Consider the following 62394-nt stretch of genomic DNA (forward strand, 5'->3'; position numbering starts at 1 on the left):
CGAAACAAAACAAACAAAAAAGCAAACAAAAAGGGTAAAGGGAAACTAGCCAATGTTGAAAAACAAACCATGTTTCTCTAATAGGATGGAAGGGCCGCTTCAGACATTCCTCACAAACTATCCTGTGTTTCCTCGATTTGGGGTTGATCAATGTTATATTTTATAAATTAAATAACGCTGAAATATATAAATTAAATAACGCTGAAAGTCAGGATTGTGAATCTAAAGCAAACATTTTTTATTAAAAAAAATACAAATATGAAGAAAACAGCCAAGAAATAAATACAAAAAAACAACAACAACATATTCTTCAAATTTATATGGTACTTATCCCCCAAAATGGGTAGATCAACCCCATCCCCACCCCCCTTTTCCATCCTCTACTTAACAAAATAAATATATATTAATTATGATGTTAGTTCTTGAACTGTTTGATTAACTATGCGAAAGAGATCACTAAGCCTTTTATTTTGAAAAAAATCCGTTTTCAAGTTTGACATTATAAGTTATTAATGTTGTGCATAAATTAAATAAGCATTAAAACGTACGTGCATCATGCGTTAAACTCTCACCATTTCCCAAATACTAATATTACTAATTTTAAAACTAAAAAAAAATGAAGTGTTGTTAGCAAAAAAAAAAAAAAAATAATAATAATAATAATAAAATAAACAAATTTCTGAACTAAATTGTATAGTGTGTAACACAGGCTTTTGGATCGCTTGAAAAAAAAAATTGTGTGTAAAAAAAAATTTTTTCAACACCTCAATTTTTTTTCTAAGCGATCTTAAGGCCTGTGGTGTGTAACTATGTTTACTAATATTTCGGATTCACTATACAAATGTACTTCTTTTTAAATAAATATTACACGAAATATTGCGATTTTAAGCTACATGTAACTGTGAAAACATTTGTATTTTATTCTAAGAATATTACTGAATTACTGACTTAAGTGTGTATTGATTACATTTGTGTCGGAAGCCAATTGAAAATCCGGGGGGGGGGGGGGGGTAATTGAAAAAGAAAAAGAATTTAAACCTGTAAAAAATTGACAAGAAAAAGAAAATTTGTCCATTGTCCAAACTCGTAGTCAAAACCCGAAAATCCTATTTGAAAGGGGATCCAATTTCTTTTTTTTTCAAGCACTACCACTTACTCTCTTTTCTTTGACTACACTGTAGCGTGTCTGTTGAAAGAGCAAAAGGGGGGGGGCTAAACCAATTTCACGTTGTTCAATGCCTATATTATGTCTATCTTTGCAAGAAAGGGGTGTAAGCATCCCTAGCCCCTCTCTCCCCCCCCCCCCCCCCCCGTTCCCGACGCCTATGGATTAAATCACAATTGTGAAAACCAAGTCATAAATATGTGTTAATATGCTGTTGAATTTAGAACCGGTTTCATGATCAAAATTCCACGACCCGGCTCAGTTTTCAACGGACTAGGGTCTAAATTCAACACCTTTGGTCTCACTATTCAACGTTGAAAAATGACCCCCGGGTCAATTTTCAACTCGGTTCAAAATTCAGCGTTACACCTGGGCTTATTGCTCAAAGAGCAATTGCCGGCTTATGTCATCCTGTTCAAGGCAGGAAATCAACCCCATAGTCGCCATTTTAAAGTTACGTGCAAAAATATAGTTCTTACTCTCAACCGCTTTTGAGATAATGCAAACGCTAAACAAAGCAACAAAAATAAAACGAAGTTTTATCTATATAAATACACATTAGTAGTAATGACTTTGAAAACTACAGTCCTAATTAAGTCAAAGAACATAGTTCATTAGCGTAAGGATTTTTGATAATCAGTGTTATCGTAGTTCTCTACACATACGAGGTAAAGCAAGAGAGGGAACCAGACTGGCCTGTTTGTTTACATTCAGCTGCGGTACCAGATTCTGACAAAATTGGACCGTGGTATTAGGACTGAAAAACTCACTGGCAGTGTCTTATAATTCATATTGATAGTTTTAAAATATTTTTTTCATCAGAATATAAACGTGATTCATGTAAAAAAAAATTCATTCTACTCTGTAAATGAGCCCGGCTCTCTGTACTTCTGAGTACTTTGATTGTTCTTATTCATGTTTTTTCAATGCATGGATAATATGCATCAGTTACATGTGAGTTACCTGTATTTGGAAATATCTTAATTTCGACAGACCTTGACGGAGAGGATAATCTGTATGTGTACCACAGGCACCTGAGGTTACTTATTTTTCTTTCAATAAAAAAAAATCACCCTTTGTGTATGGTATTATTAGGTAGAGGTATATTTCTTATTAAATGAAAAGTAAGTAACGTCAAGTGCCTGTGATATTTTCCTGTCACTGAATAAATTTTATTGAAGCACTTAAACTGGGGACTGACACTGAAAACAAATTCCATCGCAGACCTATCAGACAGGGGAGTAATAATCAAGAATGAATTCTGGAATTTCCTGATTTTAATATTGCATGAACATCTGCTATGTTATCTCATAGAATGGTCTATATGATATATGATATCCTTGATCTTTTTTTTTTTTTTTTGGTCCGTTTTTCGCTATTTAAACATAAAAACAGGAAAAATTATCAGGGTTCCGAAACTCCTTCGAAGAGTACTTTTTATATACGGTAAATATGACATTTTTAAACGTGCTAATTTCAGAGAATTTTTATTTTTATTTTGAAAAGGGTATTCAGACACAACTTAAAATCACACAAAACACAAAATACAACATCCTGAAACCAATGGCCAATGATTATTTCATCACAAAAAGCTGGCGTGCAATAACAAGTGCACTTTAACTGATCAAGTGATGAAGACAGTTCAATTCAAATGAAAAACTCAATAATAATTCCTATATCTGAAAATAATAACTATTGATAAATTTATGAGTAAGTACATTACCTCCCAAATTTGGATTATCATATGCGTTCTCGTGAGCTATTTCCGCCATGTTTATAAAGGTGTACAATTTTTATCGCAGTGATATCACTTGTTCCATAAAATGTTGATACTGAATTTATCTCGATGCACAGACTGTCACGAGTCAATGATTCTACCTTTGTTGTGAACTGAAAATAAGAACGAGGGCGCTTTTGATTGGCATTCGGCAGGAATCTGGGCGTATTATCGTTTTACTAACGGCGTGACAGTTTGCTTGATATTGCGTGCTAAAATTTCGTATGCTGATTATCATTTTACTCATCGATTGGATGTTTGATTTCAATGGAATCAATAATATTTTGCATATGAAACATAGAACCCAACAATACCACTGACAATACTGACCAATCGTATTGAATGATATGTTGACCATTATGCAGTTACTTAAACAACAATTACATGCGGACGGACAAAGCAAGTTTTACAACCGATAATGATGATATTGATAGCTACGTAGTACAACAGTAGCAGAGAAGCCTTGCTTACTAATTCCATTCTTTGAACATGTTGAATTTTCATACACGTATATAAAACCCCATCCGGTCAAATCACAACAATATAATACATGTTTTTTTGAGTACAGAAAACGGGCTTTGACAGACCACGTGTTGCTGGTGAGTACAAATGCCGCACTGGTGAACAATCATTCAATGTGATTGGCCAGTATTATCAGGATATTGTTGTATTCTGAGTTTCATATGCAAATTATTATTGATTCCATTGAAATAAAGCATCCAATCGATGAGTAATATTATAATCAGCATACAAAATTTTAGCACGCCCCATCAAGCAAACTGTCACGCTGTTAGTAAAATGATAATAATTGAAAAGTGAAAATTTTATCGACATTTCACATGAAATTTTAAAAAAAAATTATTTATAGGGATTCCTGTGCAACAGGAAAGGAAAATATTTTCCCGAAATTGAGCTTTGATTTGCTAAAAAATAAGTTGAAAATTGGCCAGATCAGATATCTGATACAAAATGGTACATTTTTAAACACGTTTTTCTAAAATTTTTCTATCTCTGGGTCTTCTCTCCATGATTTTGAAGCGTTATTTGTGTGTATTTGGATTCAAAGAAACGAATACACTTTTTTTAAAAATGGAGAGAAGACCCAGAGACCACGAAAAATGAACATTTCCCCAAAAAATCCAAATGCGTGAATGTGGTGCTATCCGCTGTGTAATGCGTAGCGGTGATAGCTCAGTTAATTGGGCTACCTGTTCAATGAACTCGATATGAAAAGTTTTTGGTTCGAGTCTGGCATCGGGCGTTAATTTATTTTTCATGCAAACAACCATTTATTTTGGCAGTTTCGTTTTATGTACTGATGTATTAAAATTTTCAATAGATAAATTTTGGTTCAGTTTGGTTCTCGTGTGAAATCAATTCTCATCTTCTATTCTATAATGTACTTGTACACGTACATGTATCATGCATCTATGCATTAAATATTTTAGTGTTTATCTTTTGTGAAACATTACTATGTTATAGTACCCCCTAGGAAAAACGGTCATAAATGTTACAAATTCACAAGGTCTTTCAAACTAAATAAAAAAAACCTATGGACGTGTTTGTAAAATCTGACCAGCTATATTCAGCCAACCAAATCATGGACATTTAAACCATAAATGTTTCGTACAAATGATTCCTGCACAGATCACTCGCTAAATACGCCCATCTTCTTTCTGCATTATTGTATGCACGGATCTAGAGGGGGCGGGGGAAGTGACACGCCACCCTCCGTGATTAAATTAATAAAGAAAGGCACTTTAAAAAAAAGAACTCGGAACCTCGAGCTCCTAGTCCATAGAAAAAGCGGGTCACTGTTAATTTGGCGGGAAAATTCATAATTATTAAGCAGTTCAGGAAGTGAAGTGGATCCCTCAAGCCACCACTACCCCCACCTCGAAATAGGTTTTGCCGCGACACATACTGGAGTAGATTCAGTACGTATCGTTTATTGGCTTTTTAAAGAAATTTCCTGATTGGATTCTTTTCTTTTTGCTTTTCCCCCTTCCTTTCAAATACATATTAAAATTACCTTCGGCATTATGCATGTTATGTGCAATCCAACCTGCTCAAGAGAGTATTTTTAATGGAAGTAAGAAATGAATGTAATTTTTTTTTTCCTTTGATCGATGTATCAAAGAAAAAATAGTTATTGTTGCGCGTAGCAAATTTTTTTCCTTCCTTTTAAAGATATAAAATGACCTTCGGTATTATGTGCAATCCTTTTAACGATAGAACATTCTATCTACAATCCAACCTACTCAAGAGAGTTTTTAATAGAATAAATATTCCAAAACTTTAGCAACTTTTTGAACGGATGTCAAGTTAAAATCCATCCTACAGTCAAGCACTGCACTTCATATGGTCCATACTGCATGGTATTGGACTCTCCTTCCCTAATTTTGAAGGTCACGTGTTTCAATCCTTGGATTTCTAGGGATGGAGTTCATTTTAATTATGAAATGGATGGTTTCAGGACCTCCTTAATTCTGGGCCCACCTTTTCTATAAATCCGTGCATTTCGGAATTTTCCATCGCTATGCCTTACATCATTTCAATATAAGTTATTATCTGAAATTTATTAGAAAAGGGTGAATATGAAAGGGCCTATATACCTAACCTTTCAATTGTCACCACTCTTTAGAGCCCCCGATTTTTATAGTTTAACTTGATCAGGATCAACTTTTGTGCCCGGCTGTAAATTTGACCAGAGGTCTCTGATATGACCGATAGATGGCGCTGTAACTCAAAATGTCTGCGCCCATGGAAAATTACCAGTAGAGTGAAAAAAGTATGTTATCTTGATAGCCTTAGCATTCTTAGTATCTTGTGCATGTTTTACCACTAAAGGGATTAAGGAAAATACAAATTTATGGGGAGAAAATGGCAATGATATCGTTTTATTTCTAATACGCTTTATATACAGCATCAGAAAGTTAAACCAGGGACTCTGGTTAAATTTATTACAAATGAATATGATTTTCAAAGCATATCGAAGCACTGAGGTCTGGTACAATCTCTAGATTTGGCTACCGATACGTAGCTTGAATTACCCATGTATCTTAGTATTATAGCTACATAGAAGTTAAAACATTTCTATCAAGTTTTAACACAATGCATTGAATGCAACGAGGGCCTATTGTTATGCGGCCTGCCACCTTAGTGTATTTCACAGGTTGGCACACCCCACTACATTGTCAGTTATCCCCATGTGGGTAGACAATCTCCCATATTGGTGACAAATTTTACTGACCATTTGGAAGAGAAAAATGGTTTTGTTCAATTCCACAAAAACAGGTATAATTGCAAAAGATCTTTAACTGAAAATTATTTTATCAAATATATTAAATTGATTATTCATCAGTAATATACATATTAAACCACCAAAGGACACATGGAACTTTATCCTAAAATAAAAATAACAAGACAGACATTATGAGCGAAATATGTTCAAGTCAAGAAAAAAAATAACTTTATAGCATAAGTGTCCACCATACCAGTAAAGTAATGTGCAATTCATGTTTAACAGGATTTCATGGAAATGAATATTGATGAAGATCCAAAAAGCGATTAAAATTTAACTTATCAAGAGTTAAATGACTGGATAAAATAGAATTTTTATCCTTCTAGACAATCAAATTTTTTTTATTGATTTATAAAGAAGTTCAGCTGTTACAGACAACTATGGGTATCGTTTTAATATGAAAATACGGAGAAATTGCACAAGGAAAATCATCTAAACTTAATTACTTGAACTTGTTAATTGTGCTAGCAATATGTTCACTAAGATTCCCAATTGCTTAAGTAAATGCGCTTTTGCTTTATTTTATTAAAATCTGCAATTGAATAAAGAAGTCCACCTTTTGGTCAGTAAAATTCGTCACCAATATGGGAGATTGTCCACCAAACGGGGATTAATGACCATTTGGTGGGGTGTGCCTAGATAGAATGTTCTATTGTTAAAATGATATTGTCCTACGGACCCAGTTTAACAATAGAATTTGTCCTGTGTATTTGCAATGTAGCAAAATAAACACGGGTGATAACTCGTACTCAGTTCATATAATAGGAACAATCCAGAGAGTTCTGAATGTAAACATGGCAGGTAAATTTGAAGTGAGAAAAACCATTGAAAAAATAGTTGAATTTTCGTCGCTTTATGGATTATTTTTTGGATAAAAGGCACATACAATCTCAAAAAAGTTGGTTTTGATTAATTTGGTAGTTATTTTCAGATCGACTCAAACTCACTCAAACTTTAACAAATGGTATGATTTTAGGGAATGTGTTGCCAACCTGAATATATCAAAACTTTATCAAGAGAACCAAGGTAATAAAAAAGAAATTAAAATGCAATCATCACAACTTTAAGTTTCTATTTTGTCTTCCAAGTTGAAGAACCATGGCAGACAATAAATCCAGAAATGAAACCGAAGCGGAGCTGGAGTTTGCCCTGCCCATCCCCCAAGTGACCGAGGCACAGAAAGAAATGGCCACACTGGCCATGTCCGAGTTTGACAAGAAACAGTATGGCTCCTGCTGCAGTCTAATGCACAAATTGATAGCCCAGAGACCCACAGATCCCAAAGTTGTTCACAACAAAGCCGTCGCTGAATTCTATCAGAGCGGATTTCTAACCACCGAGGAGTTTAGACAAAATTTGTCGAAAGTCTGTCAAATGGTACATATTAAATCCATTTAATACTATATTTTCATGAAGGTGATTCAATAAACATCTTTTACTGTATTAGATTAGAAAACGGTTTTCTAACATAGGCTGTAATAAAGAAGGAGAGGCAGTACATATATTAAGTATGATTTACTGGTACATGTATGATGTAATAAATTTATTACAGTATTTTCCATGAAAGAAAAAATGTTTTTTTCAAAAGAAAGCTGTTACTTAATTTCTTTATGATTAAACCCACTAAATGAATTGCATCTGAATTATAAATCAATTATACATGTATTTACATTTCAGGCCCATGTGAACATTGATAACAGTGAGAGTTTGGAAGATGTGGACCACAGTGTTATTTATTTCAATCAAGCCGTCATTCTATACCATCTACGCCAGTATAAAGCTGCCCTCAACATTCTAGACAAACTCTTCCAGTACATAGAGCCATTAGGTAGCAACGCCCAATTAATATTTTAACATTTTTAATGTAGATTTATATCAGTTTTAAAGGGGGGGGGGGTTAAAATACATGTAATTCAGATGAAATTTTAAGAGAATGTGTGATGCATGTTTATGTAGTTTATGTATGGCTTTCTTTTTGTTCTTGTTATAGAGGAAGCCCTGGCAAAGAAAGCTACTCTGCTGTTGGTGGAACTTTATCTGTGTACATTTCAGGTAAAACAGAAAGACATACAGTGTAATAATCCTATATTGGGAGAGAGAGAGAGAGAAAATTACCAGTAAAGACATGATTTTTTATTTTCTTCTGTAAATTTAGCCTGAAAAAGCTTTAGGAATGCTAAGATATGCAACTGAGACAGTATTTACTGCTGGAAAGAATTCAGGAGAGAAAGAGAATAAAGAGGAGCAGGTGGATGAAGCTTGGAAGCCTAAACTTAGCCTGGTGAGTGTAACATTACAGTCCAGATGGATCAGACAGGTGTAGTAAGATCGACACAGAATTCTACAAGGTTTTCATGATTCCACCATAGTTGTAGTGAATTATTAATTATGCTCATGATATTTTGTGATCCATATTTGTAATTTGAAATTAAAATAAAAAACCTAATTGATTTGATATTTCATCTTTCCCCATAAATCTGGCTTATGGAGGAGTGCAGGAAAAAAAACCTATGCTGTGTGGCAGAAATGTAACATTGATGTGGTAAATTTCACATTGGTTAACTCATTCAAATGAAAGTTTAATGATTGTTTTACAGTATAGAACTCGCTGTCTTCTAATGATGAAATCCATGAAGTCATGCAAGAGAGAGATCAAGTCTCTAATGAACACCCAGTCTACGGTATGAATTTTCGTAAAAACGCATCAATGTTAGGCCATAATAAAAATATTCCTAGATTCTCATCCCCGCCCGCTTTGATTTTTTTTATTTCTGTTTTTCTTCGTCTTAATTCTGATCTGGATCGGTATTCATCTACCATTCTACTTTGGTTTTAAATCCCGCAAAAGTCAACATGATTTTGACAGCTGAAAAGATGGTAATTGCTGTAATACATGCGTACATGTATATATTTTAAACAAGGGTCATTGGTTGAAAAAGATTGGTGATGATGTGAAGTAAGAGATAATTGAACCTTTACTATGACATTTATTCGGGTATTGTAGATAAAATTACACAGATTGACCAGGTCAATAAAAAATCTGCAAAATTGAAAAAATATAAAATAAAAGCTGCCCGCCCGCCTCGATTTAAAAAAAAAAATCGGATGAGAATCTAGCAATTTATTTATTATGGCCTTATTGTGTCATGAATATTTTAATACTTGGGTTTCAGGAAGAGGAAATGCAAAGTTACATTTGTAAATATTTTACCATTTTCAGATTGATTGTCTTAAATTGTCCTTAACCTATTTTGTATGTACTTGAACTACTCTAACATTTTTGCACATTAATAGCTTTAATAACACAGCAGTGTTAACAATTGCAGAACACTTCAGTAATATACCTGAAGAGTAACTTTGAACACCTACGAGGAAACCACAAGAAGGCCATGAAGATGCTGAGCTCCATCACGACCACCAGTGTCTTCACGGAGGCCGGGGAATGTCTGCCCGTCATGTACAACAACAACCTGGGCTGTATACAGTTCCACCTCCGTAAACACAACCTGGGCGCCTTCCACTTCCGGAAAGCTCTCCAAGAAAATGAGAATGCACTCAAAGACATCAAAAGGGGAAATGAACACAGTAAAATTTTATCTTTTTATATAGAGATCCGTGTTCATTTATTTTAGTTTTTACTTATTGAGAACAGTAAAGAATACACATTTACCTACTCTTATACAGACAAGAAAATTTAGAAGATTATTGGTTAGATATTTTGCATAAAGGCCCCATATCAAGATGGGAATACACTATAGTAATCACCAGGTCTGTCTTTCAGTCCATTTGTCACCTACATACATGTAGATGCAGAATTTTTAGGAAAGATACCTATGTTTTAGAATCACTTTATCACAGGTCCAGATTGTTTAAATGACTACGAGGGTTGATCCAAAAGTTCGTGGACTTTCTTTCTAAATTTTTATCGTGATTTGATGAAAGCAAACAACAGGCATATTCCTAATATAGAGTCATAATGCAACAATAATGGAAATTTTCACCAGTTTCCAATTACCTATAAGGTCACACGAGCTTTCTGAAAATGGATAGTTGTGAAACCCGGGGGAGACTTTGATGTTACGTCAAGTTAGATATGTCACGTCATGTTATAGAAGCATCTCGCCCTAATGTCTAATTCTAGCAAGTAATTCTACAAAATGCTGCCTTTTTCTCCATTTCTTTTCTCAAGAAAAGCCTGCGTATCCTCTTGCATCAACTTATCTTCAAATTTTACTCATATTTCAAAATACTACCCATCTTTTCATATGATGTTCCAATTTCAATAGCAATGTCAAGGACAGTACGGCAGCCGACAACGCCCATTAACATTTTTAATTTGTCTAGGGGGATACACACTTAAAACAGAGCCTCAGAAAAGCAACCACACCTTTAATCAACGTCCATGGAAGTTCTATTTTTCTCAAATTTCTTATGCCACTGGAAGACCAGTAATTAAATGAACTTTTCCCAAGCCTTTGTCAATAATATACGCGTTTAAGATAGAGTGATCCCGGGATTTTCACAAAACGTATGACTTGGCCGAAATTTGACGTTGTCTAACAACTTAAAGATGAACAATAAATCATCAACCAATAACCTAAATATCCTGTAAAATCAGTAAAACTCTCACACAAAGGTTTACAAAAGATCAAGAAATTGTAATAATGACATAATTTTTAGCTCTACTGGTCAGAGACCAGAAGAGCTTATGTGATAGTAATGCGTCCGGCGTCCGTCCGTCTGTCCGTCTGTCTGTAAACAATTTTTCAAAATGCTACTCCTCCTAAAGTTTTGGTCTGATTTCAATATAACTTGGCATACAAGTAGACTACACTAAGATACATAATTCTGTGTATCGATTTTTGATTTCGATGAACGATGTTGCCGTGGTTACTAAAAATAGAAATTTCTGTGAAATACTTTCAAAATGCTACTCCTCATACAGTTTTGGTCTGATTTCAATATAACTTGGCACACAAGTAGACTACACTAAGATGTACATAATTCTGTGTATCGATTTTTGATTTCGATGAACGGTGTTGCCTTTGTTACTGAAAATAGAAATTTCTGTGAAATACTTTTAAAATGCTACTCCTCCTACAGTTTTGGTCTGATTTCAATATAACTTGGCACATAAGTAGACTACACTAAGATACATAATTCTGTGTATCAATTTTTGATTTCGATGAACCTAGTTGCCTTTGTTACTAAAAATAGAAATTTCTCTGAAATGCTTTCAAAATGCTACACCTCCTACAGTTTTGGTCTGATTTCAATATAACTTGGCACACGAGTAGACTACACTAAGATACACAATTCTATGTATCGATTTTTGATTTCGAGAAATGATGTTGCCATGGTTACTAAAATTGAAAATACTCTAAAAGTTTATTAATAGCTACTCCTACAGCTGTAGTCTTATTGCAGTATCTTGCCACAAAAAGAGCTCAATCAAGCATCATTTTATTTATTGCTGTTGTAAAGTTTTAAGTCCCAACTGCTACTTTTGTCTTCATTTGTTATAAGTACAAACCAGTAGAGCTTCAGTCTCGATAGAGCTTCAGTCTCGACAGAGACTTCTGGTTGTTTTATATACCACATGGGGTGGTTTAATTCTCATTTCACGTATTTAGAATTTAAATGATAATGAATGCGTTAATGTCTCCCCCGCATTTCCAAACAATCGTTTTTATGGCAACTGCCATAGAGTTACTATCCAAGATATTTTTGAAAAATTTTAATTTAAAATATTCATCAAGTGTCTATATTTTTATTTGTGATTTTCAACCAATTCCACTTTAAAATATATAATAAAATTATGAAGAAATTCCACGAACTTTTGGATCAACCCTTGTATTTTTGAATGCAGTCACATGGGTATCTTTTAAGAATAAAATCTTTATTTACTGCATAAAATAAATAGATATTGTTTTAAAGAACTCATTTTGTTACATCCATTTTTTAACTAAGGACTCTCTCTACACTAGGGCAAAATGTTTTTTTGTACATTGAGTAAATATCTTGTATAAATGTGCTAATATTGAGCGTATTTAATTTTCACTACATGGTACGTGGCATTTACCCCCTGCAAAAATGTTCAAACACAACACAGTATCAGTGAATAGAAGTCACTGTTAATTAAATGTACTTCCATAGTAAAAATATATGTAAATAACATCATTATCTAATTTATCTTGGGCTTTTAAAAAATCAAGTAATATATGGGCAGTTCACTCTAACTGCAGAAAAATACCATAGAATCAGAACTCTTTAGTGTACAGTGCAGAGAGGGTTCTTAATTACTGTAGTATTTTTGCTAAATACATGTAGGTAAACAGTGAATAAAGGAAGACACTTCTAGGTTTTGACAATGACCTTTGACATAAAACAAAGGTCAAGGACCAAGTAGGTCATTTATTCTATAAATACACTTCATACATGCACTTGCTATATGAAAAACTATGTATTACAACATTTACAACAGACTTCATGAAACCACCATAGATTTTTCAGCCGCTTGCTGAAAATTCAAGATCTACAGCATCCTGTTTGACTTTGTCAATTTTTAGTCAGTTTTCATTATATTAATAGCTAATACTTTTCATATGAATTTTTGGTATGCCATTTCAGATAAGAATCTCTCTGGTAAGGCATTAAACTCCCTTGGGATGAGTAGACACTTTGAACTGTTGTACAATATGGGCATTCAGCTGTTGCATTGTGGGAAGGCCATGGCTGCTTTTGACTGCTTGATTGAGGCAGTTCAGGTCTTCAGGACCAACCCTAGACTGTGGCTGAGACTGGCAGAGTGCTGTATAATGGCCAACAGAGAAGTACGAAATTCGATATAATACCTACACATCTCAAAAAAGAATTTGTTGCATTCAGAGAATTTTACTCCTTGCAAAAATTGCATTGTTGCCTCTCATTTAGATTTATTAAGTAACAAAGAAGCATTTATAGATGTTACTAGCTCAATATATTTTGATGCTTTTATAGTTGCATTTGATATCAAGGCTTAAAAGGTAAAAATATACATTTCAAATTTAATAATCATTTCATACATAAACAAAAGTAACAGATTGTATCTTTATTTTATACAGAATAATGATGAGGACAGGAAGTTGGAGAAGAGGTTAGAGGTCATCCAGGGATCCGATGGGAGCGGGATTCACAGGAAGCTGCGGCTTGGCCCTGGACTCAAGAAAGATAACTCTAGGTTAAAGTCATATAGGTTTTATAACTGATAGTTATATGCCTAGATTTATCAAATTAAATTGTTTTTATGAATAGATATTGTAATACAACCTTATTTCATAACTTTCACTCAAGTGTCAATATAAAAACTCCACACTCTCATTTTGGATAGTTTAATAATCTTTCAATAAAACCTAATGTTTATGATTGTAGTCCAGGGACACCAGCTATTCCAGCAGCCACTCATGAGTTTGCAGCTCTCTGTTTGAAGAATGCCCTACATTTACTGCCAGAGGATCCTCTTACTGTAGAAACACTGCCATCTGAAGATTCTGACTCTGTGTAAGTGTTATTTTGTTCTGGGAATTAAGGTCGTCTAATAATTATCACCTATTATGCAAATTTAATCTTGTATGTGCTTTGTCTTTGAATGATTCATCATATCTTCTCTCGAAAATGTCATATCCATATATGTACTTGTGTGAATGCATAAGAGCATCCATTAACATTAAGTACAAAAAAATTTGATGACAGGTCCTTGAATTTTGTGTGTAAAAATTGTGATTTAATGGAAAATCTCTTTGAAATGTTTTATAGGAAAATGACCCCTGAGATGGTACTTGTACCAGCTCCCCCCGGGAATCCCCTGAAGGCGGCAGAAGTGGCCAGTCTCAGGTGAGGTGCATTTCAGTTTTTCTGATGCGATCAAATCAGTCTTTCTTGAAAAATAAATCAGTATTAGGGGATTGGTGAATATGTATAATTTAAGGGTGTTAAACTAGATATAGCCACTGAGGGTTTTATTTGTATATAACAGGTGTTCTGTATTGGCTGCTAGTGCCTATGTAGCTCTGTGTCTGAATGATTACACACAAGCTCTACTTCATGCCGACAACTTACTCAAACAACCCAAACTTACAGGGGCTCAAAGGTAAGTCTTAAAGTTAAGCATCTTACTTCAGTTCTGCAAGTTCAGAAATGAGAAATCACTTGGTTTCATTTTCTTTAATTATCATGATTTCAAAGTATGAAAATACTGTAAACCAACTTTTATTCAGGTGCGAGAAATTTTTGCGAAGTTCGCGACAGCCTTGTTCTCGCGAATATTTCTCGCTGCGAATCCGGCACTTAAAGTCTCTCTGTCTTTTTACAACAGATCAAAAAAGGCCTTATCGCGCAATATCATCATCACGAACTAATTTATCCTTGGTAAATCGCGAATAAAAGTTGGTTTACACAAAATGAAATTTTTCAAAGAAACCTCAGAAATCTGAACCCATGAAAATATATAATTTTGCAGCATCGCTGCATTTTTAAACCATAGGCACTTTCCAATTTTGGTTTGGTTTCAACACCTTGCATTGCTAGTTTAATCTGAAGTACATTTTTATGTTGACAGATATTTGGGTCATCTTTACATGGCAGAGGCCCAGGTTGCCATGGATAAGATTGCTGATGCTATCCAGCATCTGAACCCAGAGTTAGTGGTGGACATCAGTCTTACCCTGCCAGAAAACAAAACAGAGCAAGGTAGATACTGAAGTCGTTTCACAATTATAAAATGTTACGAAACCGAAACAAGACTGAGAAGCTCTTAAGTGCAGTTTAAGTGCAATTTTCATAAAATTTATGAAAGATGCTGTAAGATTTCATTCTGTTTTATTTTAATTCCTTGCCAATTGCATTCATTAAATAGAGTAGCAATAAAAATAGAACCAGGAAATTGAAAAAAAAACAAAAAAAGAAATCTCATTAAAATATATACCCGGTATTAAATTACTGATAAAACGCAGTTACAATGAACATGCTTTTAGTACATTCACAGTGAAATAATTTTCATTTCCTGTAGGTTTGTTATAAAAAAAAATTATTGAGAAATGTTTGGGTTTAACAAAATGCATCTACAAGGGATCAATATTGTTTGTCCTTGACTTTGAAGCATGTTTTAGTGCCATTGAAGTCAAAGCTTAATGCAGGAACATTTACCTACCAACAGATGTTCTCAATTTGAGACAACCATTGTTTTGTATTTTTTTTTCCAGACAAAAGTGAACGAGATCCAGAAGCTTCAGAGAACAAAGGTTATAAAAATACTTTCCATAGTATATGAACTTATTTAACTATAAATGTGAAATACTTTTCATATTCTTTCATATTCTTTAATAATAAGCCGCCGAAATATGGCTGAAAAATAGCCGACTCGGCATTAAACACCAATCAATCAAGCAATCTTAAATAATAAATTATGGACCTCAATGATAAGATAAATTGACATTGCTTGAAACAACTTTTGTTACATGATAGGTTCCTTTTATCCCTGGTCACCCAAAGATCTGCTGAGAGCAAAAGCCATAGCACAGTACAATCTGGCCTCAGCTCACGCCATCAGAGGGGAGTACGACAAAGCTGTACAGAATCTAGGAGAGGTGAGGTGTCCTGTTTAGCTCTGACATTTGTACTGAAAGCTCAAGTGAGCATTTTCTGATCATGTTTTGTCCCATGTCTATCTGTCTGTCCATCTGTAAACTTTTCAAATTTTTGATTTCTCAAGAAATACTGGTCCAATTTTAATGAAACTTGCAAAAAGAATCCTTTAGATAATAGTATTGCTAGTTTATTTAAGTGAAGGACTAAGCCCTCTTTCAATACAGATGCATAATTAAGAAATAGTGAAAATTCAATAGCATCATTCAAACAATTTATTTTCTAATACCACTGGACCATAAGAGTTGAGCTTGTGTGAAAGCTTCATTATACAGTGTATGTTGTATATTCAGATAAAGACAAGAAGCTAAGATTTCTAACCTAAATATATTGTTTGTTTCAGAGTTCTAATTATATAGGAACTCCATTACCAGCACAGATGTACTTCTTGAAGCTTTATTTAGATTTAATTGAGGGTAAGTAAATAAACAGGCTAACATGTACATGTTATGTATATTCTCTTGTTTTTTTAAGACAGTATTGTTTTCTGAGTTGATTATAATTCAAATTTTTAATATGTTTCAAAAAAGGGTACCATTACTCTCTTGTAATTTTTTCTTTAAGAAAGACAAAATTGCATGTAGAATATTATAACTACCTTTTCTCACTCATTCTGACCGTTTTATATTAAAAAAAAGAAAATATGTAAAATAAAAGATCTTGACAATAATAACTGAAGAATTTATGTTATTGTAACAGGAAGAAGAAAAATGGCACAGATTGTGATTAAGGACCATTTTGGACATGTAACACCCAATCGTGTGGAGATGAAGCTGAACTCCAAGCCTGGGGTGCCCCGCCCGGACAACGGGGTGTCCTGATTAAAACAGGAATATGTGACTTTATTATGTATATATAAAGCATTTACAATATTGTAGATGATTATGGAAATAAAGAAGTAATGTTTTATTACTGTTACACTTGTTTTTTTGATACTTGTATATACATGTATGAGAATGTATGCCGATATTTTATATAGCCTTGTGACTAACAATAAGTGAAAATAAGAAGTGTCCTGCTTTTGTTTTATCTTCAGTCTTAACTGTAATTTAAGTAAGTTTACTTTTTAGCTTACCTGAGGTTAAAGGTCAAGTGATTTTTCTGAAGGAAACATCTTCTTGCAGTCTGATGGAGAAAAAATCTTGTGTTCCAGAACCGATTTTCGTGACAAGAAGAAGTTTGTTAGGTTCATTAATGAAATGTTTTTCATACCTACCCAGAGAGAGAAGTCAGTTTCCAATGCTGTTATCATGCTGCATCTTCAGTGCGATTTGATTACTGCTGGAACCCAATCCCCTTTAATTAATACTAGTATACCTTTACTTATGCATTTTTTGAAAGCTAGAGCAATTCAGTTAGCTTATTGACACATTACATGATTCTTGTTAAAAATGAATTCTGATTTTTGTGACAGATTTAATACATGAGTTTTAAAATACTCCAGAAATATGCGGAATATAGAGCTTTAAATTCATTGAAGGTTAAGAGTGTTGATTCCCTTATATCCTGAGCAACAGTACAATTTATTTTTCGAATCCAAACATCTCTTGCTTTTATCAATATAAATTCATGCTGACAGCAATTGTGAATTTATGAGAGCAATAATTAATGTACACACCAGTTCAGTAATTGTGTGCATCAATTTAGTTGTTCCTTATTTCTGTAAAAAAAAAATACTTTACCACCTGCTTATGTCTCCCAGTTGATTCGATACACGAGAGCTTGTTATACGTTCGAATATTTTCTAAAATGATGCATGCTATTGACAAACAAGTTGATAAAACAAGGACATCAAAATTTCTGTTTGAGCATTTTGCAAGTTCTTGGTTAATACAATGACCTTGTCATCAAATACGACATATCATTATGTAAATGCTGACTGGCGTTGTTCATAGAAATTATTAGGTCACTATTCACTCCTTGATTTGTATACGGATTTTCTCGTTTGTCAGATCATGCCAAGGAGCACGTGGCGGGTGTGCCTGGTCAACCGAGGATGCTTGCTCCTGTATGGCACCTGATCCCATCTCACGATACTTCCTACACACGGTTTATCTTTTGAACATGATTACTTGTTTCACATTTATCACTAAACACACGATGCTTGTGGTATCATTTTGGAAGAGAGAGTAGTCAGGAAAGATTCGGGTTACCGGAATAACATTTTCTGACAGTAAAAGAACCCCCCCCCCCCCAACCCCCAAATAAACATACCTGTCATAACTGGTGGAATTACTGATCGCAAACATCATTTTAGAATAGATATCCGACGCTATTTTGTTTTTGATCTGTTATAAATACAGTAATTTTAAGGACATACGCAACATACCTCACCTACTGATAATTTTTCAAGATATTCTAAATTTAAACTTACAATACCATTACATGATCTTAGACAAAAAATCAGCATGTGTTACCAGAGGTTTTGAAAAGATATCAAATTGTGAAAAATTTTGCATTATTCAAAGAAAAATACACAAAAATTACAAAATATAAATTCCAGATCTTTTTTCATCAAAAATTGTTTTAAAAGAGGTGTACAAACCCATATATAGACATTAAAAGTATATCACACGGGTCCTTCATTTAGTGGAACTCTTCAACTCCAGGGAAGAACCCAAAAAAGTTTAAACTACATTGAGTATGACCTTAAATTAAAGAATTGCCCTTATCCATTCTTTTAAAGAAAGACTCTATAAAACAGTTTTAGACCCCCCTAAAGCAACAAAAAAGTTACCGTGGACCCCCTTTGGAAAACGCACCCTCCTGGTAAACGGACACTAAACGCGAATATGAGTGAAATGGGTATGAAAAGTGACAGAATTGAGGCAATAGAAGTCATAACCCCCCCCCCCCTCCACGAAATAGGTTTGACGTTTGGGTGAGTTTAGGGCTTTTTTTCTTTTTTGCTTGTCAAGAAATTTCTGGGATTGGATTTTTTTCACTGGGGTGGACACCCCCCTCTGGAAAAAAATTCTGGATCCGCGCCTGTTACAGATCGTTATTTTTGTTTAATTATGGACATGCTGAATTGAAGATATAACTGTTTTTGAAAATGAATGTTTCTCTTTCTCTTTCAAAGAATTTTGCGCATATTGATTTTCTGAAATAATTAGTTGCTCTCTCACTCTCTCTCTCTCTCTCTCTCTCTCTCTCTCTCTCTCTCTCTCTCTCTCTGAGAGAATTTTGCAAACGGTACTTACACAGTCAAAAACATTATGCATGGATTGATATATATATATATATATATATATATATATATATATATATATATATATATATATATATATATATATATTCTTTCTATTTAATTCTATACAAAATTGTGCACAACTTTTTAACATTATGACAAACTCTTATGGTAAACATCTTATTCAGATTACCAAATTTAAAAAATAAATTTATGAGAAATATTGCAGATTTCTGAAATAAGTGTTATTTATCCGTAGTAAGTTTTCTTATCAATTCCATGCTGAGATTTCCTAAAAATACCCCGCTGGTGAACCCCCAAGTTCAATCCACATATGCCGTGTCCTGGCCGTAAAAAGTGGGCGGGGATTACCTACGCGGTAGTGGTCAGTTTCTCGCAAGAGCAAGCCAGATTGGAATTGTGCCAACTTGTTTTACGCACTTTTACAAATACACACATATTTTGTCCATGACTACAGAGAAGTCAATGTAAACAAAAACTTTCATTCTAATTTGAAGACAACGTGAATAAAACTAAATGGCATGTTTACGTGTATCTCCTTGTCAGCTGACAAAGTCGAGGAAAATAAGCGCCCGCGCTTTTTAATGACCTTGGTCGCTTATCTATGTTCACTTTCTCTGGTTAGAGAAAGTGCCCCCTGTCGAGCAGAGCTGTTGACCAGCAGGCTTGAAAGCCCATCATGCTGTCTTTCACGAGAAAACAGCTTTATCACTTTCACTGGCGATTTTTCACACCAACTTACAAAGCAATAGAGAAGTCGAATTTGATGGTAAAGAAGAATAAAATTTATTGTTTAATGTGACATGTCACATAGATAACACACAAAAAGAAAAGCTTGTGGACAAAAAACACTCTTTGTCTCGCTACATGAAAGACCTGACCACTTCGAAGATGTTCCTCTCATAAATAGCACCACAAAAGCTGGTATTGTGAAAATTTAAACTGTAATAGTTTTTACAAAAAATCTCCTTTTTCATTATTTCACACTAACACTAATTTGTACTTTGGAAGGCAGTGAAATTGAGGAATATCTTCTTTTACATAGCAGACTTTCGAGTTCTACACAATACAAGATGAACTTTTACATACAAGCGTATATTGCAGCACTGAGTTAAATTATTTACTTCATTTTATGAAACGTAAAAAAAGCACATAAAAGTTTCAATAGTTCACACTTGTGCATTGTATGCAAGTAAAAACTGACTTTTGAAGGATAAAAAATAGGATTGAACACCTTCTACAAAATACAAAATGCCCAATGCTTTCACAAACTTGTCTAAGCCAAATATACTTTGTACCAAAAACTGGTTAGACAACATAAAACAAGTTTTAGGAAAATTTTCAATCAGTATTCAAGTTTGCTACCAAAAAAAAATTTGATAGGATGTGCTTGTTACACAATGATTCACATTACATGAACTTGTGCTAAGACAAATGATACATTCTGTGATGAAAAAACAGAAATCAAAAAATATCTTACACATTTTACTAATTTTTTTTTTCTTAATTTGGAACCACACATATTTGCTTAAAAAAAAAATAAGGAACTGGTCTATGACCAAAAACTAAACATAAATCTCCAAAAATATGAACCTGTGGTTTGAATAAAACAGGATTATATGAACAAATTCGTAAAAAGTACACATGGAGTTGGCAATTTGTAACATGTATGGCTGCCTATTTAAGCTATAAACTATGGTTTGTAATATTAAATACACATCTGTCACACCTCTTCACTCCTGACTTGACTTTTTTAGGGGGGGGGGGGGGGAGAGAAATGAAAGTATACAACTTAATCCTTCAGTTCCTTGAATAACTACAAAACTAGTAGATTAAAAAAAAGTGCAACAAAACATCAAACTAAGAAATTCTGTAAATATAAATATATACATCTTATTCCTCGACTTTTTAATACCCGTTTCTTTAACAAGGCCATAATTCATTTCAATGTCACAAATAACCCCTGTGAACATTGTACTCTTTCCTTTTATACTATCTAAACCATATTTCAATTGTTTAACAAAGAACAAACATCATGTAATACAAAACTATCTCTACCACTGCCATCAAAATAAAACATCTTTTGATAACGGTAACATGCAAACTAGAAGAATTATACAACTACAGTGATATACACCTTTTTTGATATATAAAGTAACAAATCTAAGCTCAGAAATGTTTCATGTACATTGAAAAAAAATCCCTTGCAAACATAATTTGAATAATTTCACATAAAATTTAGAATAGCAGCATTGTTCTGAATTTGCTTGGATATTTTGATTTCTTTGTAAAAGTAAAATTAAAAAAACAAACCCTGTAATTAAATTTTTTTAAGTTCTGTTCAAAAAAAATATTAATTGATATGCATTGAAAAAAGACTTGCATTTTATTTACAAAGCAAATATATGAACTGGGTTATTAAGGCTAAAAAATGTTAATAATTTTAGAGAGACATCCAAGAACAATAAAATTTTTAAAAACAGGCTGAGTGAGGCAAATGGGACATAAAATATAAAGGGTTTTGGTGAATCTTTCCCAACATTCTGCCATCATGATTATTGCATTCTGGGAAAACAAGTCATGAAACTGTTCTATAGTGCTACTGCACATGTGACCAACAAAATGGACAACTTCCAAATTGAAAGTACCAGTCAAATATTCTAGTAGAATTCTTCAAACAAAACTGGAAGAGGCATTTCAGTTTGTAAAATTATGATAGATTTAATGAACAAATGAGGTAGCAGAGTTAATACAAAACTGACATGTTATCACATAAGCAACATTTCATAACTAACAGGACACTAGCAACAGACTACAGCAGCAGATTTATATAATCAGTCTTCACCAAATAACAAACTAATTTCACCCTGAATTCCAGCACTGGTCAATATTAAGAGATGATTTTTTTAAGCTACTTCAAATGACCAATATATAATTTTTTTTTTTTTAATACTAGATAAGTATTTAGATTTGGTTATTTCCTATCCCTCTATTTTTCAAATTGACATTCAATTATGATTAGTAAAAGTTTACCTCAAAATAAGATTGATTTATAGTGTAGCATTTATTAATATTACATAAAGGAACAAGAAATGAATGATATATTTTCTGCACTGACCCATTTTTTCCGAACATGCCTGAGAAAAAAAAATTCATTTCTCCGTATTGAAAGGACATAAAAATTATTATATAATATACCGGTATATTGCTTCGCAAAAAATGTCAAAAATGAGGTATTTTTTGCCAAACTCTTTCCAACAATTTATTTCAACACATGAGGTATTATAATTAGTGTATACAGATTAAAACCTTTGAATGGGAAAGTTCCTGAAAGTATGTGTTGAACTGTTCACAGAGCTATTCAATTCATATATATGTCACTATGTCACATAGTCAACTCGTACTAGAATTTTTTATAAGGACAAAATCGGAACCATTCACATAAATCTTTTACAACTGGTTTGGGAATTATGCAGAGAATCACACCAAAAATGTACATAATTTGGTCTTTCATGCATATTTTTGAGACTGTAGTTAGTCACGAATGAGCGATTTAGATGTTTCAATTCACTAGTACCTAAATAAATGGTAGGAAATTTCCTTCAGTACATTCTATTCTAGAATGAAAATGGAGCTACTTAATACTCTGTGAAATTCCCTATTCATACAGCAAGTTCAAGAGAATTACAAAAATCAATCACCGGATATGGTTCTACAACATTACTAATTAACAATATTATATACTAAATAGTCAAGTGTAATGGTAATATGGCCGACAAAAATTAGCATACACAGTTTTATATGTTCTCAAGTACAGATATAAAAAGAAACGCACAATATTCTTCAGAAACAGTCCCCCAATTTCACAAAAATTATGTATTCACCTAAAAATTCAACCAAGTACCAATAAAATATGAAAGGAATTTTTGTGTAGATCTAAGATCTCTTTCTTTTGTGCATAAATCCGTTACAAAAAATTTTCTAAACAACTCTAACCTTATGTCCTAATTCTATTTTACAATTTATTTTCTTTGGCAGTGGGTCAACATTTTCCTCTTTTTTAGAAATATACATTTAATATTCTGTTCTGTCTTTGAATATATATTTTTCCCAATAAAGTGAGTAACATGAAAAAAAGAAAGAAAATTTCACTTGAATCTATCATCAATCCAACCCAAGAATAAATATATGAAAATGAATTGATTTTTTTTTTTTCTAAGCAGAAAAAAATCCTGCTTTGTAAAAACACTGGTTTTTTAATGATTCATAATACTTTGTATCTGAATCTTGCACCGGTTAAAATTTTTAATGTATTTTTGAAATACACAAAATAAGTAAAAGGGACAGTAACTCAGAAAATATTCTACACTCCACAATTGTAAAATCAAACACGTCTACCAATCAGATCAATCAATACTTTTAATACATTAACTGGAGGAATCGGAATTCGTTAAAAGAAAATATTGAAATTAAATTAACCAATATTTCAACATTTTATCTTTCAGAATTTAGTAAACTTAGCTCAATCATTTCTAATGACCATTGATACACTTTGTTTTTTTTCGTTGTATATTGGAATTTTAAATTTTTAATCCTAAATTTGACCTGATTGATAATAACTATGTTCGATTTGATCTTGGCTTTTTTTAATGTGACTTATCTACTCTACGAAATCTTAGATACATAAAATATGTTTTTAAAAAGTAAAAAATATTTACATGTCAGACAATTTTCTAAAGATCTAGGAAACATGCAATAAAACAGGATATAATAAAACCTTTTGTGTATACATCTGACTAATAATTCCTGCCAAGTACTGAAGATAAAATTACACATCTGTCCCCTTACGTAACATTACATGACTACTCAATGGTCAGCTAGCAGAGTAACCACTGTAAACACATCATAACAATCTGACCAGCTTAGAGAAATCAATATCCCTCTGTGAGGGCTCGTAATGGTGTGTGTGAACTGCAATTTTTACATCACTGCAGACAAGCCTATAGCCTTAAAAAAACACCACTATGGAGGCAACACAAAGTTACTCCAACCTTATGAAAAATATGTTTCCCCCTGGGCATAAAAATGATTATCCCATATAGTAATACACATTTTCTAACGCCACCTGATGTGACCTTTAACCCCATGATAAATTACAATCCACACCACTTATTTGCTGACCAAATGTTGACCAACGTCACTGTTCCTAAAACTTATTTACCAAGGGAGAAAGTGCATAACTTTGCAGGCATTATCACTGACACACAGTACATTGACAAACAACCAGCTACACGTGTTACATATATATAATTACAGATAATTTAATCATGGTCAATGCAGGTACTTACAGGTTATTCCCAGAGGGTCAAATACACCTAAGCAAATAAGCTAATAAATAATCTCCACACAAGCAGTTATATTTTTTGCAGTATAATACACATATAGCAAAATCCCTGAGCTTAAATGTGTTAAAACATTTGCCTTTGGCATTTACAATTGTAACGATGAATATCCTGAGATAGCAAAATAAAATGGACTGACCTGAGCAAGTTAATGAAAAAAGTACTGAAGCTCTTCCTTACAGGAAGAAAGCCATGAAAAATGGGTTTCTTAGAAGACCTGCACACGATTATTACCGAAATCCACAACAATGATAAGGCCTTCTGGAGACACACATATTCCAGAGGGTCTGTCAAGCTGCCCCGGTCCAGTTCCATTGGTTCCAAACTTGCAGAGAAAATTTCCGTTTGGCTGAAAAATTTGCACTCGATGGTTCTTGGAATCAGCTACAATGATGTTTCCTTCTTGATCTACGGCTACACCTTGTGGGCGCAGAAACTGTCCGTTTGAACTTCCTTCAGTTCCAAGAAATCGTGCTGTTTGAAAATCAGGATGTATCACCAAAAGTCTGTGGTTGTTAAAGTCTGTCACGACCATTTGACCTTCGTTGTTGAAGCAAACCCCTCTTGGAGAGTCGAAGTGCTTCCACAACGATCCTTCGAAACCATACTTGTTGATGAATTGCCCGTCTTGTGTGAAAAGTTGCACACGGTGGTTTCTTGTGTCCGAAACTAACAGTTTTCCCTCTACACTGATAGCAACATCCCAAGGGTAATTGAACTGCCCATTTTTGTTCCCTTTCTCTCCAAACTTCAATATGAAGATACCATCCATGTCAAAGATCTGTATACGATGGTTATCCTTGTCTGCCACAACTATCCTGTTGTGGAGATCTACTGCCACTCCTGCTGGACGATCGAACTGTCCGTTCCTTGTACCAGATGAACCAAACTTGCGATGATACTGGCCGTCTGGTTTGAAAATTTGAATGCGGTTGTTGCTTCGATCAGCTACTATGATGAATCCGTCTTTGTCACAACACACTCCCCACGGGCGACAAAGCATGCCATCAGCTTCTCCTTCTGATCCAAACTGAAGCAATAGATTTCCGATCGTACTATAATTTCGACCACTTCGCACATTTACAACAAAGGGACTATCTTTAATGTGCTTTCCTCGTATGACTACTGATATGATATGCTGTCCCTCAAGCTGTGGTCGGTAAGTAACAGCATAAGTTCCATTCTGTCGATCTATAACATCTGTTCGATAAAGAGCTCCCTCTGAACTTTGGATAATGCATTCCACAGGGTCGCCACCTACAATTCTTGGATCTCCGTGATGGTCTTTGGTATGGATAACAAAAAATGCCCCTTTGCCTTTTAGAGCCTTTTTCAGTCCATCCCCAGTTGCAAAGCAGTTGGGAGCATAAGCACTGCTGGTAATGATTCCCATTTTACTGACAGCGTTAAACAATGCTGGATCTGGTGGAGTGAATAATATCGTATCATCTTCATGTGGTTGGAGGTGCCCTCTCAATTTACGTACATTTTGCATCTCAGCAACCATTTTGTCTCGAGTGTTCAGTATGTCTAAGTCGTTACCCGTATGTATCATGTTTTCCACTTCATCCACCGTTTGCATGAGAGAACTCAATCCAAGACGTAGGTCATCCACTTGTAAATGGAGTGATTTCCCTTTGACTTGACGAATTTTTTCCACACGCCGCAACAAATCCCGCTCTCGTTCCTCCAGTGCAGCCATGTGTCTTCTAACTATATTTCTAACATCAGTTGCCACACCTTGTGCTCGCATTTCAACCCGTTCTGCCATTCCCTGAGTGAGTTCTATGCTTTCTTCTAGTGTTTTAATACCCGTTTTTGCATCAGTAAGTAATCTTTGTGTAACAATTTTGGAATTTTCTATTGCATCTTGGAGGTATATGAAACTATGCCCAACATGTTCCGTCATAGTGCATTCACGGCAAATTGCTTGTGCACAACTGTCGCAGTAAAGACGAAGCACCTCTTGTTCGTGTTTACTACAGTGATGATTCTGTCGATCTGTAATGCTTTGATGTTGCATGGAGGGGGACTGAAGAGAAGGAGAGAGTAGCTGGGGAGGCTGAGGTGAATGGAAAGATAGGCCTATGTTCTCAATGGCAAAGCGTACTATATAATGGTCTTTGGTTAATCTAACACGTTGATGGGCTTTGACACAGTGATCACACAAGTATTCGTTACAATTTTTACACACGGACGTAGCCTTGCTACCTTCATCACAGGAACTACACCATCTAGTCCCAGTAATTGCACGCTCAGTTTCTCCATTTTCATATTCTGATTGCTGTGGAACCATGACATCAAAAATATTAGATATAAATTGATTGGAAGGGAAAGTGTCCACCCCAGCGGAATTCAAAGTCACTGACTGGCCACAAGTTGGGCACTCCAGAATGTCTTTGGGTTCCCCCGATGTTGGAGATGGACAGTGGTCCCGAGTGATCGCCCTTTGCAAACACCTTCGACAAAACGAATGCAAACATGGTAACATGCGAATATCGTCTGCCTGGTTGAGACACAGTGGGCAGACCATCTGTTCTCCCGCGATCGCATCCGAATATGCGGCCATGTGCGCGGTATATCGAACAGTTCATGAGGTAGATCGGTTTTAAGGGCACCCGCTTCCTCACTACATCGCGAGGATACATGTACCTTTTCCGTCTTCTGTCCGTTGAAAACCTGCCAAATTATGTTTATAGCATTTAAATAACGCCATTTTTTCCAGTTGGTAATCAGAGAATAAAACTAACAAACACAAAATAAAAAGCCTTTGAAACATATTCTACTTACGATTGTGTGAATGCTTTGCTATTTTATCGCGGCGGAGAGCGAAGTTTTCTTGTCTACTCTATCCTGGACCTCCATGCACGGCGCCATGTTCCTTCATCAATTGAAGGCGGTGTAACCCATTTTTGTGAGCCCTGTCAATCAAATATTTTCAGCCAATCGTTTCGCGCTTAATCTAGATCAACTATTTCATTCATGTTGTGGTCAGTTTTGTTTACATATTGACTTTTTACAGTCTTGCAATTTTATTTTGTTGCTAACTTATAAATTTTCACAATATGCAATGAGAATTGTAAAATACAGGCATTATGAAAAAAATTCATCAGCCCAGTTTCTATAAAAATACAATTTGAAGGCGGGGCCTATTTACTACGCTATGTTGACTTTACATAACCTTTGATTTAAGCCAGTTCAGGGCCATGTGACGTAGTTTCTTATTATATAATAGAACTCTAATGCACCAGCAACGCCAATGTTAGGGGCACGGAACGGGCTATCACAAATACGATGGGGCAAAAACAATTTTAAGTATTTAATCAGCTGTTAATTGGGATTTTAAATTAATATTTTCAATATTTGATTTATTTTTAATTGGTACTTCAAAAATCCTTTGTCGTTTAATGAACTTTCAAATTCGAACTATTTTTTGAATTTTAAGATATTTTTGATTTTGATTTATAAAAATCTAGAAATTGACCAACGTTTATTGCAACAATATCAAAAGATTTGATGCCATCATACAGTGCTTGGCCTTAAATGAGTCATAATTTTATTTTTCCACTCTGTAGACTTTGCGGTAATCAATATAAAAAAATTTTAAGACTCTAATTTGTTAATTTTGTAATTCATAGTAATTTGAGGTTTGAAATTTTTGTATTGGCAATTTCATTATTTATTCACAGTGATTAGTGTATCATTTTGTGTTAAGCATTTTAAAACAAGAAAATTTGAACAAATTTTGCATGATTCAGTGAACGGAAATTGAGTTTGAATTTTGACCTCACAACAAGTTTTTATAATTAAATTTGGTTTTTCAATGAAATAAATCTAGTGAAAATATGCAATTGAATTATGACTTACGTGTGGCCATATACTGTATACAATATATGTAAACATGGTAAGGTGCGACGAAGAAGGCACGGATCAAGGATTTTTCACTTCAACTTCAATGTGTATACTCGCGAAAATCCATATGAACTTCCTTTTAACATCAACTTATCTTTCAGTAGCTTGTTGCATTTTGAAGAAAAAAAATGATCGTACTCATGCAGAGCATGCATGCTCTTGAGATTCGTATAACTTGGGAGACGTAAACTTAAATGTGCAGGCGATAGCAAAATATAACTGCATATCAATAAAGAAAGTTGACGATGGAAAAGTTGATATCACACCGTTTACCATATAATGAATTTTGTGTGAAAGAAGCACTAGAAACAAGATGTGTTTGTAAAACACTAATGCCCCCCTATGGCAACATAGCAAAGATTAAGCTTTTCTTAAATGCAAATTTAATTAATTGGTACCAAAAGTAGGGTATTCTCAATGGAAAACAATTGTGAAATTTGAAAGTAAGCTAATGTTAAAGTTTTTTAATAATTACAAAAATTTCCAAGGTCAAGGTCAAAAGGTCAATGTAATTAGTATCAAATGAAAGGTCTTGCCACATAAAATACTTTTGTAGAGCATGAAAGCCCTAGCCCTAACCGTTCAGAAGGTATGGTCAACGTTCAATTTCTTAAAAAATAGGTCAAACTCCAAGGTCAAGGTCAAAGGGTCAAAGTTATTGTTATCAAATGAAAGGTCTTGTCATAAGGATCAAATATGTAAAGTATGAAAGCACTAGCCCTAACTCTTTAAAAGTTATGGTCAAGGTTTGCTTTTTTTAAAGTAGGTCAATCTCAAAGGTCAAGGTCAAAGTTCTTGGTATCCAATGAAGGGTCTTCTCACAAGGATTACATGTATGAAGTATGAAAGCCCTATCCTTTATCGTTCAAAAGTTATGGCCAAGGTTAAAGTTTTTTACACAAGTAAAGAAATCTACAAGGTCAAGGTCAAAGGGTCAAAGTTGTTGTTATCCAGTGAAAGGTCTTTTAACAAACATTATATATGTGAAGTATAAATGTCCTGGTGTTTACTGTTCAAAAGATATGGCCAAAGTAAAATTTTCATGTAAAAGTGGGTCAAACTCCAAGGTCAAGGTCAAAAGGTCAAATTTGGTGGTAATCAAAGAAAGGTCTTGTCACAAGGAATACACATATGAAATATGAAAGTCATAGCTCCACTAAATCAAAAGTTATGGGCAAGGTTAAAGTTTTTGCGGACAAACAGACAAACAGAGAGACAGAGAGATAGACAGACAGACAGACAGACACGACAAAAACTATATGCCCCCGAAACTTCGTTTACGGAGGCATAAAAATTTACTGTATTTGTGTAACTTAACCAATAATGAACTTAATTAATCTTTTGTAGATTAAATCAAATAATAGTAACTAGACATAATGCAGGGTTACTTTATATGCATGAAAGAACAAGATGTGTTTTTGAAACACTGATGCCCCGTATGACAGCCTATGGCAAGGGTTAGATTCTCTTAAATGCATGTCAAACTCCAAAGGTCAAGGTAAAAAGTATTGGTACCCGCAGATAGGTCTTGTAAGACTCTTGTTACAAGGAATACACCTGTGAAATATGAAAGCCCTATTTCCATTTGTTCAAAATTTATGACCACGGTTAAAGTTTTTTTTAAAAAGTGGGTCAAACTCTTAGGTCAAGGTCAAAAATATTTATACCAGCTGAAAGGTCTTGTCACAATGAATACACATGTGAACAATGAAAAACCTGCTCCAACTGTTCAAAAGTTATGGCCAAGGTTAAACTGTGGTATTTTTTGTAAAAGTATATCAAACTCCAAGGTCAAGAGGTCACATGTGGTAGTTCCCATGAAAGGTCTTTTCACAAGGAATACACCTGTGAAATATGAAAGCCATAGCCACACCCACTCAAAAGTTATGGGCTAGGTTAAAGTTGACAACAGACAGACAAAGAGACAAACAGACAGACAAGCAGACTTACAGATAGGACAAAAACAATAAACCCCCGGTATCTTTCGGTCCGGGAGAGGGAGGGGGCATAAAATGTGATAAACGAAAATGCATGCATTAGTTGATGTATGGAACATGTGGCAAGTCACAACGTTTATAACTGACTCTGACAATACTGACTTTCCCCTTTCTACACAGACAAACAGATATGCAGAGAGGTGTTTATTTATAACGACGAACAACAACAAGGAAATATCATGTTTTGATATGGAACGCCATGGCTGCCTTATGTTAGATGATTATATTATATGCTGTGGGTTTATAATTATATGCTGTGGGTTTATAATTATATGCTGTGGGTTTGTTATTATATGCTGTGGTTTCATTATTATATGCTGTGGTTCTATAATTATATGCTGTGGGTCCATTATTATATGCTGTGGGTCTATAATTATATGCTGTGGTTCCATAATTATATGCTGTGGGTCTATTATTATATGCTGTGGATCCATTATTATATGCTGTGGATGTATTATTATATGCTGTGGATCTATTATTATATGCTGTGGATCTATTATTATATGCTGTGGTTTTATAATTACAAAATATATGCTGTGGGTTTATAATTATATGCTGTGGGTTTATAATTATATGCTGTGGGTCTATAATTATATGCTGTGGATCTATTATTATATGCTGTGGTTTTGTTATTATATGCTGTGGGTTCATAATTATATGCTGTGGTTGTATTGTTTCATATTCTGTCGGTTTATTAGAAACTATCTATTCAAATCTGGACTTCTACGGTAGTTTTTTTAGTTTACTTGCTCAAAAATGGCGGCTAACCGTAATAGGAATGAGAGAGTGGAGTGCTGATTAGGAAGGCATTACCTGATTGGTTTGAATGAGGAACATGTATGTAATGTTTTTTTTTTATTTTTAAAAGTAAAAATATTAATGTTTGAAATAAATGAGGGAATGTATGAATATTACAGAAATATATAAATACCAGGGAGATTGTAAGAGCGGTTTTTTTTATGGAATGTAGGAATATAACAGAAATATAGAAATACCAGGGGAGATTGTAGGAGTGGGGGCTATTTTTTTGGGGGGGGGGGGCAGAGTGTTATTTACTGCCGGTATCTATAAGTTAATATTTATCAACTGCAATTTTGACCTATAAACGCCATGGACCCCATATTTTGGAGGGATTTTTTTATAAGCGCTTGGATTAAAGTTTCAAACGATGCAATACACTACAAATATTTATCATATTAAGAGCAATCTGATGCACATTGTTACCTTACTTGCTTCCTCGGACATTATCAAATGCAACACGCTATACTTATCATTGACGTCGGAAGCAAATTGAAAGGTGGGGGGGGGCTAAGTGATAAAAAAAAAACATTCCATCAAAAAAACCTGACAAGCAAAAAAAAAAAAAGAAAGAAAATGGTCTAATCACGAAAATTCTATTTCGTGTCGTGGGGGGGGGGGGGGGGGGTTAGGTTCGACGAACTTATTTGGTACCTAATTTTTTGCTAAACACCACCAGTTTCCCCATTTTTAACCTATACTGCGACGTAACTGTTGAAAGTGGGAGGGGGAGGGGCTAAACCTAAGAAACAATGTTCAATGTCTAGACTAAGTAATGTTTGGAAAAAAAGTTGGGGGGCTAAACCCCCCTAGCCCCCCCCCCCCCCCCGGTTCCGGCGCCTATATATGCTAATATCTACATTCTTCTCATCCCCCCTTTTAACAAAGGACATAACTCCTCTCAAATCTCAACACACCAAAAACAAATCTTTTTTCTTTTTTTATATATATATATATATACATGTGTATTTCCTCTCGGTGTGTCGTCAAATAAAGAGCAAAATATCATTCTTCTTGACCTTAAATTCACTTAACATTTTAAAAATTAAGATCTCTATAAGGAAAAGAGTACCAATTATTTTTCCACAGAACTCTATACAAACCTTTTGTCCTCTCACTACCATACTAATTTAATTTCAGACAAGTCCTCGGAATCGTTTGAAACCTTATTCCAGGCGCTTATACCCCCCCCCCCCAAAAAAATATATATATAGGGTCCCATGGCGTTTATAGGTCAAAACAGCAGTTGTTTAAAATTAAAAATTAACTTATACTAACCGCCAGTAAATAACACTCTGCCAAAAAAAATCAACCTCCGCTCCTGTAGTTTCCCCTTGTATTTCTATATTACTGAATATTCATACATTCACTCATTTATTTCAAACATTAATATTTTTACTTAACATAACATACATGTGCCTCATGTAAACCAATCAGGTAATGCCTTCCTATTCAGCACTCCACTCTCTCATTCCTATTATGGTTAGGCCTGGTGCAGTTGCCGCCATTTTTTGAGCAAGTAAACTGAAAAAAAACAAGCTAATTCAGAGAATTCGTGTCCCCCGCTTAGGGAAAAAGTCGCCCCCCCGACTGAATTTGTAGAATTATTAAATGTATACGTGTATACTGAAGGAAATAAAATACATGTATAAAGATTTGATTGCTTATTCTTCATTATGTGTATAGAAGATTTTTTTATATGGAATTTTTATCACACTGTAATGATGATTTTATAACCTCATAAATTTTTCATTTCACATGCTGAATACTATCATATAGTTAAAAAAAAAGTATTTAAAAAAAAAAAGAAAAAAAAAGAAAGGTTCGACCGAGAATCGAACCCGGGACCTCTCACACTTGAAGCGAGAGACATAACCACTACACCACGGAATCGCTTTGTTGATGTGAAGTATATGCAGAAGTGAAGTCACATACATGTATATATTCATGTTCGGTATTCTTAAAATTTTACACAATCCATGGTGTTTGATTTATTTAGCCTTTATTAAACAGTTCTAATAGATGTGATAAGAACATAAAGTCCGCCGAGAACCTGTTTTAAACGCAATAACTCTCCTCATGCCCCTGCGCTAAAAATAGCGACATGTAATACTATAAATACTAATAAAACAAACGGGGCGGGGCACTTTGAGAGGGGCGAGAGACGTCCTAAGGAGTTTTGATATAAAATTACATTGCATAAGCTCAAAATCTTCTTGAAATATCGCCCGAAAATAATAGTATTTCACACAGAGAGAATGTATAAATTTACGACCTTGAACTTTGACCTTTTGACCTCAAAATCAATAGGGGTCTTAATTAGGCCACAGGGAGTTGTTATATAAAATTTCATTGCAATAGCTCAAATGGTTCCAGAGATATCGTGTGGAAACGAAAGTGTTTTAACAGACAGAATTTGCATATTTATGACCTTGACCTTTGACCTTTTGACCTCAAAATCAATAGGGGTCTTCTTTAGTCCACAGGGAGTTGCTATGCTAAATTTCATTGCAAAAGCTCAAAGGGTTCTCGAGATATCGTGTGGAAACGAAAGCGTTACAGACAGACAGAAAGACGGACGGACGGACGGACGGACAAACCCAAATTAATATCCCCCACTTTCCAAGCGGGGGACAAAAACAGAAGTCCAGATTCGAATAGCTAGTTTCTAATAAACCGACAGAATATGAAACAATACACCCACAGCATATAATTATGAACCCACAGCATATAATAATGAAACCACAGCATATAATAAAAGAACCACAGCATATAATTATGAACCCACAGCATATAATTATGAACCCACATAATTATGAACCCACAACATATAATATTGAAACCACAGCATATAATAATGAAACCACAGCATATAATAATGGACCCACAGCATATAATTATAGACCCACAGCATATAATAATAAACCCACAGCATATAATTATAGACCCACAGCATATAATAATAGATCCACAGCATATAATTATAAACCCACAGCATATAATAAAGGAACCACAGCATATAATTACAAATCCACAGCATATTATTATAAACCCACAGCATATAATATAATCATCTAACATAAGGCAGCCATGGCGTTCCATATTTTGACAATGTTTTTTTGCTCAGTGTTATAGTTAAATTTCCCTCTTCCAGCATCGTTTTTGAAAGTGGAGGGGCCAACCAGAGAAAAAAATTTTTTTACTTACTTGAAAAAGTTGACAAGGGGTGGGGGTGGGGGGGGGGGGGGGGGTAGTGGCCAACTTTTTCAAAGCCAAATTACTTTCATTCCCAATTTTTTCCCCTACATTTCCTTGATATCACTATACTATGGTAAAAAGTGGGGGGCCAACCACGCTTCCAATGACCAATTAGTCAATTACTATGGTAAAGGTAATGTTGGGGAAAAAAGTGGGGGGGGGGGGCAGGCCCCCCCCCCCCCCCCCCCCCCCCCCCTGTTGCTACGTTCCTGCTCTTCAAAACTTTATTGAATTGACTTATCCAGTAATACAAATACATGTATCTATATAATAGATTAATTCTTTTTTCTTTTTTGGTTTAATTATAAAATTATTTTATGCCCCTGTAATTGAAGATTTGGGGGTATATAATTTTTGTCGTGTCCGCCTGTCTGTCTAGCTGTCCAGATGTCTGTTTGTCTGTTTGTCCGCAAAACTTTAACATTGTCCATAACTTTTGATTTAGTGTAGCTATGACTTTCACATTTCACATGTGTATTCCTTTTTTTGTGTACCACCCAATTTGACCTTTCGACCTTGACATTTTTCTAATTTACTTTTCCAGAAAAATTCCTAACTTTTACTCTGGCCATAACTTTTGAACGAACTGTAAATACTAGGACTTTCATATTTCACATACGTATTCTTTGTGGAAAGACCTTTCATTGAATACCAACACCTTTGAGCTTGGAGATTTCCGTACTTAACCTTGGTCATAACTTTTGAACAGTAAAGTTAGGGCTTTTATACTTTACATATGTTATCCTTGTTAGAAGACATTTCATTGGATACCAAGAACTTTGACCTTGACCTTGAAGTTTGACCTACTTTTAAAATGCAAACCTTGGCTATAAGTTTTAAAGGGCTGGGGCTTTCATACTTCACATATTTAATCCTTTTGAGAAGACCTTTCATTAGATATAAAGAACATTGACCTTGGTGTTTGACCTACATTTAAAATACTAGACCATAACTTTTGAACGGTTAGGGCTAGGACTTTCATACTTCACATTTATCATGCTTGTGACATGACCTTTCTTAAGAAACCAACAACTTTGACCTTGACCCTTGAGTTTGACCTTCCTTTCGGAAACGTATCCTTGGCCATAACTTTTGAACAGGGGTGCTAGGGTTTTCATATTTCACAACTGTATTTCTTTTAAGAAGACCCTACTTTGGGTACTAATATACTAAGAATTTAATTTGAAATTAAGAAAAAGTTTAATCTTCGCTGTGTTGCCATAAAGGGGCATCAGTGTTTCACAAACACGTCTATTTTTTTTTTTTTGGTTTAATTATATATATATATATATATATTTTATATATATATATATAAACTATAATTATTTTTCAATGAAATTGGACAAAATTGGACCAACATGGCTGTCAAAAAATGTGTAATCGATAAAATAGCAAGGAGATTAGTGAACAAGACAAGTGCATGCCTATGGTGCGACGAACACGGTGTGAAAAAGTGAAATCTCAATTATATAAAAATTTTCTTTGATGCTACGTCATTAAAGTAAACTTTATGTAAATTTTCTACATTTTACAAAAATCTCACAGAGTGAAATTAAATATTTGCCAATGAAAGATCATACACGCACTAAACACACAACGACAAGGAAAGATGTTTTGAAAAGGTATTTTGCTCAGTGTTATAGAGTTAATTTTATTGTTTATTCAATACTCAGCACGTCAAATTTTCCTAATAAATTTTCTCTTACTTAAATATTTTTTTCATATAGTTGAGAAGATGAATCATTTTTTTTTTAAAAAATATGGCATCAAAGGTTTGGATAAAAATATATACTTTTTGGTTTACAAAAAACATGAAGGAAAGACCCACATCGTAAAACTACAATTTTAATTTATGACAAAACATTCGCATCTGTCCGAGAAATACTTGAAGTGCTTTAAGTCAAGGTTCATATCGCAAACATAATTTGAATGTCACAATTCATCGGGAGCCGTCTAGCTTAGTGGTAAGCGTGTTAGACTGAAAGCAATATTCGTGTTCGAATCCCACGAATACCATACTTATTTCTTTTTAATAAAAGACTAATTTCTTCCTAAAATTTTTTTCTAGGAGAAGTTTTTTTTATCATAAATTCATAAATTTCAATAATAGCAAGATGTGTTTGTGAAACACTGATGCCCCCGTATGGCAACATAGCAAAGATTAAACTTTTGTTAAATGCAAATTTAAAGCAATATGAGCTGCATTTTTGAGAATTTTATTTTGCTGGTAAAATGTGTTATTATGATTAATTTGTATATAATTTAAACACTTATGACCGATAGCCCAAAATATAGTTTTAAAAATGTTTCAGAAGAAATATTCTGTACAACCGAATATACAATATTACACAAGAAATCATTATTGTACAGGACGGCAATAATTCAATTTTGCTTCAATTAAAGCTAATAAAAAAAATTTCCATGGCAAATATGAACAACAGAAGTTTATAAATGTTTTATTTTTCTGTCATTGAAATAGTTAATTACAAATTTGCAACAAATTTGTCTGATGTTCAAACATGCAGCTCATATTGCTTTAATTAATTGGTACCAGAAGTAGGGTATTCTCACTGGAAAACAATTGTGAAATCTGAAAGTAGGCCAATGTTAAAGTTTTTTCAATAAGTACAAAAATCTCCAAGGTCAAGATCAAAGGTCAAGGTAATTGGTATTCAATGAAAGGTATTGCCACATAGAATACTTTTGTAGAGTATGGAAGCCTTAACCCTAACCGTTCAAAAGTTATGGCCAAGGTTAAAATTTTTTAAAAGTAGGTCAAACCCCAAGATCAAGGTCAAAGGGTCAAATTTTTTTATCAAGTGAAAGGTCTTGTCACAAGGATTAAATGTGTAAAGTATGAAAGCACTAGCCCTAACCCTTTATAAGATATGGTCAATGTTTGCTTTTTTAAAGTAGGTCAAACTCAAAGGTCAAGGTCAAAGGGTCAAAGTTCTTGGTATTTAATGAAGGGTCTTCTCAAAGGATTACATATATGAAGTATGAAAGCCCTATTCCTTTCTTTACAAAGGTTATGGTCAAGGTTAAAGTTTTTCCACAAGTAAGAAAATCTACAAGGTCAAGGTCAAAGGGTCAAGGTTGTTGGTATCCAATGAAAGGTCTTTCAACGAAGAATACATATGTGAAGTATAAATGTCCTGGTATCTACTGTTCAAAAGATATGGCCAAAGTAAAACTTCGGAATTTTTGTGAAAAAGTGGGTCAAATTCCAAGGTCAAGGTCAAAGGTCAAATTTGGTGGTACCCAAAGAAAGGTCTTGTCACAAGGAATACACATGTGAAATATGAAAGTCATGGTTTCACTAAATCAAAAGTTATGGGTAAGGTTAAAGTTTTTGCGGACAAACAGACAAACAGGCAGGTAAACAGATAGACAGACAGAAAGACGGACGGACTCGACAAAAACTATATACCCAGGTCAAAAGGTCGAATTTGGTGGTACCCAAAGAAAGGTCTTGTCACAAGGACTACACATGTGAAATATGAAAGTCGTGGCTCCACTGAATCAAAAGTTATGGGCAAGGTTAAAGTTTTTGCGGACTAACAGACGAACAGCTAGACAGACGGACGGACACGACAAAAACTATGTACCCCCGAAACTTCGTTTACGGGGGCATAAAAACTTTACTTTTAATACTTCATTCATAAATTGAATATGATTCTTTGACTTTTTGAAACTACAGGCATTCTGCACCCTTTGTTCACCCACCTTCTTTATACTTAATTCTAAAAAATCATTTCATTAATAATTATTAATTCAAATTAAGTTTTATTTTTATTTCCTTTTCACCGTAAGGTTAAGTTTTGTAAATTTTAGGAACACCATAACGTTGACGATGCATGAAAAAGCCATATTAAACCAAACAATTTCGTTAATATTTGTTAGTTGGTTCTTATTGTCTATTTAGTCCTTAAAGCATCCAAATATGAAAGTCATGCGCGGATCTAGAGGGGAGGGGGAGGGTTGGTGCCCAACCGTGGGGGGATTTGCAGAAGTATAGTATACACTGAGGCAAATAAAAATGACTTTGGACCCCCTTCCCCCAGAAATGACCAACATCACCATCACGAAATAGGTGATTTTCACGCTTGGGAAATGGATTTTACGTTTATATCCCCCCGCTTTCGCGAAAGCAAGGGGACATTTCATCTCATTCGCCTGTCCGTCCGTCAGTCTGTAGGTCTGTCTGTCTATCCGTCTGTCACATAATTTTAACCTTGATCATATCTTTGGAATGAGAATAAGACCTTCGTATTATACATGTACATTACCTGTGACAAGACCTTTCTAAATACAAGTTATGATTTTTTTTACCTCGTGACCTTGCCCTTGAAGTTTGACATACTTTCTTTTAAAAAACTGTAAACATTACTTTAAATTGACCATAACTTCTGAATGAGAAGAGATAGGGCTTTCAAATTAAACTTGTTTTTATTACCTTTGAAAAGACCTTTCTAAATACACTTTGATAAACCTTGTGACCTTGACTTTGAAGCTTGACCAAACTTTTAAAAAAACTTTAACCTTGGTCATTACTTTTGAATAAGAAGAGAAAGGCATTCATATTTAACATGTACAGTGTATATTATACCTTTGACAAGGCCTTTTAAGAAGAGATAGAGCTTTCGTGACTTTCATGTTTGACTTAATTTAAAAAAATGTCTATGGTGATAACTTTTGAATGAATATGATAGGGCGTTTATTTTTGACAAAATATGCCATAAATAATGGCATCTCACCCACAAAGGGGGGAGGGCAATTCTTTGAATTTGCTTGTTTTAAATTTTATCTTATCTATATACTCTGGCGCACAAATTACAAATGAACCAAACGTAAATGTTATGATGAGAAAGGACACCTCTTCCAAAATTTCGAACTTCATGGCCCCTGAACAGTCAAACCAAGTGCATAGCTATGATGAGGAAGGCACCTCTTTCAAAGCTGGGAACATCCTGGTCAATGGATCAGGAATTCCGTGGTAGTGTTGAAACCTTATGAATTTGATAATATAGTGAAGATCGATTTTCAACTTTCTCAGGGGTAAGTAAAAAAAATTTCTCTGACCCCCCCCCCCCCCCCCCCCCCCCCCCAACTTTCAAAAACGATGCTACGCGCCTGTTCAACATTTAATATGCTCAGGTGACCTTTAAGGCCCCTGGGCCTCTTGTTATCATTAAATTACGTGTACCATAAAAGAATTCTTGCTATTTTATTCAATACGATGATAAAGCCTTCCTTGAAGTGCAATATTCAGGGGATTTCGAACTCTTGAACAGTTGAATGAATATTTAATTTGTTATCCTCAGTCATGTGGCTAAATCAATGTATTGACTCAAGCAGTAATAGGCCTACAATATTTGTCCAGAATGGGTTTCCGTACAATTTCGCACGCACATTGCGCAGGAAACTAGGTCGTCATTCTACCAGCTGAAGCTCAGAGAAGGTAGTTACGGCCGGTTTTATAAACTGGGTCGCTGTATCATGGCTCTCAGAAGTTTGCTCAGGAGAAATCTAGGTGGTATGTATTAGGCCTAATTTGCAATGTTAATATTACTTATGAATATTGTAGCTTTGATATGGGGCAAATTGAATGTAAACACATTTTGTAATTTTTACAAATTGTTATTATTTCTTCTAAAACAATGCCGCATGAGTTGTTGAATGGAATGAACGGAATATTGCATCTTACGTAACAATCATTACCGTATTGCTTCTTGTAAGCACCCTACGCGTTAATCCTTTAGTGTATCCAATTCGGAACGTGTAGGCCTATTGGCTTTTTGAATTTTGTGTTTTTTTTAATATATCGAGCTGATGGTACATTGATATAAAGCACAAAGGTACTAGACACAGAGAAAATTGGAAAATTTGAACAACCTCACTAGATCACTGTCATGATCTGAGTGGCTCTCCCTAAAGTGTGACCCCCCCCCAAAAAAAAACACTTCCAAAATCACTATGAATATTTGTGTATTAGCATGATATTGATTGGAACATTTTAAATATTATTGTTTAGAACTGTAGAAAAAACAGATACTAAATTGAGGCAAATATATTCTCTTTATAAAACTGGGCTGACATTCATTATAGTCTTCATTCCTGAACTTTCTAAAAGTCTGTCCACTTCTCTAGAGAGATCAGAAGGGCAATAAAGCACGTGTGTTTGTTGTGGTGTTTTGTAAACAACTTCTCCATAGGTATCTGACCTTGCGTTCAGCGACTTGCTTGTTGTGCCCCCCATGTTTTTGTCCATGAAATGCTAATATAAGTACCTGATATTGGTTGGAAGTGGCAGGCTTTATTTACTTTGCCAGCTGATAAAATTGCTAAAGATAACGCTGGACTCATTTTTTGTGTTTTTCAACTGTTGCTAAAATGTATGCATGTACATGCATGCATGATGTAATTAAGAAAAACAACTTCAGACTAACAAAAGAACATCTTTTCTAAAATTTACTTAAAAGTTGACCTGGATGCAGGCAATTTTTTTGGTGTTGTTGGTAAAAAAAAAACTTCAGGGTTGTTTCAATTCTAAATGCTATAGGATTTCACCTACTTTTTATGACCTTTTACATTTTGCTGATTTCTTACTTTTAAAAGTCTGCCAGCCAATGGCTACAGAGATTCTGTTTACAGTTTAAGGTAGATCAGGGAGCAATCTTAAGGTGTGTGCAGTAGAGCAAGTGCTCATGGGATACTATTTTTTGTGAGATTTACCTGTCAACTGATCAGACACAGTGCTCGCTCTACTGAACACACCTCAGATGTCATACATAACATGCTAGTGAATTTTTACTTTATTTTGCCTCGACATATTCATTCTTCTTGCTCCAATTTAGGTTGTCTAAGTTTATGGTCATTTAAATGGTTGGGGTTGTTTATAACTATTAAGTATTTCAGATTTCCGCGAGAGTCATTAGATTCAATTGATGTGCATATTAATATTCATATCTAAAGTCTAACTTTTTAAAAGGATCGAGTGAGGAAAGTGAGGAATTAGAATGAATAGGGGATATATTTTAAATCATTTTAGCATGTTATGCTTCATATCTTTGCACATACATGTTTATTGAAGCATAAAAAATATTTGGAATTCAAGTATATTTTGTCTTCATGTGAAAAATACATGTATTTAAGTTCATAACTGCAGTGCATTGGTGAGAAAGGGTAGACAACTAAAAATGGAATACCATTACAAAAATAGACATGAGAAACAAAATAATACAGACATGCTCTCTGTGCCAAATAAGATTACCTTTTCAGAAGCATACATCTAATAATTTTAGGTCACCTTGACAAATCAGCATGATCTTAACCCCCCCCCCCATCTTTCCCAATGATATTCACATCCCAGTTTTAATTTTAATGAGAGCAAATTTATTCCCAAGGAACTAAAAGCTATACCTGGAACAATGTCAGACATAGACTTGGGATGCTTAATCTGACCAAAATTTTCCAATAAACAGTTTTCAGATTAAGCAAGTCCATTCCCATGTAATTGTTAGTCCTTGCATGGATGGTGCACATAGGGAATCACACTTCCAGATACTGCCGGTAATGGGATTCTGGATCTTATTTTCAGAAAGAGTGACCAAATTAAAGTTTTCAGAAAATTTCTTTTCCCAATAAAGTATAATGTTGACTAAACTTGTCTGCAGGATGCTTCCAGGGAAGGGCCCATTTAAGGTCATTTAGACATCTAAAATTAATGTGTCTTGAGGGACATCATCTTCCCAAGTCAAGGGCTTTTATGGAATGCCATCACTGCCTTATAGCATACAAAGTCAAGGGCTTTTGATCTGCTCTGCTCCACGGGGGCGGAGCAAATCAAAACCCTTGACTTGGGAATATGGAGGGGCATAAAATTATTAGGATTAAAAGCTAATTTTACAGCTTTATCCCATAAATTTGACTTGTGATTTCCATATGGCACACTGTACATGTATTGGACACAATAATGAGATATTTCTAAATTATTTTTTTTGTGCTCTTTTTATTTTAGTGAGAAGTTCGGGTGAACATTCTAGCATAGATTTGACTGGATTCCTACTTTGTTACAAAAAGGCATTCTTCTTATTGTGTTGCATTTTCTTGAATGCTATTCAATATTAATTTGAAAATTTTATTCATAAAACGATGTGTATTTACATATATGTCAACACTTGGATAAACTTGAAACGTGATGATTTGTATCAGTACTCTCAGTACTTTGATTTTAAATTGAAAAATTGTTTTACTTTCAGGAAAACAATGTGGATGTTTCTACAGTTCTATCCCAGATATGCCTCCTGCGGGATTCACTCCCCAGAAATACCAGGTAGAATTACTTACCTTTTGGTCTGAGCTGAGAAATCAAGACAGTAAATCAATTTCCATTTAGGTATACATGTATATAATATAATATACCTGACATTTTGCATGAATTTCTCCATATTTCTTTCAATTTTGCTATCAATTTAAATTTTTTGGGGGGCTTGTAAGAAAAATTTGCTCTATTACAAGTTTACAAGGGTCTTGACTACAGGTATGGCGAAATGGGGTCTTATATGCTTACTTAAATAATTATATGAGTCTTTTTAGTTTCCAAGCATGCAGCAGAAAAAAGGCAAGTGATCTGCTTTTAAAAAAGGACAGAAAAACAAAAAAAAAAAGGGAGGGGGGGTTGTGTCAGTTTCCCACTACTGCATGTAAAATTCATTTAAAAGTTCATATGTTGAACATGTTTAAGACAGGTACTCTATACTTTTAGTTCCTGCATGTCATTTAAGAATAAGGATAGAAAAATCTGCACTGCTGTTTAATGACAATTGTGTATTACCTCCCATCCTAGTGCTGAATGTGTCATGCTGCTGTTTCCTGTTGTTCTGTAGCTTCCTTTATCATTTACAGGGCATATCTTATGATGATGCAATGAAAGTCAGAAAGTCCCATCTGACCCCTGCCCTTTTGACCTATTACAAGAATCCAATCATGATTGTTCAGGGTCACATGCAGTGGCTCTGGGACACGGAGGGGAAGAGATACTTGGATTTGTTTGGGGGCATTGTCACTGTTAGCGTGGGGCACTGCCACCCGTAAGTAACATATTGCAGTAAGATACAGAATGCCATGAAACTACTAGTACAATAAAGTCATGTCTTCTCCATCAGTGATATGGCTAATACAGCGGAGTAAAATTGAAAAATGTTACGTTTCAATAATAAAATTTCATCATCAATCATATAGCTAAGAGAGTGAAGTAAAAATTTTAAAATGCTACATTTAATTACAAAAGTTGCAAAAAATTCATTATACATGTATCTGCTATTCCAAACAGAGAAGTTTAAAATGTTTTAAATAAATGGAGTTGTAGACTTGCAGACTTTAAAACCAATATGTATCATACATTGCATATGTATAATTCTTAGTTTCATTTCAGGAAGGTTACAGAGAGAGCTAAGAAACAAATGGATAACCTGTGGCATACAACTAACATTTATCTTCATCCAACTATCCATGAATATGCTGAAAAGCTGGCCTCTAAATTACCTGGGAATTTAAAGGTAAGTAATTTCAGTCGATTATTTTATGATGTATTTCAACAATAAAATGCTTTCATTGGTTTAATGTTGCAGCTGTTCCAGTAATAGTACATAACCTGCACCAGCTAAAACGGGTTATGTATTTTTCTGCAACAGCTGCGAAGACAAATTCTGGAACTAACAAGCAAAAAAGAAATTATATTGTTTATATTTTTATAATAATAATAATATAATAAATTTCTATAGCGCCCTATATAATAAAAAATATCACCCTAAGGCGCTTTACATAGAATGTACATAAAACATTGCATATATTACTTAAAAATAAAAATTTGACTTATATTGAAAATGTCTTGTTTTGATACAGAATAAGAATAAAAAATACAGTCACAAGGACTTAAAAATATAATGTTTAAGAAAAACAAATAAAAATTCAATAGATAGATCAATCTAAAAAGTTAATCAAATGCTAATTTATAAAAATGAGTTTTCAATTTTCTATTAAAACACTGTATGAAAAAACTGAAAAGGAAAATTAAATATGTTGAATATTGTGTTATAAATATGTATGTCATTGTATTCATAAGTTAAAACCCGTAATTGCTATACATACCGCAAAGAAAATGCTAAGACTTGTTTTCTAATACATTCCTGGTACCCACGATATGCAATAGCCAGTACACATTATGACGTCATCGACCTTTACTACACAAGTTTATAAGAAACATCAACAAAATTGCTTCGGCGCAAGGGCATACATTACTTTGTTTTACAGAAACAAGGTATAAAGAGAAGCAGAATATTCCAAGGGTTTAAGATATTGCAGCACAAATGTTGACACTGCAATTGTTAAGTTACCATTCGTACAGTACTAAGTTGAAATAGGGTAAAAATGCACAGTCCAGTGCAAGTTTAGTAAAATTTTTATCGTTTGAAGAATAGCATAGGATTTGTGCAGCAATTTTATTACTTTTAAGAATATTCTCCTTGGTATTATACATTAATGTATTCATTTTAAATTAAATAGGATATGCCCTTGCGCCGACGTTGTGTTGTTGATGTGTTTTATTACCTTCAATGGGAAAGAACTATGACGTCATAATATTTAAGGAATGTTTTTAAGTTTTGTGTGAGTTATTGGTGTGTGAATCACACAGACTTGTCACGTAGGCATATTTCATAGCGCGCTTCATGAAAAATATGCCGAGCAAGTCTGTGTGATTCACACACCAATAATTCACACTAAACTGAAAAACATTCCTTATATTTACATTTTACGTGTTCGGAAGCAACTAAAATATACTCAATATTTGAATTTCTCGCTGCCCTATATCGCTGCATTTTTACTAACGTTGCTGCAGCCTCATTGTGACGTCACGTTAACGCACGTTTCTCCGTGTATATTTCTACGCGTGAGTATACACAAAAATGACTTTCAAATCAATTTCACAGTTGGCTTAGTAGAAAAACACAGCGAATATAAATATTATGTCATGATGTACACTTGCAATAATATACTGTCGGTAATAAGTATGTATAAGAAAATCAATTTGAACATTCTCTGTACATAAAATACACATTTTATGCATTATTATTAGCTCATTTGCATAGAAAAGCCCATATTTAGCCTTAACTCACTTGCGTACGTAGTGGTGTTTACTGACTGATAAATGGCAATGGTTTTCATAGATAAGAAATCTCTAGAAAGAGAGAGAGAGATTTCTGTTTCAAGAAAGAAAAGGAATTATTACCTTTGAAATTTATACAAAGACCAGGTTGGAATGCATGATATTTGATGTTCTGGAACCATAAATTCAGTTTCTCTTGTGTTAGATATAACCATAGCGTATAGAACCCCAAACTGTCACCAGTGGGTAACTGCAGACTTGCTGTAGAATTGATCTCCATTAATTGTTTTGTTGTTTACAGGTTGTATATTTCACAAACAGTGGGTCTGAAGCCAATGATCTAGCAGTACTGATGGCCAGGATGCACACTGGTGTGTTTGACATTATCTCACTCAGGCAAGTGATGGCCTTAATATTTTAATCAAGATTCTAAGTTTATAAGGGTGTGGGAATTTGGAATTTGTTTTAATTTCAATTTCATTTATCAGCAAAAAAAAAAATTAAAATAAAACAAACTGAAATTCTATAAAGATGAAAAAGAATACTACAGAGTTTTAATCTTCAAATGCTGTCAATACATTAAAAATTGTCTTGATATCTTCTTTAGAGGTTATTGTTTCTTGTAGTTAGCTACTCCAGCATGCTAGAGGTTCACGGCGAGATACTTTTGACTTGGCGCCGCGTATATGTTTTCTTACTTGTAGGAGTAGTAGTTAGCATGATGTTTTCCACAAATTTATTCATGTATTTATTTCATTTCTCTTTAGGAATGCATACCATGGTGCTAGTCCATACCTCATGGGTCTAACCGCTATGTCTACATGGAGGTTCAATGTACCCACTGGATTCGGCATTCATCAGGTTTTAAAATCTTAAACCTAAAAATTAAATAAAAGATTTTTTTTTTTTAAAAACTACAGAGAGCCAAATGATCATAAGAAAAATAACTTTTTTTTGGTAAATGGCAAATGATTTTTAGAGCATTATATCTTACATCAGTAACAATATTTATATTATATGTGATTATACAGTATAAATGAGTAATGAAATTTTGTCTTTGCAGTCCATGAATCCTGACCCCTACCGAGGCCCCTGGGGAGGAGCAAACTGTAGGGACTCTCCCTCCCAGGTCAGTTCATATTCAGTAATATGGAATGAATGAATGAATAAAAAAACATTGATTATGAATTTTTGAAAGGTACGAAATCACATCCTGGCTATAGTGCTAGCCCTATATGATATTTTCTCTATGATTGTATAAAAGTTAAAATTATCACAGCTGGCCTTAGTATAAAGTAGGTGCCAGAACATCTCTTAGTCATTAAAACAACTTTGTGTTTTATATTCATTTACACAGAAAGTCAATTTTGTCTTAATCACTTCACCACAAGTACATTGCAGAATCATATGGCTTAGGTACAAAAATAACTATGCATAAGAATTTTGGTGGAAACATTAAAAAGTTTTTTGTTGGTTTTTTGAGGGTTTTTTTGTTTTCAAAAATTAAAATTTTTGAAAATGTTATATACATGTATATGTCCTTTTTGTTTGATATTGTTTTGATTCTTTCTAATATATTATGTACTACATCTTTAATCAACTAGAACATAAGTATAGATTTAGTATATGATTTGAGAGCTAAGCTATCACAATCCTGTATAATGATTGCCTTGATTTTCTGTTTTAGACCCTGAGGTCCTGTGACTGTGGGGCGGGGGAGTGTAAGGCCGGGGTGAAGTACGTTGAACAGCTGGAGGATGTGTTGAGGTTCTCCATGCCCAAAGACAAATGTGGGGCATTCTTTGCTGAATCCATTCAGGTAAGATTGTGAATCCTCCGGCTTGCTAGAAGAAAAGAAACACATTAATTGTAAAACAAGGTAATTCACAAGGGGGTGGGGGTGCTGAGTGACTTTCTTCTAAGATTACAGTGAGAAATTTTTGTGTGTATTATATTGCGCTGTGTAATAAATTAATACCTTAAATTGTACATATTTTATACGGTACATGTACATGTTTTAATAATTTATTGTCCTAATATTGCTCCCATGCATATAATAAAAGCTAATTTCCTTTGTAGGTACTGTATTTACATTTCAACACCTATGTTATAAATTACATGTATATCTGAATGTATAAATTTCATGGGAAAAAATTTCTTTTATAGGGAGTAGGTGGAACAACACAATTTCCAAAGAATTTCTTGAAAAGGGCATTTGAAATGGTCAGAGCAAAAGGAGGAATTTGTATATCAGATGAGGTAAGATATCTAAAGCTTGGTAAAACTTCATTGCCAGTCTTTAATTCATGGTCTTGTATTTCAATTTCTTAAAGTCAATTTTGCAACATTAAGTATCAGTTTCTTGATTAAATGATAATAGCAATGACATTGGTAAATTATATCATTTGCAACTTTAATCTGATTATTTCTTGCTGATTGTATGTACAGCAAAACTCAGTTATAACGAAGTCACAGGGACCTATGAAATTACTTTGCTATATCCATAATTTGTTATAACCGTACAAGAAATTCATTAAATTCATATAGCTGGGGATCCAAGATGACTTCCCTATATCCGTAAATTCGCAATATCCGTGTTCGTACTAAACGAGTTTTGCTGTACTGTTGCTGTTTTGGGAAGTACAATATGTACATACATTCCAGGTCCAAACAGGATTTGGAAGGTTGGGCGAACATTTCTGGGGATTTGAAAACCATGGTGTTGTTCCAGATATTGGTATGTTTTTATTCTTTCAATCTCTAACAGTCAGATCTTTGACTTCAAGATACATGTATCCATGAAAAAGACACTGTGTATCGTGAGAGAATACCTGCAGAATGGCCAAAACAAAATGTATATTCTGTTTCTAGTTACAATGGCAAAGGGTATTGGGAATGGTTTTCCCTTGGCAGCAGTGGTCACCTCCCCTGAAATTGCCTTATCCATGGCAAAGGCCCTGCATTTTAATACCTACGGAGGGAACCCCCTGGCCTGTGCTGTAGGATCCGCTGTGTTAGATGTACGTCTGTGTTAGATTGATGTGTGACATACATGTAATTTACCACATACCTTAATTTACCATATATGATAATTTTACCACATACCATAATTTACCATAGATTATAATTTACTATATACCTTAATTAACCACATACCATAGGATGTAAGTAAGATAAAACAATGGCGCTGCAAAGCAGGAGCCTCCCTTGCAAACACGTGGATTCAGATATTTATTGGCATACTGTAAACCACTTTTATTTGCATGCAAGAAATTTTCGCAAGTTTGACATCCTTCTTAACTCTAGAATATTTATTGAACGCGAACCAATTATTTTGCTTTGTATTTGTAGAGAATGTTTCCTCAGTCACAGAAATTAAGCACTACGGATTGATTTTATGACTGAGGCATCATGAATGAAAGATGACGCAAATAATAGTTGGTTTTGAGTAACTTTTGTTATGCATTTTCATACAACCTTAGCACATGTAAAATCTATTAAGCATTTTGGTCAAACAGGTGATCAAGGAAGAAAAAATCCAGGAGAACGCAGCCTCTACTGGGACCTACTTCATTTTGGAACTCAGAAAAATGATGGATGAATTTGAAATTATAGGGGATGTCAGAGGGAAAGGCTTAATGATTGGAATAGAACTAGTCAAAGAGAGGGTAAGGGTCCATCATCATCGATGTTCTGATGTGTTAACTTACACCAATAAATTTGAGTTCCAGGAATTCAGTTTAGTTATTTTGAAAACATTTGTAATTCTCTTGTCTCTTTTGAGCACAGAATAAACACAAATTTAAGAGATCTGTAAATATTAAAACATGAACTTGATGAACAAAGGGAGGTAAATAAGTGATGACCCTTACTTGAACAACTGTTTAATGTTTGACAAAATATATATACATGTAATATGTGATTGATAATCCTTCAAGAAAAGTTCAGTCCTGGATATATACTCATAACTGATAAAAGTAAAAGAAAAAAATCTTTTTGTTTTAATCTTAACTGTAAATCAACTATAAATAAATTAAAATTGTTTACAGTAAATGCATAAAAGAATTTAAACAACGTGCTTATAATAAAATCTATGATTTTTTTTTTACATTGGTATATTTCTGCCTTTTAGGAAACCATCACACCGTTACCTGTTGAGGACGTAAACAAGATCTGGGAATTCCTGAGAGAACACGGCATCTTAGTGGGAAAAGGAGGGATATTTGGAAATGTATGTATTTTTTTGTGTACATTTTAGGGAGAATTAATAATAAATACATATATTGATGGAGAAGACTTGGAGATATAAATTAGAGTAACATTAAATGTTGAATACCGTATAAGTGGAAATCTTAGCGAGACACAAATTTAGCAATTTGTCTTTAAAATAGGCTATTTTATTTTTAGCGAGATGTAATTTTAGCGATTTGAAAATGCTCACTAATTAAGCTACTGCAAATTAAGGACAGTTTATTTTTAGTGATATTTAATTTTAGCGATCTTGGAACCTTCGCTAATAATGCCAAAATTAAATCCTCACTAAAAATTCTACTTATACGGTACGTGTTACAGTAGAAGAATAAACATGTATTGGCATAAATAATTTGATAGAATGGATAAAAGTTGACTGTTTCATACATGCAACATAACTGCAAATCTGATACCATAAATTTTTACACATTTATTTAGGATATTTATATTTTTACAGGTTCTTCGCATCAAACCCCCCATGTGTATTTCTAAGGCTGATGTGGATTACACCATAGCAGTTCTAAGAGAGGCATTGAAAGCACTTTCTTGATAGCTTTATGTTAAAAATCAAACTTCAGAGGGAAACAATGATAGGGAAATTTTACCTTATAATCTATACGAATGAGAGTGGAGTAATTTTTTGTTTTTGTACAGTGAACAAATGTTTAGATGCAAATTATATTTTATGATCAACTAGCGACGATATCAAGTTGAGGAGTTGAACAAGTCATATTTAAACTGCAACCAGCTTGAATGTTTAGAATGTAGAGCCTTTTTGGTTTGTTTTTTATATATACTTGGTACCCCTGGTACATGGGTAAATGTGTCAAATACATGTGTATTCATTTTTTTACACTACTTTAGTGTATTGTAAATAAATATGCTGATGTTAGAATCAACCAGTATCTTTTTATATTACACAGTTTATATTCAGAAACTATGCTACCTGTTTTGAACACCAATAGATTATTTTTGAATGCAGTCATTTTTAGACATAAATCCATGTGTGTTAAATTCATTTCAATACTAGTGTTTGCTTTTGACCTTCCAGACCATGGTTAGATCACTATGGACAGCTTCCTTAAAACTGTCAGTGAAATCTGCTTTTTCATCACATGGAGATAAATTTTTTTCATCTTTTTAATTGTATAAAGACTCGTTAAAGAGGAAAAAAAATTTTTCTTCAACATAAGTCAAACAACTAACCACCATAATTCAATGTGATCAAGCAACTACAAAAAGAAACGGGGACATTTATTTTCTGAACATTTTCTTTGCACTTAGATTTGTATGTAGTTTTATTCTGTAATTGTATACACAATGAATACATTTTTTTTGGCACTAATAGTCACAGTTAATTCTCTTTCTATCTACGATATTTATTTTTGTATTTATTACGCATGCCTAGTCAGTGAAATATTAAGATTAGAAAGGAGATGTCTCTGAAATGAAACGTTGGGTAATTTTTTTCAGAAACTTGTATTGTAGAGATTGGAAGCTATAAAGTCTTATAAAAGCATGACTTGTCCATTATTTCATCTGGCTAAAACCAAGGGCTCCAGAGCTGGATGTTCACCCCCTGTTTGAATTTTTTTTTATTTAAATTTTGTTTGTATTATCCTAAAATCAAAGGGAAAAACACCTCTTGTTTGTTAGAATTCCTTAGATTCTGGGGGCTTTTGCCCTTGGACCCACACCAGGGTTTTGCCCTGGACATGTGGGGGGCTTCAATGCAGACCCCCTGCATTGTACACCCACCCACCCCCACCCATTATGAAATTTCTGGATCCACCATAGACTAATTAATTGATTAAAGTTGCACATTGCTTCTTCCTCCTATTTTGATTGCACCTGTCTGGAGGCCAAATTATGTCTTGACACAAGTGTGCCTTAAAAGTCTCCAGGAATTAAACACCATGTAAATTATACTAAATCTAGCATGGCAACAACATTTGATGATTGACAACAATGAATTAAATTAGCCTTTTCAAAATACCATAGCATAAAGCACCCACAAAAAAAGTGCAGAATGGGAATACAGAAAATTTGATGTCAATCTATTCACTGGACACAAATACTGAAGCTTCTTCAGCCAAAAATTGATTCATTTTTACTAGGAATACGTTGATTTGAATCATATGTATACATTATAGGATACCCTATATACAGAAGAAAATTAACAGTCTGGATCTGAAAGAGAAAGTACTGAGTATATAATAATTTTCTTTGTATTGTTTTCTTTGACATCTAGATGATAATAATGGAGAACTTAGACCTATTAAAAAGTAATAAATTTTCAATGAAAAATATTACATCTCTCAGACTCCAAAACATCAATAATATGGTGTCAAACCTGTTTCAACATTTGTTCTGGCTATGTATTATCTGCAGATCTGTAGCATTATGATTTTGTATACCCGGGGGTATTTGTCTTTGACCATAACGCTACTGATCCCGTAATGCAAAAAGGTGCAATTTACGGCGCAATATTTTTTGAGCACTTTTGGGGAGAATTTCTCCATTTTCAGCATCGATCAATTAACTACCTTTCACTCCCTAATTCTAGGCACATTTTTTAACTAATCTGTATATTTTATCCATCTCCCAACCAGTCGTCTATACAAGTGATAAACTCGCTTGATCAAAATTATTTGTTAGATTGCTGAAAATTCACTTCAAATGGTTGGGAGGTGGATAAAATATACATATTGGCTACAGAATGTGTCTAGAATTAGTGAGTGAAAGGTAGTTGATTGACCGAGGCTGGAAAGTGGAGAAATTCTCCCCAAAAGTGCGCAAAAAATATTGCGCCGTAAATTGCACCTTTTTTGCATTACGGAATCTGTAGCGTTATGGTCAAAGTCAAATATATAAAACCATAACGCTACAGATCTGCAGCTAGCTATGTATTTACGAATTAGGAAGTTGATATATGGCTTTTCTAATTACTCTTATAAGATTTTCTATAGATCTTAGTAAGGAACGTAAGGTTCGAATTAATCGTTTTGTTATACCGTTTCCCTTTGCTTCCTACAGCCGAGTCATTATTGGTCGGGCAATTCATGTAGCAGTGTCGTGTATACATTTGTGATAAAAAATACAAAACCTAATATATGCCTAACTTCTACTGCATTTGTGCCAAAATTGACAATACGTAGTTCAATCATATATTTATCTCAAATTATGAACCATGTGTAAATTGATTAAGTATGTACATGTACTAAGAATGGGCGCGTATCATTACCGCTACATTTTCGAAATTTTCATTACCGCTACATAGTCATTACCGCTACAAAAAACGTTACATTACCGCTAAATATAAATGCATACATTACCTGTATATTGTCTTTTTTGTTAGCCAGCTACTTTTGAGAGGACAGATTGATTTAAAATACAACATAAACAAGTGTAAGGCATATTTCCCTGCTCACCTCTAGGAGGTAAAAGTAGGACTTTGAGCAGGGTGTTTTTTTTTTAATTCAATATCTTTTATTTCACAAAACACTTTAAAAATTTTAAAATCAAGCACTGTCCATAGATAACTCACAGTCTTCACAATACCTTTATGCAATCGCTAAAGTTTTGTATGCCATTTGCTTGACATACTGCTGTCTTGTAAAATGATCTATGATTGGAAGTCATATTCCGTATCATACCTGGCCGATTCGATATGTAGCGGTATTGATCGGTCGAAATTTTGAAAACATGTAGCGGTAATGAGTTGAAATTTTGGGTGATGTAGCGGTAATGTTGATCTCCCCTAAGAATATGCTGAACACTTTCACATTTTGTTAATAACTATTTATTATATGCTTTGTTTAATAATCATGTATGTAATATGCCCACAAGGGCCCTGATCTGGAATAATAAATATATTCTATTCTATATGTAAATGTGAAGTTGAAGGGAACAGCAAATGTTTTCTTCTATTCATGTATAAGCTTTTGAACAAATTCTGCTTCGTATGAATATGAAAATAGGTCTGCTGATAACGGGGCGCAATTGGTACCCAAGGGAATTCCAATATTTTGCTGGAAGACCTGGTCTCCCAAAAAACACAGGTACTTGTGGAGAGGACCCCTCCCCCCCCCCCCCCCCCCCCGATATTCAACCACTGGGTTTATTTGAAATTTTTTTCACAAAATATATTTATTACACTTATTCATCATGTGTACAATATGAAAAAATCGTCAAAACCCCAAAATAATCGCTATACAAAAAATACCCCACTATACTCGTACATTATATATATGAGAGAAAGGTATGCCACTCCGGTTTGTTTACTTTGTACCCCCACTGGTACTTTGTTAATCGCAACCACAGGCACCTGACGCGTTATTTATTTTCAGTGGCATACATGGCCACTTTTGATGTGGACGCAAGGCAGGGGGTTTGGGGGCCTAATGTCCCCTATGGGTTCGTTGTTAAGCCCTGGTCAGGGTCCAGAGGGCGATGCCCCGACAGCTTTTGAATTTCGATGAGCATATTCGACCCTCCTGATCGCATTTTTCTTACACTGTTATGCACCCATGTTTTCGAGGTCTTTTTTTGTACAAAATATGGAAAAAACACTCTAAAATGAGAAAGGATATGCCCAATACATTGTATCGTTGTTTATGTAATATGAAGAGCCCACTTAAACAATTTTAGACTTTTGAAGAGACAAAATACTTATGATAAAGTAATTGGTTGGAGTGGTACATGTATATAAAAATGTAATGCACTTAGAAAAAAAAATCAGCAATACGTAAACCAGATTCAAGGAAAATCTAATGATATCAGAAATAGAGATGTCTACTTTCATATTTTCCCCTAAAACTGATTCTGTTAATTTTCAGTTATTATTTATCGTTTATTAAATTGTTTCTAAACATTTCTTTTATTTTTAAAAGTATTTATTTATTGCAAAATGATTTAAGAGCATAAAAATTTCGCCTGCCTCTCCCTCTCTCCTTTTTCCCTAAAATGATGTGGACGTTTTTTCGTACAAACATACGCCTGGCTACGCGCCTGTTTAATAAAAAAAATATATACCCCCTACCTAATAATAAAGGTAGGGAGCATATTTTTTTTCTTAAAAGAAAAATAAGTAACGTCAGGTGCCTGTGGATTGAAAGAATGAATTTTTCAATAAGGCAATAATAATGGGGAATAGTAATATCATTGCAATTGTAAATCATAATGGGTAGTTTGTGAGACATCAGGAGGTAATAGATTTTTAAGAAATACTCTGGCGCGATACCATATTTCATACATAAACATAATTTTCTCTTTTCCCGTCTATAGGCTAGTGTTTCCCATCCTGTTTCATAATATAGAGACTTACGAGGGGCATATATAAATAGGAAGGCCGGTGACAATATGCGCAGCTTCTAATTTAAGTAAGAAAAACAAGATTTCTTTTTTCAGTTTGCCGAATTTTAGAATAAAAAAACTTTTTCTTAGGGTGATTATCTTGAGAGACACCCAGAGCAATATATTTCCACGGTATGTCAAAAGATCACTACCCATGATCTAAGGGTGTCTTCCCACTTAGCCAAAGTTCTAAAATTTATACAGGTGACTGGTTTTGGTGGTTTGTTGGGAATGGGGTACAGGTAAGGGGAGGGAGAGAACAAAAGAAATTAATTACAGGTGACCTATTTTTTTTACGACGTTATGTCATATCAATAGAAAAAAAAATGAAAAATTAAAATGACTGCAATTACTGCATTTTCAAATACAAATAGATATGCCTATGAAAAAATCTGATAAATATACAATATTATTATTAAAACATTTTTTTTTCATTATAGGTATTTTAAGAAACCAATTCTTCTTTACATGAAGTGATATGAACATTTTTCTAAAAATCCTAGTTCTTAAACTATAAACTTAAATTTGTACATTAAGGACTTAATATCAGGTTTGCATGGAAACTTGATGCATTTCCAGTATTAAACTATATGAATCAGATTATATGATATTTTTACAAAATGTAATTGCATAAGTATATGCATAAGTATACAATCACAACCACTTGTTTCTTTATTTCAATTAACCATCAATTGATTTTTCAATACATGTAATTCCTATTTAGTACATTTCTGCAAAGTAAATTTAATTCAATTCCTTTTTTAGCTCACCTGAGCCGAAGGCTCAAGTGAGCTTTTCTGATTACATTTTGTCCGGCGTCCGTCTGTCTGTCTAGCTGTCCGTCTGTCTGTAAACTTTTCACATTTTCGACTTCTTCTCAAGAACCGCTGGGTCACTTTCAACCAAACTTGCCACAAAGCATCCTTGGGTGAAGGGGATTCAAGTTTGTTCAAATGAAGGGCCATGTCCTCATTCAAGGGGAGATAATTGGGAATTAATGAAAATTTGGTGGCATGTTTTAAAAATCTTCTTCTCAAGAACCACTGTGCCAGGAAAGATGAAACGTATGGGGAAACATCTTCAGGTAGTGTAGATTCAAGTTTGTTCAAATCATGACCTCCGGGGGTAGCGGGGCCACAATGGCCGACCAAAGTTTTACATAGAAATATATAGGAAAATTCTTTAAAAATCATCTTCCCAAGAATAGCAAAGCCATGATTGGTCATGGGACTACTTTTGGATTTCAACTTTTCAATAATAAACCAATTTCTGCTTTTCCTAGCCACAGTGCTCAGGTGAGCGATGTGGCCCATGGGCCTCTTGTTTGTTTGTTTTTTTAATTCTACATATCTCTTTAATGGAAAGTATTAGTTATGTAATAAATTCAATAATAGTTGTATATTGTCAAAAATAATCTATCTCTTTTTTAGCGGATGAATCAGTTTTTTTTTCTTTTTCACATAAATAATTTTAAACATTTTTTTCTTCTCTTTTCATAAAATGATCCCAAATTTTAATCATCAAAATTATTTTAATTATTTTTTTTTCCTTTTTAAAAATGTTATTGATATCAATATAATGTGTTTAAAAATTATTAATATGCAGAATCTGATTAATTAAAATGTAATAAAAGGAATGTTAATGATATGTACATATATGTTGATAATACACTTGTGCACCACAGGTAAAAAATTACAGGTATTAGCCTAAAACAGACTATACACAGGTGACGACTCAGGTATGAAAATCCCAATTTTGGCTCGATGGGAATAAGAAATTTAGAATTTCGGCTAAGTGAGAATAAACCGATCTAAGGCGTCAAATCTAAAGAAGTAAAGAAGGGTGTTTTTCGTGCAGCGGCAGAAAGGAATCCTGGGAATGTCGACTTCATTCGTCCAGCGTACGCTTTTGAATAACCAAAGAGTAAAAGGAGCTAAAGGTGCATTGATAAAATGGGAAAGATACAAAAAGCATTGACAAGGAGAACAGTTGAAGAAATGGGAATACATGAAGAATAAGTAAGGACCCAGAGCAAAGTATGTAATGGGCATGCAAAGAAGTTAGAAGGAAGGTAGGATAAATGTGTGTTCATATATGTAATTTAGAAATATTAATGTTTAAAATATATACTGTCATACAAATACAGTATTGCGAGTGTTCGTAAAAACGTTGCTGTTTGTTTTAATTGTCTTTTTTTAATCTCTTAGAAGTATTTTTGAAGTGATTTGGGGAAAATAACTACATTTACTTGATTTTAAGCAGTTAAGCCTCGGGTTATGATAGTTACCATGCTCATTCTGGAAAAGGATATCCTTATCCCCCAATACTATTGCCGAGATTTAGCCATGTTTGACAAATGAACTATTTTTGTTGTAAAAAAAATAATGAGCTCATAAAAGATCGTCATATTGTTATTAATACTAGTACATAATAATTATAAATATACATTGTAATTTAATAAAGCAACATATTGCGCTTCCTCCCGGAAATCCGTCTCTTCTGCTCTTAACAGGATAACGTCGAAACTCCCAGGACTGTAGCTCTCCATTGAGGTATTTTACTATAACTATCAATACTTTCATTTTTTTAAATTCATATTTTCATTAAAAAAATTCTTAAGACAGTATGGTTTTAAGAAATTTTTAATCGTTTAACGATGAACAGCAATTAAACTATGAAAATGTTTTCACAACCTATTTCACGGCCAGGAACACGTTAAGTTCCAAGACAGTACCGTTGTCAGATACATTTAAAGTTAAGCACTAAAAATGGCTCGTTGTCATGAAAATACAGGTAAGGTTATGACAAAAACTGTCCGGTGTCATTACTTTAGACGACTGGTCGTGAGCAATTTTTCATTTCTTAAGTTAAATAATTTCAACCAATGTCTGAAATTGCAATGGGGAATAGGACTGACACCCCTTTTGGTGTTGTATGAATTTCAGCCGTTAAAATGAAGTAATAAAAGAGGAGTTTGCGTTGGCAATCACATGCCCATGTGTGAAGTCATGATCGTCAGCCTGAAAATTTAATATTTCTTACGTAAAATTTATCAAAATGGTCCTTTTATTTTGAAATATGAAGAAAAACTTAATTTTACATGTGTTAGGCAACTGACAGCCTATTCTTTATAACAGGTTTTAAGAAATCGCGATTTAAAAGCAAAATGTCCGTTGTCAGTACATGTTAAGTTTTTCTAGTCCGGTGTCTTTTTCTTAACATATAAGTTTATCAATAAAACAGTCTGATTAAAGCTAGTCCCTATTTCACTTTGTTTGAAGTGAAATAGTAAGGGCTGGTTTTAGTCAGACTGATCAATAAATACGTATATATCAAAAATGATCAAATGTATATGTACTCTTAAGAAAGAGAAAGCACGTTGCAGAAAATTTTGAATCTTTTGGGGGGTCGTCTTAGGAGTAGTGTATATACATCAAAGTGCTAACCTTTCTCTGATGTTTTTTAATATATAGAGTGCAAACTTATAACAATTCCCGAATTATTATCAGCAAAACAAAAATAAAATATTGAATCTACACGAACTTAAAAATACAGAAATTTTTAATACGTATTAAATTATTGAGAAAAAAGTTGCTGAAACAAGAATATAAAAAATCTTGTTTTTAGAAAGTCATAATTTCAAAAGTTCCTTGGTCGAAGCAATGATCTTGTCAGCAAATACAATTTATCATGGAGTCAAATGCTGACTGACGTTTTTCATAGTAATTATTAGGCTTTTTTTTTTTACACATTGACGGATTTTTCCCAGTACATTTCCCGATCAAGACAAGGAGCACACAGTGGGTGTAAACGGTAGACAGAGGATGTTCACTCTTACAAGAATTTTTTGAATAGGCAAGGAAATTTATTCAAATTGAAGAGAAATATGAACCAATGACTGGAATCTTTTACTTTGAGATATAAGCTCTTAAATTAACGAATATTTCCTCAATGATAAAAATAATATAATGTATATAATTACAGATAATATAATATTTGAATACATATTGTTTTTCCGCCTACCGCCAAATTATAATTTTCAAAAGTTAACTTATTCGAAGGATTTTTAATATATTTTTTTTTATAGGTTATTATATAAATTTTCATAAAACATTACTTATTTGGGAAAACAAAGAGAGATAATTATAAAAAAAATTGGTAAAACTTCTGTTTTTCACAAAAGAAATCAACGAAAAATAACCACCACCCCCCTCCCCGTAAAACAAAAATTCTTTTTTACAGGTGATATGGACTATTTTTTTTTGTTCAAAAATTCAAACCAAAGCTTTTTGTGTTTCAAAGGGGGTGTGTATACTTTATAGACAAAAAACGACAAAAACAATATTATCATAGATATGTATATAGACAAAAAACGACAAAAAACAAACAAAAAAAAATTATCAGAGATAATTCAATTTATGCCGCTATGAGAAATCTATTAAATCTTAAACCGTCGGATAGTTACCATGGTTACGGATTTTTTTAATCGAAAAAAAAAATCTTTGTTTTTGTTGCGCCATTTCTGTTACACTGTTAGTGCGATGGAAAAAACCCTCCACCCATCCTTTTTATGGGTTCATTTTTGTATTATTTTGCATTCTTATAGTAGTAACTTGTCATCTGAGATTGGTTCAATTGTTTGGACGCCTCCAAGGATTAACTCATTTATGTTATATTTTATGCATATTTACATGTAAACTAATATTTTCACTGCATGTAAATTTCTAGTCAGTCTCAGGGGGATCACACTTGTACCTTTCATGCACCTATGTTCATGTTTTATCTTGTTTTGTTTAATATCAGGTGATCCCCCTTAATGGTTTGTTATAATTCTACTTTCTGCCATTCAAGTGAATGAAATAATCGACAAAACTGCATATCTGTGTTTGGTTATTTTTTTACTGCACTGTTAGGCTGATATTTAAATGCTTATTTTTTCACCAATTTCGAAGCGATTTACAACTGAAACATTATATTTTATTAATATATTTATTTTTATAATTTCTTTGCCAAAAACATAAGAAAATATACTAGGAACATTTAATCATATCCAAGACTTTTTCAATATATGGTGATCTTTCAATGGAGAATATCGTCTACCCCGCCCCCCCTTTTTTTTAAGAGCTTGAAATAGGGAAACACACTATTTAGCGCTGGTATCAAAACAATTAATCAATTACCACTTAACTGTTCTTTGTATTAAAAACGATTTTATGGCCAAATTGCCATTAATATTAAACAAAATGAGTGCAAAATGTAGGCAGGAATCGAGAGTTAGCGAGCATATTTCTTCCTTCACTTTGAAATTAGTTTTTTAAGGAAAAAGGCTGAAGCCCATATGTATGACAAACAAAAGCTGAACATTATATGAAATATAGAAAATAGCATACGTTTAGTTTCTTATGACTAATTAGTTCACCCATTTATTGAAGGCATGTTTGAAATTTATCAAAGCATTAAAAAAAAAAAACTAAAATCGACCTCCTTCATAGTGTATACGTACAGTAAAGTAGCGACAACGGACCGATGACAACGGACTGAATTTTCGTATCTTGTCATGACAACGGACATAAATTATAATAAATCAAATATTTCAATTTTAATTTGTTTTATTTTTTTCCCGTAAATGCTTATAACATGTCTTGATACTGACTGCATCCAATGGTATATATATGATATTCTATTTACAAAAAATATAACATCTCAGAAGGAAAATGAATGAAATCTACGTTTGATTTCACCAGGGTTTAATATCGCCAACGCAAACTCCTCTTTTATTACTTCATTTTAACGGCTGAAATTCATACAACACCAAAAGGGGTGTCAGTCCTGTTCCCCATTGCAATTTCAGACATTGGTTGAAATTATTTAACTTAAGAAATGAAAAACTGCTCACGACCAGTCGTCTAAAGTAATGACACCGGACAGTTTTTGTCATAACCTTACCTGTATTTTCATGACAACGAGCCATTTTTAGTGCTTAACTTTAAATGTTTCTGACAACGGTACTGTCTTGGAACTTAACGTGTTCCTGGCCGTGTATTTTATCTGCGAATAGCAGGTATACCGATATACAATGTGCCACCAAGGTTCGTCTGTAAAGTCAAGATAAAGTCAATAAATACCATTCATAAACATTTTGCTGACCATATTAGTGCATACTTATATTTTACACTATAACAGAAAATCTTTATCACAGTTGAAAAAGTTCAAACTTAATAGCTGCACTTTGTTAGTGTTCTGGAGACAAACATTTGCTCCCCCTCTCATCATTTTCTCAGTGAAGAAATTAATGGATTCTTTTTCTTTCAGTTACAGAAATGACTTTCTCTGTCGTCTGAAACGAAAATAAATAATTCCCCCCCCCCACCCCCGATCGAATCAAAATAGTCGTCCCCTTAACGTCGAACAAAAACACTCAGCCCCCCTCCCTCCATGTCTCTTCATTTAATTCAACATGGACAAATGTACAAAATGTCACTTGGACGTCTCCTCCAATAATTCCATTAGAGCGTTGCCGTGACATCGTTCCGGGTAACACCAGCACCCCAGAGTTTTGCCCCTCAGTTCCTCCAGCGAATCGTACAGCGTTCTGCCGTTGTCACGAATTTCCCTGTCAGTTTCTATGTACTCTTTGTATTTACGAACACTTTCTTCTCTCCCACACTGCTTTGATTTAAAGGGATTCCCCCATTTGCTGCCCTTTGCCCCGGGCACGTAATGTGTCATGTCCCTCCCTATGTACACGTGATCAGGATTCCTCAGCCAATCCTCCAAGTCTTTGTACCCCATTTTCTTTAGATTGAACTTTCTTATATTCACTACGGATGTCTTTCCTTTCTCTTGATTCATTTGTTGTGCCATCCTTGCTTATTAGAGGAAAGAGATAGAAAGCAGTATTAAACAAACTTTAATAATGAGGATAATTCAATTTTGGAATAATTATAATTACGTTTTAAAATTTTCTAAATCATCCAGGTCTAATAAATGTTAAAATCATAGATATTAGATATTAAAAACAATAACTGATTTATTTCCGACTCGGCATTTAAATATCAGACACAGTTTAAAGTTATTTTTACTACAGAAACATGGGGATATTTAAGTTCAAATCGG

General features: G+C 33.9%; 5 protein-coding genes across 5 annotated transcripts in view; 2 read left to right on the plus strand and 3 right to left on the minus strand.

Annotated features, from left to right (window-relative positions):
- LOC134264047 (type 2 phosphatidylinositol 4,5-bisphosphate 4-phosphatase-like) overlaps nt 1-3039 on the minus strand; it is a 9820-nt gene extending 6781 nt beyond the window's left edge. The window contains exon 1 of the mRNA XM_062746345.1: nt 2889-3039. Coding sequence (XP_062602329.1) covers nt 2889-2937 — 49 coding nt within the window. The 5' untranslated portion in view covers nt 2938-3039. The remainder of the gene's footprint in view (nt 1-2888) is intronic.
- Nucleotides 3040-5669: 2630 nt separating this feature from the next.
- LOC134264048 (CCR4-NOT transcription complex subunit 10-like) lies at nt 5670-16834 on the plus strand. The gene is made up of 17 exons (XM_062746346.1): nt 5670-5733; nt 7335-7623; nt 7924-8074; nt 8237-8298; nt 8402-8527; nt 8844-8927; nt 9573-9831; nt 12877-13079; nt 13350-13465; nt 13657-13785; nt 14041-14118; nt 14261-14374; nt 14843-14973; nt 15486-15524; nt 15748-15869; nt 16271-16343; nt 16627-16834. Exons 2-17 carry the CDS (start codon nt 7345-7347, stop codon nt 16746-16748), a joined length of 2088 nt encoding a protein of 695 aa, XP_062602330.1. The 5' UTR covers nt 5670-5733; nt 7335-7344; the 3' UTR covers nt 16749-16834.
- Nucleotides 16835-19900: 3066 nt separating this feature from the next.
- LOC134264049 (E3 ubiquitin-protein ligase TRIM71-like) lies at nt 19901-27451 on the minus strand. The gene is made up of 2 exons (XM_062746348.1): nt 27331-27451; nt 19901-27219 (listed from the first exon to the last, which is right to left on the minus strand). Exon 2 carries the CDS (start codon nt 27107-27109, stop codon nt 24749-24751), a length of 2361 nt encoding a protein of 786 aa, XP_062602332.1. The 5' UTR covers nt 27110-27219; nt 27331-27451; the 3' UTR covers nt 19901-24748.
- Nucleotides 27452-39906: 12455 nt separating this feature from the next.
- Nucleotides 39907-50479, plus strand: LOC134264050 (alanine--glyoxylate aminotransferase 2, mitochondrial-like). Its single transcript, XM_062746349.1, has 14 exons — nt 39907-40041; nt 42767-42840; nt 43413-43597; nt 43942-44065; nt 45974-46068; nt 46440-46533; nt 46736-46801; nt 47360-47491; nt 47839-47931; nt 48337-48409; nt 48544-48692; nt 49191-49340; nt 49805-49903; nt 50381-50479. The coding sequence occupies exons 1-14, from the start codon at nt 40005-40007 to the stop codon at nt 50471-50473; spliced, it is 1464 nt and encodes a 487-aa protein (XP_062602333.1). The 5' UTR covers nt 39907-40004; the 3' UTR covers nt 50474-50479.
- An 11276-nt stretch (nt 50480-61755) lies between these two features.
- Nucleotides 61756-62394, minus strand: part of LOC134264043 (uncharacterized) — a 3315-nt gene continuing 2676 nt past the window's right edge. Inside the window, exon 2 of the mRNA XM_062746341.1 lies at nt 61756-62147. Within this exon, the coding sequence (XP_062602325.1) occupies nt 61756-62142 (387 nt within the window). The 5' untranslated portion in view covers nt 62143-62147. The remainder of the gene's footprint in view (nt 62148-62394) is intronic.

This window comes from Saccostrea cucullata, unplaced genomic scaffold, assembly GCF_032062105.1.
Source record: "Saccostrea cucullata isolate Sc308-1 unplaced genomic scaffold, CSIRO_AGI_Scuc_v1 ctg1621, whole genome shotgun sequence".
Taxonomy (NCBI): Eukaryota; Metazoa; Mollusca; class Bivalvia; order Ostreida; family Ostreidae; genus Saccostrea; species Saccostrea cuccullata.

Bases quoted from the DNA above. Each gene is read 5' to 3' on its own strand.
- LOC134264048 (XM_062746346.1), top strand. From the start codon at position 7,345: ATGGCAGACAATAAATCCAGAAATGAAACCGAAGCGGAGCTGGAGTTT. The intron at 13,080-13,349 runs GTACGAAATTCG...TATTTTATACAG, and splicing joins GTATAATGGCCAACAGAGAA to AATAATGATGAGGACAGGAA. The intron at 14,375-14,842 runs GTAAGTCTTAAA...TTATGTTGACAG, and splicing joins AAACTTACAGGGGCTCAAAG to ATATTTGGGTCATCTTTACA.
- LOC134264049 (XM_062746348.1), bottom strand. From the start codon at position 27,109: ATGGCCGCATATTCGGATGCGATCGCGGGAGAACAGATGGTCTGCCCA.
- LOC134264050 (XM_062746349.1), top strand. From the start codon at position 40,005: ATGGCTCTCAGAAGTTTGCTCAGGAGAAATCTAGGTG. The intron at 46,069-46,439 runs GCAAGTGATGGC...ATTTCTCTTTAG, and splicing joins TTTGACATTATCTCACTCAG to GAATGCATACCATGGTGCTA. The intron at 46,802-47,359 runs GTCAGTTCATAT...TTTCTGTTTTAG, and splicing joins GTAGGGACTCTCCCTCCCAG to ACCCTGAGGTCCTGTGACTG.